The sequence below is a fragment of the Oncorhynchus clarkii genome, chromosome 18 (assembly GCF_045791955.1).
Source record: "Oncorhynchus clarkii lewisi isolate Uvic-CL-2024 chromosome 18, UVic_Ocla_1.0, whole genome shotgun sequence".
NCBI lineage: Eukaryota > Metazoa > Chordata > Actinopteri > Salmoniformes > Salmonidae > Oncorhynchus > Oncorhynchus clarkii.
The window spans coordinates 29,642,953-29,698,819 of NC_092164.1; the positions used below are offsets into that span (position 1 = coordinate 29,642,953).

Here is a 55,867-nt window from a genome sequence, read left to right on the forward strand (position 1 = left end):
AAATCAATACACTGTTTCGTTGGAATATCACTCATACATTGGCTCAATGTTTGATTCACTGTCTCCTGGGATCAAGCCAGCCAACCCTTAGATCTAGTATCTAACGCAAAAATATGAGAAGAGGAGATAGGAATCCCATCGGCAATATATGGACCTACGTATAACGCCCCACCCAGCAGAATGTCGACCAATCGTGTTCACGTTGTCATGCTGCGTCGCTCAATCCCTTCTCAAAGTCAGGATATGAGTTGATTAGCCTGCTATTCTCCTCGAAAGTACGTAATGGCATGATTCCAAACGATAAGATATTACAGAGAACGTTAATTATCTCACATTTCTGAAAATATTTGTAAAGTTGTACTTCTTGTTCACGAAATTGTTGTAGCTAGCGCTCCCATTCACGCCTTGCAAGAGAGCTCCCCTTGTCCCAGAATCGCCCGGAATGCACTGCGCGGCCCATTGACGACGCCTGTGCGTTAACACGATTTATATGGAGTTTCCCATCTCCTCAAAAGTATATCTGGGTAATGTAGCAAACCCAAGAAACCTCTGAAGAAGGACATTTCAGAATGGCCGAGTCACCTTTGTCCGGTGTGAATGTAGTGCTAGTTATGGCATATGGCAGCCTGGTAAGTGATATTTTAAATGCATTACTAGGCGCAATCAATGATTTAGCTATATGTACACATCATTGGGTGCAATCCGTGAGAGATGTACCCCTAGCCAGCCAGCTAAGCTATGCTTATAGCCCCTGATGAATAGGTTAACAACAGTTAGCGGTCTATCTAACGTTAATGTTATAGCTTCTTTGTGATATATTGTTGCATGTCACATGCCTTAGACCAGGGGTCTCAAATCCTGTTCATGGAGAGCTACCTTCAGGACGGTAGCTCTCAAGGGACAAGGTTGGAGAGCCCTGCCTTAGACAATCGGGGTATATTTCACTACTTAAAATTACTTATAATTAGCACAAACTGGTATGAATTGTGCCCTTTTTAAAAAAGTAACCTGTACTAATATTGCTTATAGTCTTGACATTCTGACTTGGATAGTTTTTTTGCACAGGTGTTTGTATTGCTATTTATATTCGTCAAGAGGCAGATCATGCGTTTTGCTATGAGGTCCCGCAGAGGACCCCATGCCCCTATTGGACACAATGCACCCAAGGCAAGACCCTCAGCTGTCAGAGACAAACCTCTCGGTCATCGCTCTCATTTACGATTATCCTACTCTATGCTGCAATCAATCAAACAGATTAATACCATAGTATTTGTTATCTTTGTATGTTGATGGTTTGAGCCTTGTTGGTGTTTCTGCAGGGTTTGCGGGAAGAGATTGACGCACGTCTGTCCAAGGTTCAGGAAATCCGCTTCGAGCCGCGTCTGCTCTCTGAGGAGGATGATAGGCTGAAGCACGGGACACAGTTCAGTAAGTCACCATTCAAATGAATACATGCAACAAATTTGTTCTCTGTAGTGGACAAGATGTTGTGTTTTTATAGTACTGTAATAGTATCATTAATGACCTCCATGATATTCTCAGGTTGCTACAACTACCTGTACAGGATGAAGGCTCTAGACGCCATTCGGGACTCGGGTAAGAGCCGATAGTAGAGAGATTTTAAGATACCTATGGTTTAAAGCATTGCTGTACATTCCAATTGGCATACGTTATCCTCTTTCTCATAATTATCCGTCCCCTCTCCAACCCCAGGGATCCCGCTGCAGGAGATGGGCCGCAACCCAAACGCCATCACAGGACGCAGTTTCCGCAACTGGCTGCTAGATCTGCGTAACTCCCACTCTCTGATCAAGAGCAGCCGTAGCACCCTCATTGACAACCTGTTGGAGGGATATGACAGTGCACGTCATGGCACAGGGGTTTGTGATTTTTGTTTTTGTGAATTGACTGTTTTCGTGTTGACAGTGTTCGTCAGTGGAAGTGACTTTCTGTGTTTTAGGTATTTGGGGAAGAGGAATATATGAAATACCAGGATGCTCTGAATGAACTGGCTGATGTGTAAGTATTATTACAAAAAGTAATGTGTTTGCTCAACAAATAAATATCAGTAGGAAGAGATGTCTTCCATCATGTCACAGAAATCTTCACTCTCACGTTATCATGCCATTTAATTTGAGTTTGACACTACCCTCTCTCTTCTCTCAGTGTGAAAGCCTACTCCAGCACCACCAGTCTGGACCAGCATCACCAGTCAGCAGCCAAGGACCTGACCGGTTCCCCAGCCCGCAGCACCCCCCCCACCATCCAAGTTACCTACCTGCCCTCCACCAGCCAGCGCAGCAAGAGGCCAAAGCACTTCCTGGAGCTCAAGAGCTTTAAGGACAACTACAACACACTGGAGAGCACCCTGTGAGAGGTGACTTTTGGGTCAGTTCGATTTCAATTCCTGCTTGTTGAATCCATAGGAATTGTGTTCAATAGCAATAATTGGAATTGTGATGGAATTGACCACAGCTTTGCTATGGGGACTACCAAAAACATAGTAACAGATCAAGCATGTAGTGTATATACTAATGCTTGCGGAAGATCACATTGCATGTACGTTTTACTTTATTTCCATTGGCAATAAGGAGAATTGTCCCATAATACAAAGCATTTGAATAGTCCTATCGTCATATCAGGGTCTTTATCCCAGGAATCTACTATGAGTCTATGGTACTTCAATGTATTGGTGCTGACACATACACTAAGGACAAAGACCATTGTACAACAGTTATGCATTACAAGTGTTAGTTTCCCCTACACTTGAATTGTAAACTTCACATGTGTTGATTGGTTGTTTGTATAGATGAAGAAAATATATTTATTTCAACAGCTTTTTTTTACATGTAGAATCTGAACTGTGATCGTGTGTTGAGATTAAAACATGGAATGGAGCTAAATTACTCTCCATCAGTGTGTTTTGATTTTTCCACTAGATGCCATTAGCAAGTTGGGGAGCAACATGGTCCACTGCAGTTATTCAAGGAACAGTGCTTACAAACTATGGATGGTGATCATTGCCAGTTAGAAAATGCAAAGCTTAAATGCTAAATAGGAATGTGAAAATAGTAGATATGAAAATAAAATGTATATCAGTGTATGATTCATGCCACAATTCAATTCCAAATTTAAAATTAAACGTGAAAATGGTTAATAGAAAAAGCCAAATGGTAAACAGAAAATCAAAGGCAAATTGAAAGTGGCTGTTTTCATTTTACAACTACCCAATTAATTATTTTCTCTTTTTCAATTTTCATTTTTCAAAGTGTATGCATATTATGTATTGGAGGCGTGAACCAGGAGAGCAACACCACACCCCATGTGGGCTCTCTGTACATTGATTTTAGACTAGAGTAACCAACACACAGGGTGAGAACCCAGGTCTCCTGCACACCAGAAAAGCATAGGCCTGCTAAGCTGAAGCCTAGGCATTGACTCAGGGAGCCAATGCAACTCTTCAGATCTCAGGCAAGGTTAGGCCTACTCATCATGTCTGGTAACTAAACCACCTGAGTTACAATTCACCATCCTTTGACCTCTTCCTCCTCACAGAGACACATCTGAGCCACAGCACAAATATGACAAGGGTGTAAATAAATGTAGAAATTAATTTTAGAATGGAAAAATGCATTCAGTGTAAACCAGATATAAAGTATGTAGAAAGGAGAATGTACCTACAGTTCCGACCATTTATATGGTCAGACTTACACTTTTCTTTAACAATTCAGAGCTAAGAGTCCAGATTTGAATCACATCCATAACCTGTGGCGAGAGATGAAAACATCAATTGGTGGAGGGCACCCTTCAAACAATTTGGCCCATTCTTCAGCAGCAAACTTCTCTAATTCTTCATTGTTTGAGGGGTGCCCTCCACCAATTGCTGTTTTCATTTCTCGCCATAGGTTATGGATGTGATTCAGATCTGGACTCTTTGCTGGCCACTCCAGAACAGTCCAGTGTTTCTTCTTGAACCATTCCAAGGTGCTTTTTGATGTGTGTTTGGGGTCATTGTACTGCTGGAAGACCTACAGCTTTCAATGGACACCCATTTTTTTTGGAACCTGGGTTGAACATTGGACTCAAACACCTGATAATCTGCTGATTTCATGATGCCTTACGCACGTTCAAGGCCCCCAGCACCAGAGGCAGCAAAGCAACCACACAGAATCTTTAAACCTCCCCGATTTTTGATTGTAAGAATGGTGTTCTTTTCCTTGACTGCTTTGTTTGGTTGTCGGTAAACACAGCACTGATCTATACTGCCAAATAGCTCAAACATTGGTCCACAACATTTCACTTGGGATTTAGGGTTGTTTGGGTGGGTTTTTGACACGTTTATTCAGGTTTTCTAGTCTCCTTCAGCAGTGGTGTCTTCCTATGTTTACCAATGACCAAATTAAGCAATAGACGTATAGTGGACATCACGCCTCAAACATTGAAGACTTAGAACAGTTTGCTGCTGAAGAGTGGGCCAAATTGCCATTTAAAAGGTGCAGCAAGCTCATTGATGGCTACAAGAAGCCTGGAGTGTTCTTGGCCGAAGGCTATGCTGTACTAGCTCCAGGGTACATGTCATTTGTCTTTATAAAAATACAAAATAAATGGAAACTTAAGTTGACAAAAATAAAATTGGTTCCTCAATGTTGAAAATCTACTACCAAGGTGTTTATTATGATTATTATTATTTGAGAAGAAATAGCGAATTATTTAAAAGTGCAAGGGTGCGCTCATAATTGGCCAGAACTGTATATATTATAGATGTGATAATAATATAATCTTTGAGAACTAACAATCACCAAAATAAAAGCTAGACGGTCAAGGAGAATTTTTAAAAAATCCTAAAAACAAATAATTTGGCATTATTGATATGTTTTAGCGAAAAGAACAGGATTAGCCATGACAAAATGACCTCGCACATGTGATAAGTAACTTGGCCTGAGACCAAAAAAATTGCATTGGCTCCCCAAGATACATTTCTTAGGCCTTGGTTTAGCAGGCTAAGTTGTTCTTCTGGTGTATAGGACACAAGGTTCGAACCCTGTCAGTTACGCTAGTCTAAAGTCAATGCACAGAGTGTCACATGGCTAGGATGTATCCCTGCATGGTGATTGATGTCTTGTTGCTCTCCTGGTTCACACCTTCAGGAAGGAATTTGAAAATAAAAAGTGAAAATGCTAAATTGGGCAGTTGGAAAATTAAAACAACTACTTTCCATTTCACTTTGCATTTACAATTTTCCCTTAATCATTTACCATTTTCATTTAGAATTTCCGTTTACCGTTTCCAATTTTCAAGCAGCCATTTTCATTTTATTTTAACATTGAAAATTCATTGGTGCAAGAATCATGAACATTGATTAGAAAATATAACACATTTATAATTTTCGCATTTCAATTCAGAATCTAAGCATTGCAATTTTGAACTGGCACTGATCACCCTCCATAATAAAGTGTCTATTATAATGCTTTTTTGATTTCTCTAAAGACATCTAACATGTGGGACAGAAAAAGGAGGGAACAACCTTTTTTCAACTACTTTAAATAAGCTTTATTTTGACAAACAAAGACACAGATAAAAGTACAAAGACCTCATGCACAAAGCTACTACACAACTTATATCTACAATAGACAGAGGGACGGTTTTCACATTAAATATGTTTGGTTTGTAAAAGGGCCCATAACTGTAACAGAAAAATATATTTTGTTTCACAAAATAAGAGCTCTTAAACCAGACAGCAAAATTGGTACTAACGGTATAGGAAAATACCACACAATGGTTGCGTCCCAAATGCAACCATAATCCCTATGTAGTTCACTACTTTTGACCAGGGTCCAAAAGGGGGAATAGGGTGCCATTTGGGGGACACACTATAATCATCAGAAGTTATATATATATATATATGCATGCAGGGTGTAATGATAGTGCGTTAAACTACCTCCTTTGAAATTATACCATCAATGGGGGCCTCCCGAGTGACGCAGCGGTCTAAGGCACTGCATTCAGTGCTAGAGACATCACTACAGACCCGGGTTCCATCCCAGGCTGTGTCGCAGCCAGCCACGACCGGGAGACCCATGAGGCGGCACACAATTGGCTCAGCGTCGTCCGGGTTAGGGGAGGGTTTGGCCGGCCGGGATGGCCTTGTTCCATTGTGCTCTAGCGACCGGGCGCATGCAAGCTGACTTCGGTCGACAGTTGTACGGTGTTTTCTCCGACACATTGGTGCGGCTGGGTCGCGGGTTAAGCGAGCAGTGGGTCAAGAAGCAGAGCGGCTTGGCAGGGCCGTGTTTTGGAGGACGCATGTCTCCCGACCTTTGCCTCTCCCGAGTCCGTGCGGAAGTTGCAGCGATGGGACAAGATTGTAACTACCAATTGGATATCATGAAATTGGGGAGAAAAAAACATTATACCGTCAAGGCCATCTAATTTCAGACAAAACCAGGTAGATGAAATCAGAGACATCTTATTGTTAACATGCAACTGCAAGCAACTGTGTGTGTAAGGTGCACTGCAAACACAGGAATGTGACCTATGGACCCTGAAGCAGAGGTATCCAGGCGACGGAACTGGGTGCTGAAAACTCCCCCAGTGTGTGTGAGTAACTGCTTTGTCTGGATTGTCTCTCCCAGGGGTTAACTAGAAAACACAGCCATCAACTATTTTAAAAGGTGTCAATTGAGCACCGACTTGAAAATGAGCTCACTCTTTCTTATATCAAGTCATACCATATATTGGCCAAATTCCCAATTCTAGATACCAATTCTAGATATCAATTTTGGGAAAAGTTGAGAGAGACAATAACGCACACATAAAACTCAAATGCGGTTATGCCTCAAGCAATAAAGTAATGATGGAACTGGGCCTGTCACTGTAACCAGAGTGCTTTGTTACCATCGGGTTTATCTAGAGTATGTCAGGCATCAAATCACAACGAACCAACAGATATCAGTATCAACGCTAGGAGCTGGCTATATAAATATATATATATATACACACACTACCATTCAAAAGTTTGGGGTCACTTTGAAACGTCCTTGTTATTGAAAGAAAAGCACATTTTTTGCCCATTAAAATAACATCAAATTGGTCAGAAATACAGTGTAGACATTGTTAATGTTGTAAATGACTATTGTAGCGAGAAACTGATGATTTTTTATGGAATAGGCGGCGTACAGAGGCCCATTATCAGCAACCATCACTCCTGTGTTCCAATGGCACGTTGTGTTAGCTAATCCAAGTTTATCATTTTAAAAGGCTAATTGATCATTAGAAAACCTTTTTGCAATTATGTTAGCACAGCTGAAAACTGTTGTTCTGATTAAAGAAGCAATAAAACGGTCCTTCTTTAGACTAGTTGAGTATCTGGAGCATCAGCATTTACGTGTTCGAATACAGGCTCAAAATGGCCAGAAAATAATAACTTTTTTTCTGAAAGTCGTCAGTCTTTTCTTGTTCTGAGAAATCAAGTCTATTCAGTGCTAGAAATTGCCAAGAAACTGAAGATCTCGTACAACGCTGTGTACTATTCCCTTCACAGAACAGTGCAAACTGGCCTCTATAGAAAGAGGAGTGGGAGGCCCCGGTGCACAACTGAGCAAGAGGACAAGTACATTAGAGTGTCTAGTTTGAGAAACAGACACCTCACAAGTCCTCAACTGGCAGCTTCATTAAATAGTACCTGCAAAACACAAGTCTCAACGTCAACAGTGAAGAGGTTACCTGCCTTCTAGGCAGAGTTCCTCTGTCCATTGTGTGTTATTTTGCCCATCTTAATCTTTTAATTTTATTGGCCAGTCTGAGATATGGCTTTTTCTTTGTAACTCTGCCTAGAAGGCCAGTATTGTACTTGTCCTCTTGCTCAGTTGTGCACCGGGGACCTCCCACTCCCCTTTCTAATCTATTTTAAATGGACAAAAAAATGTGCTTCTTTCAAAAACAAGGACATTTCTAAGTGACCACAAACTTTTGAACGGTAGTGTATACAGTTGATGTCGGAAGTTTACATACACCTTAGCCAAATACATTTAAACTCAGTTTCTCACAAGTACTGACATTTAATCCTAGTAAAAATTCCCTGTTAGGATCACCACTTTATTTTAAGAATGTGAAATGTCAGAATAATAGGATAGAGAATAATTTATTTCAGCTTTTATCTCTTTCATCCCATTCCCAGTGGGTCAGAAGTTTACATGCACTCAATTAGTATTTGGTAGCATTGCCTTTAAATTGTTTAACTTGGGTCAAACGTTTCGGGTAGCCTTCCACAAGCTTCCCACAATAAGTTGGGTGAATTGTGGCCCATTCCTCCAGACAGAGCTGGTGTAACTGAATTAGGTTTGTAGGCCTCCTTGCTGACGCACGCTTTTTCAGTTCTGCCCAAGGACGAACCAGACTTGTGGTGGTCTACAATTTTTTTTCTGATGTCTTTGCTGATTTCTTTTGATTTTCCCATAATGTCAAGAAAAGAGGCACTGAAATTAGTAGGCCTTGAAATTCATCCACAGGTACACCTCCAATTGACTCAAATTATGTAAATTAGTCTATCAGAAGCTTCTAAAGCCATGACATCCTTTTCTAGAATTTTAAAGGCACAGTCAACTGTGTATGTAATCTTCTGACCCACTGGAATTGTGATAGAGTGAATTATAAGTGAAATCATCTGTCTGTAAACAATTGTTGGAAAAATTATTTGTGTCATGCACAAAGTAGATGTCCTAACCGACTTGCCAAAACTATAATTTGTTAACAAGAAATTTGTGGAGTGGTTGAAAAATGACTTTTAATGACTCCAACCTAAGTATATGTAAACTTCCGAATTCAACTGTATATACACACACACACCAACCAGCTGTCTCTCTCATTTTATCACTTCCTCTATCCATCTCTCTTGATCTTTATCTCCCTCTGCTCAGGACTTGATCTCGATGACTCAGATTGAAGGAAGTGACTTATTTCCGTGCATTGATGAAGGTGGGCAAAAGAACAGAAATATACCAACTTCCTTGGCCCTCAACTCTATCCTGGAACATTATACTGTGTTGCTGCTGTGTTGTTCATGAAGATTAAGAAGAACATTAATTGAATTGATTTTTGTGTAAATATATATATATATATATATATATATATATATTTTTTTTTTTTGACTCAATGAAAAATCTCCATTACAATAGCTTTTTAGTCCTGGAATAGGTTTGATCTGTGTCCGGGAAACCGGCCCTATAGAGATAAGAGACAGGAAGGTGTTGTTGTCACCTGTAGATAATCTGGGGAGTGGGTTTGCATTCTTTGGTGGGCGGAGAAGCAGGCTTCTGACCCTCCAGGAAGTACTCTATCTGGTCACGCATCTCTGTGTTCTGGAGAGGAGAGGGGTCAAAGGCCATTCAGACAGAGAGGGACCTAACACAGGGACACCTATCCCTCAAACACACATACACACACCACAACACAAATAGCTGTATGAGTACTGACCTCAGCTTCCAGAAAAGCCACCTTCTCCTCTAGATCCCTGATCACTCTCTCTCTCTCCTGTATTACTGTCCGTGAGTTCTGCAGCTGTAACACACACAAAACAAATACACTTAGATACTACAGAGGAAAACCAACATTCACTCTAACTTCCAAAGAAGAGGATGCTTCATCACTTATTCATGATGAGTGTTCTGTTTCAGCAAACCGTTTAGCTTGGCTTACAGTAACTCCCCTATTGCCTTTACAAACCAAAGCAATTAGGAACCCTCTAATCCCTCCTTTTCAATATCATTTTCCCATTGATGGCTGCTACGCATGAAGGGTTTGTGTGTGTTTGTGTTTGTGTATTATTGTGTGTGTATGTGCTTGTATGTGCATGTACGCTCCGTGCACATCCACCTGTGTGTATCTGCCGCATGTGTGTACGTCCGTCCATGCATCCATATGTGTGTGTTCTCACCTGCTCGATCATGTGGCGGACCTTCCTCTGCTGGCTCTTCAGCATGTCGTCCAGGTGATGGATTTTCTCCTTCAGGACAGCCAGCTCCTTCTCCAGCTCCTCAGTTCTGACAACACACACCACAACCCACTGGTTACATAAGCATAATTACCATAATATTTACACTATATATAAACTTGCCTTATTTATGGGTCCAAAGTTTAAAGAGAGTATACAGTATCCTTTTAAGTATCTTGGATAAATATGGCAATTCATTAACGATGTAGTCCATACAGTAGCAATGCCTGCTGCTGAGGACTGTAATGTTTGTATAGTATCTCAAAAACAACTCATGTACAGTAGTGTATAGTGTATAGTGTATATGTGATACTATGTGCAGACAATCTACGTTTCAGTTTTCTGACTGATTTGTAGTCGTTATGGTGACAGAGCCTCTTCACCTCTGCTTTTTCTCTTGCACCCCCTCCTTGGCTGCTCTCAGCTGCAACAGTTCAGCCTCACTGGCGGCTATTTTGCCCCTCAGGACAGCACCCTCCAGCTCCATGCCCCCCAGCAGCCTCTGCAACTCCTCCACCTTCTGACCTCGCTCCCCCGCCTCCCCCTCCACCCACTGCAGGTGCTTTGACTGCTCGTCGAGGCGCCGGCTGAACTCATCGCTTTCAGCCTGCAGGAGGAGCCAGATAAGTAAAGTTCCCAATTAAATCTAGTTACAGTAATGGTCAGGAAATAGTTAAAATGTGTTACATGATCAGTGGATATTCAATTGTGGACTGGGATGGCTTAAATGCAAATACCAATACTAAATACTCAAAGATGAATAACTGAGCACTCAGTCTTTAGGGGTCAACAGTAATACTTCTAGGTCATTCTTATCAATAGTACCAGTCAATCTACAGTACCAGTCAAAAGTTTGGACACAACTACTCATTCAAGGGTTTTTCTTTATTTTTTACTATTTTCTACATTGTATAATAATAGTGAAGACATCAAACCTATGAAATAACACATATGGCATCAAGTAGTAACCAATAAAGTGTTAAACAAATCAAAATATATTTTACATTTTAGATTATTCAAAGTTGCCACCCTTTGCCTTGATGACAGCTTTGCACACTCTTGGCATTCTTTCAACCAGCCTCACCTAGAATGTTTTTCCAACAGTCTTGAAGGAGTTCCCACATATGCTGAGCACTTGTTGGCTGCTTTTCCTTTACTCTGCGGTCCAAATCATGCTAAACCATCTCAACTGCGTTGAGGTCGTGTGATTGTGGAGGCCAGGTCATCTGATGCAGCACTCCATCACTCTCCTTCTTGGTTAAATAGCCCTTACACAACCTGGAGATGTGTTGGGTCATTGTCCTGTTGAAAAACAAATGATAGTCCCACTAAGCGCAAACCAGATGGGGTGGCGTATTGCTGCTGTGGTAGCCATGCTGGTTAAGTATGCCTTGAATTCTAAATAAAGCACAGACAGTGTCACCAGCAAAGCACCCCCACATCATCACACCTCCTTCTCCATGCTTCACGGTGGGAACCACACATGCGGAGATCATCCGTTCACCTACTCTGCGCCTCACAAAGACACGGCAGTTGGAACCAAAAAGCTCAAATTTGGACTCATCAGACCAAAGGACAGATTTCCACCTGTCTAATGTCCATTGCTCGTGTTTCATGGCCCAAGCAACTCTCTTCTTCTAATTTGTGTCCTTTAGTAGTGGTTTATTCACAGCAATTCGACCATGATGGCCTGATTCACACAGTCTCCTCTGAACAGTTGATGCTGAGGTGTGTCTGTTACTTGAACTCTGTGAAGCATTTATTTGTAGTGCAAATTCTGAGGCTGGTAACTCTAATGAACTTATCCTCTGCAGCAGAGGTAACGCTGGGACTTCCTTTCCTATGGCGGCCCTCATAAGATCCAGTTTCATCATAGCGTTTGATGGTTTTTGCAACTGCACTTGAAGAAACATTGAAAGTTCTTGAAATTTTCTGAATTGACTGACCTTCTTGTTTTAAAGTAATGATGGACTGTAATTTCTCTTTTCTTATTTGAGCTGTTCTTGCCATAATATGGACTTGGTCTTTTACCAAATAGGGCAATCTTCTGTATACCAACCCTACCTTGTCACAACACAACTGATTGGCTGATTGGCTTAAAACTTTTAACAAGGCACACCTGTTAATTGAAATGCATTACCTAATGAAGCTGGTTGAGAAGAATCTCAAATATAAAATAGATTTAGATTTGTTTAACACTTTTTTGCCGGTTACTAAATTATTCCATGTGTGTTATTTCATAGTTTTGATGTCTTCACTATTATTCTACATGGTAGAAAATAGTAAATATAAAGAAAAAAAATGAGTATGTGTGTCCAAACATTTGAGAGAGAATCTATCCATACACTGACCTGCATTCTGTCTCTCTCCTCCTTGTGTCTCTTCTCTGACTCCTTCAGCTGGGCATACAGGCGCTTGCTCACCTCCCTTACCTTTGCACTGTCCTCTGAATTCTCCCTGACCTTTAAAGAGAGAGACATAGATTAGGCTAAGTACAAGCTCAATGAACTTGAACACAGAGTAAACACAAACATACAGAGTGCTCGGTGCTGACATGCCATTTGCATACCATTTCCGTATTTGCTTGAGGTAAAAGGCCACCTAAATGGGTTGGTGTGTCAGGTAAATGTCAGGTGTCTGCCAGCTAAACACACTGGTTTTCCCAATAAAATACCACACCATGTATTGTGTTCCCTAACATTAACACAGTTTAGAATGGCTAAAAAGGCCAAAAATATAATCAAGGCCACTGCCTGTTCACCCCACTATCATCCAGAAGGCGAGGTGCATCAAAGCTGGGACCGGGAGACTGAAAAACAGCTTTTATCTCAAGGCCATCAGACTGTTAAACAGCCATCACTAGCACATTAGAGGCTGCTGCCTACAGGCATAGACTAGAAATCACTGGCCACTTTAAGGAAAGGAACACTAGTCACTTTAATAATGTTTACATATCTGGCATTACTCATCTCATATGTATATACTGTATTCTATACTATTCTACTGTATCTTAGTCCGTTCCGCTATGACATCGCTCGTCCTTATGTATATAGACTTAATTCATTCCTACTTAGATTTGTGTGTATTGGGTATATGTTGTGTAATTTGTTAGATATTACTTGTCAGATATTACTGCACTGTCGGAGCTAGAAGCACAAGCATTTCGCTACACTAGCAATAACATCTGCTAATCACGTGTATGTGACCAATAAAATGTGATTTGATTTAATTGGAAGGCATCGTAACAAGACTCTAACCAAAGGACAGGTCATATAATACAGTCACTGTCCAGACATACAGTGCATTCCCTTAGAATGTATTGTTATTCCTACTAATGCTGAGAGAAACTTAGTGAACTCTTCAGCATTTTCTGTATTTCTGCATAGATTTGACATAACATGTGATCAGCTCTTTATCTATGTCCTAATAATAAATCAATGCAAATAGTCCCGGTAGCCATTTGATTAGCTGTTCAGAAGTCTCATGGCTTGACAATTTTTAGGGCCTTCCTCTGACACCGCCTGATATAGAGGTCCTGGATGGCAGGAAGCCTGGCCCCAGTGATGTACTGGGCTGTACACACTACCCTCTGTAGTGTCTTGCGGTCGGAGGATGAGCAATTGCCATACCAGGCAGTGATGCAACCTGTCAGGATGCTCTCGATGGTGCAGCTGTAAAACCTTTTGAGGACCTGAGGACCCATGCCAAATCTCCTGAGGGGCAATAGGTTTTGTCGTGCCCTCTTCACGACTATCTTGGTGTGCTTGGACGATGTTAGCTTGTTGGTGATGTGGATGCCAAGGAACTTGAAGCTCTCAACCTGCTCCACTACAGCCACGTCGATACGAATGGGAGGCGTGCTCGGTCCTTCTTTTCCTGTAGTCCACAATCATCTCGTTTTTCTTGATCACGTTGAGGGAGAGGTTGTTGCCCTTGCACCACATGGTCAGGTCTCTGACCTCCTCCCTATAGGCTGTCTCGTCGTTGTCATCTGTTGTGTCATCAGCAAACTTAATGACGGCGTTGGAGTAGTTTGCAAGCCTTGCCACATTCGAATGAGCGTCGGAGCCAGTGTAGTATGATTAGATCTTAGTTCTGTATTGACGCTTTGCCTGTTTGATGGTTCGTCGGGAGGGCATAGCGGGATTTCTTATAAGCTTCCGGGTTCGAGTCCCGCTCCTTGAAAGCAGCAGCTCTACCCTTTAGCTCAGTGCGAATGTTGCGAATGTTGCCTGTAATCCATGGCTTCTACAGTCACTGTTGGGACGACATCCTCGATGCACTTATTGATAAAAAGCCAGTGACTGATGTGGTGTATTCCTCAATGCTATCAGAAGAATCCCGGAACATATTCCAGTCTGTGCAAGCAAAACAGTCCTGTAGTTTTGCATCTGCTTCATCTGACCACTTTGTTATAGGACAAGTCACTGGTGCTTCCTGCTTTAATTTTTGCTTGTGTAAGCAAGAATCAGGAGGATAGAATTATGGTCAGATTTGCCAAATGGAGAGCGAGGGAGACCTTTGTACACGTCTCTGTGTGTGGAGTAAAGGTGGTCTAGAATTGTTTCCCCTCTGGTTCCACATTTAACATGCTGATAGAAATGAAGTAAAACTAATTTAAGTTTCACTGCATTAAAGTCCCTAGGAGCGCCGCCTTTGGATGAGTGTTTTCTGTTTGTATATGGCGGTATATACAGCTCATTGAGTGCGGTTTTAGTGACAGCACCGGTCTGTGGTGGTATGTAGATAGTTACAAAAAAATACAGATGAAAACTCTCTAGGTAGATAGTGTGGTCTACAGCTTATCATGAGATACTCTACCTCAGGCGAGCAAAACCTTGAAACTTCCTTAGATGTCGTGCACCAGCTGTTGTTTACATATATGCATATGCCCCTGCCCCGTATCTTACCCGAGGCTGCTGTTCTATCCTGCCGATAGAGTGTATAACCTGCCAGCTGTATGTTTTTAATGTCGTAGTTCAGCCACGACTCGGTGAAACATAAGATATTACAGTTTTTAATGTGCCGTTGGTAGGATATACGTGCTTTCAGTTCGTCCCATTTATTTTCCAGCGATTGAACGCTAGCTAGCAGGACAGAAGGCATAGGCAGATTAGACACTCGTCTCCTGATCCTCACAAGGCACTCTGATCTTTTTCTGCAAAATCTCTGTTTCCTTTTCTAGAGAATGACGGGGATCTGGGCCTGGTCGGGTGTCCCTCCCATCCGACTCATTGAAGAAAAACTCTTTGTCTAATCTGAGGTTAGGAATCAGTGTTCTGATGTCCAGAAGCTCTTTTCAGTCATAAGAGATGGTAGCAGCAACATTATGTGCAAAACAAGTTACGAACAATGCAAAAAAAACTAACAACATGGTTGGTTAAGAGCTGTTAAGATAAAGTGAACCTGATTAAATTACTTTTATATTTCTTTATTGAGCAAATTGATCCATCATTCAATGTCTTTGTTGGAAAAAGCATGTGAACCTCTAGATTAATGAGCTCAATAAAGTAATCAACATTTTTGTATTTGTTCTCATATTCCTTGCATGCAATGACTACATCAAGCTTGTAACTCTACAAACTCATTGTATGCATTTGCAGTTTTTTTTGGGTTAAGGTTTTCCCAACCTGAACTGAATGGTGAATAATGTCTTGTGGCATTTTGGAGTCAGTTTTATTGTAAGTAAGAATAGAAGATGTTTCTGAACACTACTACAACAAAACATGTTAACATGCTGTCTTACAATAAAAGTGACTCCAAAATTGACACTTTTCACCATTCACTATTCAGTTTCGGTATTGGGCAAAACATACTGTAACCCCCAAATGCAAATGCATACAACGGGTTGGTAGAGTTACAAGCTTCATGTAGTCATTGAATGCAAGGAATACAGGACCATATACTAAACTTTTGATTACTTTAATACACTTAATTGAGCTCATTCATTTAGAGGTTCATAAACTTTTTCAGACAAAGAAGTTAAATGTTGGATCAATTAAAAAGTACAATTGATTTTTGTTTAATCAGGTTAACTGGATCTATTATTTAGACTAGGTCAAATCTATGCAGAAATACAGTAAAACTCTAAAGGGTTTACAGACGTTCTCTCACCACTGTAGGTAATGGCTGTGTGGTGTCCTTTTACAGGATGCTATGTTGTGATGCACTGAAATTGGATATGTTGTTAGCGTGTGTGTGTGACCTCTCTGTGTGTGGTCGTTATCACTATACTTTTAAAATGGAGACCAGCAGCCATTTAAAAAAACAGAGGGATGTGGTTTGTGAAATTGTATGTTTTTAAAAGTATTTTATAATTTGAATATAAATGTAATTTTCAGTTCATATACAAATTCCTATTCAAATCGTCTACACAGTAGTTAAATACTTTTTTTCTATAAAGCACTAATGTGGAACTGATGCAAACAAACAAAATATTTAAGAGAACAAAAGTTTGAGTAAATGTTGATATGCAAATAAGGTCTTACATTTGTTTCTGACTCAGTCCCAACAATTTTACAATTGGTGACAATTGCTGGGTTGGTAGGCAGGGTGACACTGACTTTGTAACCATTGGCTGGAAACTGAAGGATAGAGCAGGGGTTAGTGGTTATTTCATCAGTATTTGTATCTATTTGTTTGTATTTGAGTATTAGAATGTATAAGAATGAGTTAAATAGCTACAGTGCCTTCAGAAATTATATATATTTTTTCCCACATGTTGTTGTGTTACAGCCTGAGTTTAAAATTGATTCAATTTAGATTTTGTGTCACTGGCCTACACACAATACCTCATAATGTCAAAGTGTAATTCTGTTTTTAGAAATGTATTCAAATTAATAAAACATGAAAGATGAATTCTCTTGAGCCAATAAGTATTGAACCCCTTTGTTATGGCAAGCCTTAAAGCCTAAAGGTCAGGAGTAAACATGTGCTTAATAAGTCACATAATAAGTTGCATGGACTCACTCTGTGTGCAATAAGAGTAAGGTTTGACTTTGGAGACGAGAAGCAAGTACAGGGAGTGAACATTTGACGGATAATGGACATCAAACAAAACAAGAACAGCGTCTGGACGGGGGAACAAAACATCATTACGACAAAAATGCTGACAGGGGGAACAAAACTGAGGAACAGACAGATATAGAGTGGGCAATCAACAACGTGAAGGAGTCCAAGTGAGTCCAATGAGTGCTGATGCGTGTAATGAAGGTGATAGGTGTGTGTAATAAAAGGCAGCCTGGCGCCTTCGAGCACCAGAGAGGGGAAGCGGGAGCAGGCATGACAATAAGGGTTTAACATAATTTTTGAATAACTACCTCATCTCTGCATGCAATTATATTTTAGGTGCCTCAGTCAATCGGTACATTTCAAACACAGATTGAATCACAAGACCAGGTAGGTTTACCAATGCCTCGCAAAGAGCGGCACCTATTGGTAGATGGGTAAATAAAATAAAAGGCAAACATTGAATATCCCTTTGAGCATGGTGAAGTTATTATGCTTTGGTTGGTGTGTCAATACAACTAGTCACTACAAAGATACATGTGCCCTTCCTTATTCAGTGGCATGAGAGGAAGTAAACCGCTCAGGGATTTCACCATGAAGTCAATGGTGACTTCAATACAATTACAGAGTTCAATGGCTGTGATAGGGGAAAACTGACGATGGATCAACAACATTGTAGTTACTCCACAATACTAACCTAACTGACAGAGTGAAAAGAAGGAAGCCTGTACATAATATAAATATTTGAAAACATGTATCCTGTTTGCAACAAAGCACTAAAGTAATCACGCAAAACACTGGAGTTGCTTACCAAGACAACTTTGAACGTTCCTGAGTGTCCTAGTTACAGTTTTGAATTAAATCGGCTTGAAAGTCTATGGAAATACTTGTAAATAGCTGTCTAGCAATGATCAACAACCAACTTGACAGAGCTTGATACATTTTTAAAGAATAATGTACCAATATTGTACAATCCAGGTGTGCAAAGCTCTTAGACTTACCCAGAAAGACTCAGCTGTAATCGCTGCCAAGGATGATTCTAACATGTATTGACTCAGGGGTGTGAATACTTATTTAAATGAGATAATTCTGTATTTAATTTTCAATACATTTGAAACATTTTATAAAAACATGTTTTCACTTTGCCATTATGAGGTATTATGTGTAGTTGACTTAAAAATAAATATTTTATTCATTTTGAAACCAGGCTGTAACACAACAGAATGTGGAATAATCAAGGGGTATGAATACCTCCTGAAGGCATTGTACCTTGTTATTCTGTCTGGTGGCCATCTGTTCCCTCAAGGTCTTCAGACAGTACCGAACCTAAAGAGAGACAACACATAACACACATTATATATTTTATTTCCACTACACCAGCTTGCACACACACACACTAGAAGGACTTTACATCAACAACACACCCTTCCTCTGTACACCCAAACCACCCATTAATTTCCCTGTCCTTCAACAGAACCCCACCCATGTTGAGTCATTCTCCCATATTGCTGGTGCAGAGAAAACTAAATCAAGATGGCAGCACTCACTGACCTCCTGTATCTGAGACACCTCGTCTGTCAGCATCTTGACACTGCTGGTGTTTTCCTTCTCTGTTTGTGGGACTCGAGGTACACTTGTACAATAGAGTTGGGGTATTCTGTTAGTCAAGGGAAGCTCTGAAATCACATACACACCAATGCACACAGGCTTAAACTTGCTCATACACACCTTAAGGACCTCTACTTTCTCTTCCCGAAGGTCGGATCAGATTTAGCCTCTGGCTAGTCTGGTATTCACTGGTTGACTGGTATTCACTGTTTGACTGTGGCTGTGACTGTGAGAAATAGAGTAAGAATACAATACAATATAATAATGATTATTATTTAGTAATAGTGAGAAGAAAAATAATAATCAATGTACCTTGTTAATGAACTGTTCTGATGACTGGGTTGACTGATTCTGTGCTTGTAGAGTGAGTCTGAGCAGCCTGCACCTAATTTGAAATCAGAGGCAAGAGGACTAAGCACCTCTCTGTCTCTGTATATGTCTGATGTTGTCTTGTCAAAAAGATTATGACATTGTTAACGCCCATAGCAAACCATTTCATATTTAGCTTACGTTTAATTGGATTAAATTGTTTTGGTGTCTTTTAGTTGTCACTGTATTAGACTAAGAATCGGTGATTGGATGATGTTGAAGTTGAAATGGTGCTGGTTCCATTTGGGACGCAGACACTGACTGTCTGTTGTTTCCACCGCACCGCTTTTCTAATCCAACTCTGGATCTGACCTAAAATTACAGTAACTAAAAGTCAAACCAGTCCAACTAAGTACTGTAGGACCTTAAATAGCAACACATTCCACATTAGGGATGGCAATCACTTCACAGTTGTGTCCCGTCCCTTTGGTAATACCAGCAAAATGTTGACAACAATATATACTATTTGCTCTCTACTGTATAGACTGAATATGAAAACGTGTACTTCATCATAAATAAGGCATAGATTTCAATGTGGTCAAAATACCTGTTACTCTAGTAAATCTTAATTTATGACATACAATATGTGAAATAACTCAGGTGATCCTCCTTATATTATTTACAATTAAATAGACAATGCTTAAGTTATTGAAAAAGAATGGTTGAGTAACAATGGTATATTCTGGAATCATCCCACTGGCCAAAGACTGGTCGAATCAACGTATCAAGGCACAAGGTGAGACCCAGATGCAGACACAGGAGGCAGATGGTTGGAGTCTTACAATGTTTAATAATCCAAAGGGGTAGGCAAGAGAATGGTCGTGGACAGGAAAAAGGTCCAAACCAGATCAGAGTCCCGGAGGTACAGAGTGGCAGACAGGCTCGTGGTCAAGGCAGGCAGAATGGTCAGGCAGGCGGGTACAGAGTCCAGAAACAGGCAAGGGTCAAAACCAGGAGGACTAGAAAAAGGAGAATAGCAAAAAGGTACACAGGAAAAACATACATTTGCAAAAAGTCATCAACGTAAGGGGATTTGGTATTTTTCCCCCAAACCTTTAACCTAAATCCAATGACATGGTGACATTTTTTGTTGATTTCTCATTGAATTCACGTTATTTGGAAACTCAACCAAAACTAGATGTTGAACTGCATCACATCTGGCTGTGATTGGGAGTCCCATAGGGCGGCGCACAATTGGCCCAGCGCCGTCCCGGTTTGACCGGGGTAGGCCATCACTGTAAAGAAGAATTTGTTCTTAACTGACTTGCCTAGTTAAATAAAGGTTCAATAAAAAAGGAGCCTTATCAAATGAGTTTTAAACACTTAACTTCGAACTTTTGATGTTTTAAATCATTTTTCATTCTATGGCCTTAAACATGTGTCATTTAATTGTCATAAGGTTAGTCTTTCCTCAAAAATAAACAAACATTCTCTTTTGGGAAAAAAAACCTTTTTAATAAGGGAAGTTAACTGCTTTAGCATCAGTCTGAATGGGAAAATAAAACACTCTATAACGGCAGTTCCACATGAATTAAGAGAGTGAATAGTCTTCGGAGAGGTGGTTTAGGCGTTACGTAACATAACTGTAAAGGCAGCTTCTCTAGATCTCACTGTCTGATCTGATCCTGGGTCTATAGAGAGTTTCAATGCAGTTAATCCATGTTTATGTTATTTATACTGAACCTTCCTGAACTTGTGTGTACAGTGTGTGTACATAGAGGTGAAGAGGTGTGTTTGTGTGTGCCTGCATGTGTTCCCTTACAAGCCTGAATGTGTTTGTCCGACTGCCTCTATACCCGGCTCTCCCTTCATCCAGCTCAGTATAGACCAGTGGAGGCTCTTCAGAGGAGGAATGGGAGGACCATCCTACTCAGTGACTTTCATAAAAATGTCAATTGTAAAACATTTAGAAAGTTACGTTACTGCATGAATGTAGTGGGTTTACTAACGTGTTAGTTCAATTAGCTATGCTGACTATGATGTTACTTTAGCTAATATCGAGACAACAATCTAGGCTGTGTGTAGCGGTTTGGTTTGGAAAGGTTATTTAACCTGGTCACATACAGCTGATGTGTCGTGCATTGAAGTCTACAAGTGAAGGGAAGAGGTGGGAGGAGGAGAGCGCATGAATGCGAGAAGGAATACAACGTGGCTGCTGTGAAAATGAACTGTGAACTGAAAATGAAATTTACGCGTGATAAGGGGTGTATTCTTTCTGCCGATTCTGTTGAAAAAGTTTCTTAAACGGAAGAAAATGGTACAAAATGGGGATAAACATACCTGAATTTGTCCAATAGAAACTCTTGTTTGCAACTGTTGGGCTAATGATTACACCCATTAGCATCAGCTAGATGCAGGCAAGTGTGCAAGGAAGTACTGCATGTCACTGTCTTTCCATATGTCACTGTCTGTCACCTCAAATTTGTCTCTCAACCTGTTTGCACCCACATTGTAAACTTTCATTCATAGGCAAGGTTGTAGCAACGTCATGATGGGTATAAGGGAAATTTGAGTATCATGTAGTAGCCTAAACCTATCGCCATTGAGAGTCATCCAATATGCTGTAATAGAAATAAGGCCATGCTCGTGAAAAAAATGGCCTCCCTCATTTTAAAAACGGCACTGACAACCACTGACAGACCCCATTTGCTCTATGTACACTGAACAAAAATATAAACGCAACATGTAAAGTGTTTAATTTTATTTTTATATTGTGGATAGCGTGTTACTTCCATCAATGTCTAGATCATTCCAATTCCCCATATTGTTTTTTGCTATATATATATATATATATATATATATATATATATATATATATATATATATATATATATATATATATATATATATATATATATATATATATATATATATATATACACACACACATACACATATATATATATATACACATACATACATACATATATATATACATATACAGTGCCTTGCGAAAGTATTCGGCCCCCTTGAACTTTGCGACCTTTTGCCACATTTCAGGCTTCAAACATAAAGATATAAAACTGTATTTTTTTGTGAAGAATCAACAACAAGTGGGACACAATCATGAAGTGGAACGACATTTATTGGATATTTCAAACTTTTTTAACAAATCAAAAACTGAAAAATTGGGCGTGCAAAATTATTCAGCCCCTTTACTTTCAGTGCAGCAAACTCTCTCCAGAAGTTCAGTGAGGATCTCTGAATGATCCAATGTTGACCTAAATGACTAATGATGATAAATACAATCCACCTGTGTGTAATCAAGTCTCCGTATAAATGCACCTGCACTGTGATAGTCTCAGAGGTCCGTTAAAAGCGCAGAGAGCATCATGAAGAACAAGGAACACACCAGGCAGGTCCGAGATACTGTTGTGAAGAAGTTTAAAGCCGGATTTGGATACAAAAAGATTTCCCAAGCTTTAAACATCCCAAGGAGCACTGTGCAAGCGATAATATTGAAATGGAAGGAGTATCAGACCACTGCAAATCTACCAAGACCTGGCCGTCCCTCTAAACTTTCAGCTCATACAAGGAGAAGACTGATCAGAGATGCAGCCAAGAGGCCCATGATCACTCTGGATGAACTGCAGAGATCTACAGCTGAGGTGGGAGACTCTATCCATAGGACAACAATCAGTCGTATATTGCACAAATCTGGCCATTATGGAAGAGTGGCAAGAAGAAAGCCATTTCTTAAAGATATCCATAAAAAGTGTAGTTTAAAGTTTGCCACAAGCCACCTGGGAGACACACCAAACATGTGGAAGAAGGTGCTCTGGTCAGATGAAACCAAAATTGAACTTTTTGGCAACAATGCAAAACGTTATGTTTGGCGTAAAAGCAACACAGCTGAACACACCATCCCCACTGTCAAACATGGTGGTGGCAGAATCATGGTTTGGGCCTGCTTTTCTTCAGCAGGGACAGGGAAGATGGTTAAAATTGATGGGAAGATGGATGGAGCCAAATACAGGACCATTCTGGAAGAAAACCTGATGGAGTCTGCAAAAGACCTGAGACTGGGACAGAGATTTGTCTTCCAACAAGACAATGATCCAAAACATAAAGCAAAATCTACAATGGAATGGTTCAAAAATAAACATATCCAGGTGTTAGAATGGCCAAGTCAAAGTCCAGACCTGAATCCAATCGAGAATCTGTGGAAAGAACTGAAAACTGCTGTTCACAAATGCTCTCCATCCAACCTCACTGAGCTCGAGCTGTTTTGCAAGGAGGAATGGGAAAAAATGTCAGTCTCTCGATGTGCAAAACTGATAGAGACATACCCCAAGCGACTTACAGCTGTAATCGCAGCAAAAGGTGGCGCTACAAAGTATTAACTTAAGGGGGCTGAATAATTTTGCACGCCCAATTTTTCAGTTTTTGATTTGTTAAAAAAGTTTGAAATATCCAATAAATGTCGTTCCACTTCATGATTATGTCCCACTTGTTGTTGATTCTTCACAAAAAAATACAGTTTCATATCTTTATGTTTGAAGCCTGAAATGTGGCAAAAGGTCACAAAGTTCAAGGGGGCCGAATACTTTCGCAAGGCACTGTATATATACACAGTGGGGCAAAAAAATATTTAGTCAGCCACCAATTGTGCAAGTTCTCCCACTTAAAAAGATGAGAGGCCTGTAATTTTCATCACATGTACACTTCAACTATGACAGACAAAATGAGAGAAAAAAAAATCCAGAAAATCACATTGTAGGATTTGTTATGAATTTATTTGCAAATTATGGTGGAAAATAAGTATTTGGTCACCTACAAACAAGCAATATTTCTGGCTCTCACAGACCTGTAACTTCTTCTTTAAGAGGCTCCTCTGTCCTCCACTCGTTACCTGTATTAATGGCACCTGTTTGAACTTGTTATCAGTATAAAAGACATCTGTCCACCACCTCAAACAGTCACACTCCAAACTCCACTATGGCCAAGACCAAATAGCTGTCAAAGGACACCAGAAACAAAATTGTAGACCTGAACCAGGCTGGGAAGACTGAATCTGCAATAGGTAAGCAGCTTGGTTTGAAGAAATCAACTGTGGGAGCAAGTATTGGGAAATGAAAGACATACAAGACCACTGATAATCTCCCTCGATCTGGGGCTCCACGCAAGATCTCACCCCGTGGGGTCAAAATGATCACAAGAACGGTGAGCAAAAATCCCAGTACCACACGGGGGGACCTAGTGAATGACCTGCAGAGAGCTGGGACCAAAGTAACAAAGCCTACCATCAGTAACACACTAAGCCGCCAGGGACTCAAATCCTGCAGTGCCACACGTGTCCCCCTGCTTAAGCCAGTACATGTCCAGGCCCGTCTAAAGTTTGCTAGAGAGCATTTGGATGATCCAGAAGAAGATTGGGAGAATGTCATATGGTCAGATGAAACCAAAATATAATAAGAATGCTGAGTTGCATCCAAAGAACACCATACCTACTGTGAAGCATGGGGGTGGAAACATCATGCTTTGGGGCTGTTTTTCTGCAAAGGGACCAGGACGACTGATCCGTGTAAATGAAAGAATGAATGGGGCCATGTATCGTGAGATTTTGAGTGAAAACCTCCTTCCATCAGCAAGGGCATTGAAGATGAAACATGGCTGGGTCTTTCAGCATGACAATGATCCCAAACACACCGCCCGGGCAACGAAGGAGTGGCTTCGTAAGAAGCATTTCAAGGTCCTGGAGTGGCCTAGCCAGTCTCCAGATCTCAACACCATAGAAAATCTTTGGAGGGAGTTGAAAGTCTGTGTTGCCCAGCAACAGCCCCAAAACATAACTGCTCTAGAGGAGATCTGCATGGAGGAATGGACCAAAATACCAGCAACAGTGTGTGAAAACCTTGTGAAGACTTACAGAAAACGTTTGACCTCTGTCATTGCCAACAAAGGGTATATAACAAAGTATCGAGATACACTTTTGTTATTGACCAAGTACTTATTTTCCTCCATAATTTGCAAATAAATTCATAACAATTCCAAGATGGCGTAGCAGTCAGACGTCTTGTCCTGTCGTGTCCCTTGTATATATCGTTTTTACATCATTTTCTTCGCATATCTTTAAAAATGTTTGCTAAACCTCAACATCTAAATACTCTCCTGCAACCCGCCTCACCCTATGTAGCATGGATCTGCTTTTTTTTATTTTAAAGTATTTATATTTACTACGGATCTGGAACCCCTCAACTGAAGCTAGCCAGCTAACTACCAGCTATCAGTCAGCAAACCATTGCTAGCGGTCAACAGCTAATCTTTAGCTCGGAAAGCTCTCACCAGTTCGAACAACGCGACTCTCACCAGAGCATAACAGACCTATTATTTTTATCCCCGGATTCCCACCGCAAACGGAACATTTTCATCTGGGCAACCCCGGATGACTACTCCTGGCTAGCATTTCCATCCACTTAGCTTGAAGCTAGCCCGGCCAGAGCTCCTGTGCTACCACCGAAGCATACTCCTGGGCTACAATATCCGGACCCACGACCGGTCTATCGATGTCACCGCATGAAGAGGCATAAACAGACTTAACCCCATCGCGACGTCCCCCAAAGGCTAACTTTCTAGCCCTTGTTATCTGCTTGTTTGCTAATTCGGCCTGCTAACTGCTAGCCTGCCCCGGTCTACTAACAGCTAGCTTGTTTAGCCCCGGTCTACTAACAGCTAGCTTGTTTAGCCCCGGTCTGCTAACTGCTAGCTTGTTTAGCCCCGGCCTACTAACTGTTAGCTTGTTAGCACAGGCATGCTAACTGTCTGAATCGCCGTGTCCCCAGCTAGCCCAACCACTCACCGGACCCATATTTATTTTCAATCTCTTTTCGATTTTTAATTCGATTGTACCTTCCGGTAACCTGCCACACCCAATGTGATACGGAATCGCTATTATTTTTAATTTTTAGAACACATTCAAGAACCTCCAGAAGCTAACCAGCTAACTAGCTACAAGCTATTTAGTCATTGTTAGCCACTGCTAACGGCTTTTACCTTCTGATCAGCCAGCCTTTTTTTTTTCTAGCCTGGATAACTGTCTCTCCACAACAACGCCGGATTCCTAAGTCTCTCACTGTTGCCGCCTGCTACCGACCCCCCTCAGCTCCCAGCTGTGCCCTGGACACCATTTGTGAATTGATCGCCCCCCATCTAGCTTCAGAGTTTGTTCTGTTAGGTGACCTAAACTGGGATATGCTTAACACCCCGGCAGTCCTACAATCTAAGCTAGATGCCCTCAATCTCACACAAATCATCAAGGAACACATTATTTATTTATTTATTTACCTCTATTTCTGAAACTTTCTGCCGCCATTGTCGCAACCCCTATTACCAGCCTGTTCAACCTCTCTTTCATATCGTCTGAGATCCCCAAGGATTGGAAAGCTGCCGCAGTCATCCCCCTCTTCAAAGGGGGTGACACGCTGGACCCAAACTGTTACAGACCTATATCCATCCTGCCCTGCCTATCTAAGGTCTTCGAAAGCCAAGTCAACAAACAGGTCACTGACCATCTCGATTCCCACCGTACCTTCTCTGCTGTGCAATCTGGTTTCCGAGCCGGTCACGGATGCACCTCAGCCACGCTCAAGGTACTAAACGATATCATAACCGCCATCGATAAAAGACAGTACTGTGCAGCCGTCTTCATCGACCTGGCCAAGGCTTTCGACTCTGTCAATCACCGTATTCTTATCGGCAGACTCAGTAGCCTCGTTTTTTCTAATGACTGCCTTGCCTGGTTCACCAACTACTTTGCAGACAGAGTTCAGTGTGTCAAATCGGAGGGAATGTTGTCCGGTCCTCTGGCAGTCTCTATGGGGGTGCCACCGTGTTCAATTCTTGGGCCGACTCTTTTCTCTGTATATATCAATGATGTTGCTCTTGCTGCGGGCGATTCCCTGATCCACCTCTACGCAGACGACACCATTCTGTATACTTCCGGCCCGTCCTTAGACACTGTGCTATCTAACCTCCAAACAAGCTTCAACGCCATACAACACTCCTTCCGTGGCCTCCAACTGCTCTTAAAACGCTAGTAAAACCAAATGCATGCTTTTCAACCATTCGCTGCCTGCACCCGCACGCCCGACTAGCATCACCACCTTGGATGGTTTCGACCTAGAATATGTGGACATCTATAAGTACCTAGGTGTCTGGCTACACTGTAAACTCTCCTTCCAGACTCACATCAAACATATCCAATCTAAAATCAAAGCTAGTCGGCTTTCTATTCCGCAACAAAGCCTCCTTCACTCACGCCGCCAAACTTACCCTAGTAAAACGGACTATCCTACCGATCCTCAACTTCGGCGATGTCATCTACAAAATAGCTTCCAATACTCTACTCAGCAAACTGGATGCAGTTTATCACAGTGCCATCCGTTTTGTTACTAAAGCACCTTATACCACCCACCACTGCGATCTGTATGCTCTAGTCAGCTGGCCCTCGCTACATATTCGTCGCCAGACCCACTGGCTCCAGGTCATCTACAAGTCCATGCTAGGTAAAGCTCCGCCTTATCTCAGTTCACTGGTCACGATGGCAACACCCACCCGTAGCACGCGCTCCAGCAGGTGTATCTCACTGATCATGCCTAAGGCCAACACCTCATTTGGCCGCCTTTCGTTCCAGTTCTCTGCTGCCTGTGACTGGAACGAATTGCAAAAATCGCTGAAGTTGGAGACTTATCTCCCTCACCAACTTCAAACATCTGCTATCTGAGCAGCTAACCGATCGCTGCAGCTGTACATAGTCTATTGGTAAATAGCCCACCCAATTTACCTACCTCATCCCCATACTGTTTATATTTATTTACTTTTCTGCTCTTTTGCACACCAGTATCTCTACCTGTACATGACCATCTGATCATTTATCACTCCAGTGTTAATCTGCAAAATTGTAATTATTTGCCTACCTCCTCATGCCTTTTGCACACAATGTATATAGACTCTTTTTTTCTACTGTGTTATTGACTTGTTAATTGTTTACTCCATGTGTAACTCTGTGTTGTCTGTTCACACTGCTATGCTTTATCTTGGTCAGGTCGCAGTTGTAAATGAGAACTTGTTCTCAACTAGCCTACTAGCCTATCTGGAATTTTTTTTCTCATTTTGTCTGTCATAGTTGAAGTGTACCTATGATGAAAATTACAGGCCTCTCATCTTTTTAAGTGGGAGAACTTACACAATTGGTGGCTGACTAAATACTTTTTTGCCCCACTGTGTGTGTGTGTGTGTACACACGCACACACACACACATATATATACTATAAACTTCCGGCGCCGACAGAGATGGCCGCCTCGCTTCGCGTTCCTAGGAAACTATGCAGTTTTTTGTTTTTTTACGTGTTATTTCTTACATTAGTACCCCAGGTCATCTTAGGTTTCATCACATACAGTCGAGAAGAACTACTGAATATAAGATCAGCGTCAACTCACCATCAGTACGACCAAGAATACGCTTTTCGCGACGCGGATCCTGTGCTCTGCCTTACAAACAGGACAACGGAGTGGATACCATGCAGCGACCCAAAAAACGACTCCGAAAAAGAGGGAAACGAGGCGGTCTTCTGGTCAGACTCCGGAGACGGGCACATCGTGCACCATTCCCTAGCATTCTTCTTGCCAATGTCCAGTCTCTTGACAACAAGGTTGATGAAATCCGAGCAAGGGTAGCATTCCAGAGGGACATCAGAGACTGTAACGTTCTTTGCTTCACGGAAACGTGGCTTACTGGAGAGACGCTATCCGAAGCGGTGCAGCCAACAGGTTTCTCCACGCATCGCGCAGACAGGAAAAAACATCTTTCTGGTAAAAAGAGTGGCGGGGGCGTATGCCTTATGACTAACGTGACATGGTGTGATGAAAGAAACATACAGGAACTCAAATCCTTCTGTTCACCTGATTTAGAATTCCTCACAATCAAATGTAGACCGCATTATCTACCAAGAGAATTCTCTTCGATTATAATCACAGCCGTATATATCCCCCCCCAAGCAGACACATCGTTGGCTCTGAATGAACTTTATTTGACTCTTTGCAAACTGGAAACCATTTATCCGGAGGCTGCATTCATTGTAGCTGGGGATTTTAACAAGGCTAATCTGAAAACAAGACTCCCCAAATTTTATCAGCATATCGATTGCGCAACCAGGGGTGGAAAGACCTTGGATCATTGTTGCTCTAACTTCCGCGACGCATATAAGGCCCTGCCCCGCCCCCCTTTCGGAAAAGCTGACCACGACTCCATTTTGTTGATCCCTGCCTACAGACAGAAACTAAAACAAGAGGCTCCCACGCTGAGGTCTGTCCAACGCTGGTCCGACCAAGCTGACTCCACACTCCAAGACTGCTTCCATCACGTGGACTGGGACATGTTTCGTATTGCGTCAGACAACAACATTGACGAATACGCTGATTCGGTGTGCGAGTTCATTAGAACGTGCGTTGAAGATGTCGTTCCCATAGCAACGATTAAAACATTCCCTAACCAGAAACCGTGGATTGATGGCAGCATTCGTGTGAAACTGAAAGCGCGAACCACTGCTTTTAATCAGGGCAAGGTGTCTGGTAACATGACCGAATACAAACAGTGCAGCTATTCCCTCCGCAAGGCTATCAAACAAGCTAAGCGTCAGTACAGAGACAAAGTAGAATCTCAATTCAACGGCTCAGACACAAGAGGCATGTGGCAGGGTCTACAGTCAATCACGGACTACAGGAAGAAATCCAGCCCAGTCACGGACCAGGATGTCCTGCTCCCAGGCAGACTAAATAACTTTTTTGCCCGCTTTGAGGACAATACAGTGCCACTGACACGGCCTGCAACGAAAACTTGCGGTCTCTCCTTCACTGCAGCCGAGGTGAGTAAGACATTTAAACGTGTTAACCCTCGCAAGGCTGCAGGCCCAGACGGCATCCCCAGCCGCGCCCTCAGAGCATGCGCAGACCAGCTGGCCGGTGTGTTTACGGACATATTCAATCAATCCCTATACCAGTCTGCTGTTCCCACATGCTTCAAGAGGGCCACCATTGTTCCTGTTCCCAAGAAAGCTAAGGTAACTGAGCTAAACGACTACCGCCCCGTAGCACTCACTTCCGTCATCATGAAGTGCTTTGAGAGACTAGTCAAGGACCATATCACCTCCACCCTACCTGACACCCTAGACCCACTCCAATTTGCTTACCGCCCAAATAGGTCCACAGACGATGCAATCTCAACCTCACTGCACACTGCCCTAACCCATCTGGACAAGAGGAATACCTATGTGAGAATGCTGTTCATTGACTACAGCTCGGCATTCAACACCATAGTACCCTCCAAGCTCGTCATCAAGCTCGAGACCCTGGGTCTCGACCCCGCCCTGTGCAACTGGGTACTGGACTTCCTGACGGGCCGCCCCCAGGTGGTGAGGGTAGGCAACAACATCTCCTCCCCGCTGATCCTCAACACTGGGGCCCCACAAGGGTGCGTTCTGAGCCCTCTCCTGTACTCCCTGTTCACCCACGACTGCGTGGCCACGCACGCCTCCAACTCAATCATCAAGTTTGCGGACGACACAACAGTGGTAGGCTTGATTACCAACAACGACGAGACGGCCTACAGGGAGGAGGTGAGGGCCCTCGGAGTGTGGTGTCAGGAAAATAACCTCACACTCAACGTCAACAAAACTAAGGAGATGATTGTGGACTTCAGGAAACAGCAGAGGGAACACCCCCCTATCCACATCGATGGAACAGTAGTGGAGAGGGTAGCAAGTTTTAAGTTCCTCGGCATACACATCACAGACAAACTGAATTGGTCCACTCACACAGACAGCATTGTGAAGAAGGCGCAGCAGCGCCTCTTCAACCTCAGGAGGCTGAAGAAATTCGGCTTGTCACCAAAAGCACTCACAAACTTCTACAGATGCACAATCGAGAGCATCCTGGCGGGCTGTATCACCGCCTGGTACGGCAACTGCTCCGCCCTCAACCGTAAGGCTCTCCAGAGGGTAGTGAGGTCTGCACAACGCATCACCGGGGGCAAACTACCTGCCCTCCAGGACACCTACACCACCCGATGTCACAGGAAGGCCATAAAGATCATCAAGGACATCAACCACCCGAGCCACTGCCTGTTCACCCCGCTATCATCCAGAAGGCGAGGTCAGTACAGGTGCATCAAAGCTGGGACCGAGAGACTGAAAAACAGCTTCTATCTCAAGGCTATCAGACTGTTAAACAGCCACCACTAACATTGAGTGGCTGCTGCCAACACACTGACACTGACTCAACTCCAGCCACTTTAATAATGGGAATTGATGTAAATATATCACTAGCCACTTTAAACAATGCTACCTTATATAATGTTACTTACCCTACATTATTCATCTCATAGGCATACATATATACTGTACTCTATATCATCGACTGTATCCTTATGTAATACATGTATCACTAGCCACTTTAACTATGCCACTTTGTTTACATACTCATCTCATATGTATATACTGTACTCGATACAATCTACTGTATCTGCCTATGCTGCTCTGTACCATCACTCATTTATATATCCTTATGTACATATTCTTTATCCCCTCACACTGTGTACAAGACAGTAGTTTTGGAATTGTTAGTTAGATTACTTGTTGGTTATTACTGCATTGTCGGAACTAGAAGCACAAGCATTTCGCTACACTCGCATTAACATCTGCTAACCATGTGTATGTGACAAATACATTTTGATTTGATTTGATTTGATTTGAGTGCCTTGCGAAAGTATTCGGCCCCCTTGAACTTTGCGACCTTTTGCCACATTTCAGGCTTCAAACATAAAGATATAAAACTGTATTTTTTTGTGAAGAATCAATAACAAGTGGGACACAATCATGAAGTGGAACGACATTTATTGGATATTTCAAACTTTTTTAACAAATCAAAAACTGAAAAATTGGGCGTGCAAAATTATTCAGCCCCCTTAAGTTAATACTTTGTAGCGCCACCTTTTGCTGCGATTACAGCTGTAAGTCGCTTGGGGTATGTCTCTATCAGTTTTGCACATCGAGAGACTGAAATTTTTTCCCATTCCTCCTTGCAAAACAGCTCGAGCTCAGTGAGGTTGGATGGAGAGCATTTGTGAACAGCAGTTTTCAGTTCTTTCCACAGATTCTCGATTGGATTCAGGTCTGGACTTTGACTTGGCCATTCTAACACCTGGATATGTTTATTTTTGAACCATTCCATTGTAGATTTTGCTTTATGTTTTGGATCATTGTCTTGTTGGAAGACAAATCTCTGTCCCAGTCTCAGGTCTTTTGCAGACTCCATCAGGTTTTCTTCCAGAATGGTCCTGTATTTGGCTCCATCCATCTTCCCATCAATTTTAACCATCTTCCCTGTCCCTGCTGAAGAAAAGCAGGCCCAAACCATGATGCTGCCACCACCATGTTTGACAGTGGGGATGGTGTGTTCAGCTGTGTTGCTTTTACGCCAAACATAACGTTTTGCATTGTTGCCAAAAAGTTCAATTTTGGTTTCATCTGACCGGAGCACCTTCTTCCACATGTTTGGTGTGTCTCCCAGGTGGCTTGTGGCAAACTTTAAACTACACTTTTTATGGATATCTTTAAGAAATGGCTTTCTTCTTGCCACTCTTCCATAATGGCCAGATTTGTGCAATATACGACTGATTGTTGTCCTATGGACAGAGTCTCCCACCTCAGCTGTAGATCTCTGCAGTTCATCCAGAGTGATCATGGGCCTCTTGGCTGCATCTCTGATCAGTCTTCTCCTTGTATGAGCTGAAAGTTTAGAGGGACGGCCAGGTCTTGGTAGATTTGCAGTGGTCTGATACTCCTTCCATTTCAATATTATCGCTTGCACAGTGCTCCTTGGGATGTTTAAAGCTTGGAAATCTTTTTGTATCCAAATCCGGCTTTAAACTTCTTCACAACAGTATCTCGGACCTGCCTGGTGTGTTCCTTGTTCTTCATGATGCTCTCTGCGCTTTTAACGGACCTCTCAGACTATCACAGTGCAGGTGCATTTATACGGAGACTTGATTACACACAGGTGGATTGTATTTATCATCATTAGTCATTTAGGTCAACATTGGATCATTCAGAGATCCTCACTGAACTTCTGGAGAGAGTTTGCTGCACTGAAAGTAAAGGGGCTGAATAATTTTGCACGCCCAATTTTTCAGTTTTTGATTTGTTAAAAAAGTTTGAAATATCCAATAAATGTCGTTCCACTTCATGATTGTGTCCCACTTGTTGTTGATTCTTCACAAAAAAATACAGTTTTATATCTTTATGTTTGAAGCCTGAAATGTGGCAAAAGGTCGCAAAGTTCAAGGGGGCCGAATACTTTCGCAAGGCACTGTACCACAATCTGTTACCAATTAGGAGTGAGGAGGACATACCAGTAAACAACACACGTAAAACAAAACACTGACTGCAACACACACAGCACGAGGACGTATTGCAGTGATACTAAGTGCTGTAATAGTCTAGGTCTTAGCGCAAATCAAAGTTACAATAATGTAACTATGCTAAAGAACAGACATGTTTGTTTAAAAAGAGGGAGAGTGGGATCACGCCGAGTCACTCACGCTAAAACACCCTGCCTGTCTATGTAATAATATAGCCTAGTCATATAGCAGGCATTTACAGTTAACACTCATAGGCGTACAGGAATCTAACCCCCAATTTTGATGTTACAAGGACTATGCTCCAATAAAGTGAGCCATTGCACCCCCCCAGTCCTTCTCAAACCACATCCTGCAAATGAGTGGCTCCATATCTGCAGATCCTCTGACTGTAATAGGGGAGCCAGTCAAGCAGTGGCTTGTCTGCACAGGAGAATTCTGCCTTAAGTGGAATAGACTGGGGCATCATCCATCCATAGAGGGTAGAAGAAGTGATGGATAAGAGTGAAGACAGGAGATGAGTCCATCTGACTCACCATGTGAGTCGTGATAGAAGATCCAGCTGTAATAGGAGATGCCTGATAAGGGTGGAGCACTGCATGTGGCGCCGCCCAAGGACAAGGATATTAGCTATCAAGATACAGTGTGACGACTACTGAGAAACAGCATGTACTACAGTAAAATGTACATAGGAATGTGACCATTTGCATGCATGTGAGGATAGAGTACAGTACATGCATCGATGTAATGTGTATTTGCATAGTTATGTTTGTATCAGGGTGTGCTCCATTTTGAGTGTACTGTATTTACAGTATTTGTGTGGTGGTTGATTAAGAGTCCTAGATTGAAGTTGGCAAGCTAGATTAAGTTGTGTAGCGTGTACCTTAATGATTTTCTCCCTCTAAGAATGTATTGTGTGTAATGGCAGGGCTTGTAAAAAACACTAAACCATCAGTTGTGGTTGGACCAGCCAGCTCCCTGCACTATGAGAGTTTGAGATCACAGGGAGCGACAGCCTCAGGGCTTATCTCAGTCAGAGGCACAAAGACAGATGAAGAGAGAGAGCTAGAGAGAAAGAGAGCAAGAGAGAGTGTATAGCCACACCACACCCATTGCTCACATGCCCCTAACACAGAGACACAATGTTCTCTTCCTTCACCACACACTCCTTCCCTGGCTCTCTCACAGTCATTGCATGGCAGAGATTCGTTTTAGCGTTCCAAATTCCGCGAGGGGGGTTGTGTGTGTATGACTTGGCTGTCTGACAGAGTCAGCAGGAGTTTGTTCTTGGTTGTTACAGTTTTTACTGTTAATGAAGCACTTTTAGTTTGATTATGGTGATTAACTCACACATACAGGTACATGCACATTGCTCACAGGCAAACATGAAAAGCATGTGATACGGAAGAACATCCCATATACATATATGCTCGTATCCAAGATGGCGTAGCAGTCAGACGTCTTTGTCCTGTCGTGTCCCTTGTATATATCGTTTTACATATTTTTCGTCGCATATCCTTTAAAATATTTTGCTAAACCTCATCATCTAAATACTCTCCTGCAACCAGCCTCACCCAATGTGGTGTGGATCAGCTTTTTTCCCCTAAAGTATTTATATTTACTTCGGATCTGGAATCCCTCAACTGAAGCTAGCCAGCTAACTACCAGATATCAGTCAGCAAACCATTGCCAGCGGTCATCAGCTAACCTCGCCAGATCGAACAACGTTACTCTAACGAGAGCATTAACAGACCTGTTATTTTTATCCCCGGATTCCTACCGCAAACTGAACATTTTCATCTTGATCTTCACAACTAGCTAACCGCAATCCCGGATGAATACTGCTGGCTAGCGTTTCCATCCCAGAGTAAGCACCAATTTAGCTTGAAGCTAGCCCGGCCAGGGCTCCTGTGCTACCACCGAAGCATACTCCAGGGCTACAATATCGGCCTGCTTGCTACTTGGAACCCTACTAATTCCACGACCCCGCTAACTGCTAACCCAAACCCGCTAACTGCTAAACTGCCGGGCCCTGGTCTGCTAACTGCTAGCTTGCCTGCCCGGTCTGCTAACTGCTAGCCCATGCGAACTGCTTGCTTGCTAACCCGGCCTGCTAACTGCTAGCTTGCACTGGTCTACTAGCTGCTAGCTTGTTTAGCTCCGGCCTACTAACTGTTAGCTTGTTAGCCTGCTAACTGCCTGAATCGCCGTGTCCCCAGCCAGCCCAACCACTCACTGGACCCATATGTTCACTCGGCTACACATGCCTCTCTCTAATATCAATATGCCTTGTCCATTACTGTCCTGGTTAGTGATTACTGTCTTATTTCACTGTAGAGCCTCTAGCCCTGCTCAATATGCCTTAAACAACCATGTTGTTCCACCTCCTACATATGCTATGACATCACCTGGTTTAAACATCTCTAGAGACTATATCTCTCTCTTCATTACTCAATGCCTAGGTTTACCTCCACTGTACTCACATCCTACCTTACCTTTGTCTGTACACTATGCCTTGAATCTATGCTATCGTGCCCAGAAACCTGCTCCTTTTACTCTATGTTCTGAAAGTGCTAGACGGCCAGTTCATATAGTCTTTAGCCGTACCCTTATCCTACTTCTCCTCTGTTCCTCTGGTGATGTGGAGGTTAATCCAGGTCCTGCAGTGCCTAGCTCCAATCCCACCCCCCAGGTGCTCTCATTTGTTGACTTCTGTAAACATAAAAGCCTTGGTTTCATGCATGTTAACATTAGAAGCCTACTCCCTAAGTTTGTTTTACTCACTGCTTTAGCACACTCTGCCAACCCAGATGTTTTAGCCGTGTCTGAATCCTGGCTTAGAAAAACCACCAAAAACCCTGAAATCTCCATTGCTAACTATTACGTTTTCCGCCAAGATAGAACTGCCAAAGGGGGCGGTTTTGCAATCTACTGCAAAGATATAAAGTAATCCAGAACTCTGCAGGCTAAGTCTGTACCCAAACAATTTGAGCTTCTACTTCTAAAAATTCACCTTTCCAGAAACAAGTCTCTCACTGTTGTCGCTTGCTATAGACCTCCCTCTGCCCCCAGCTGTGTCCTCGATACTATATGTGAACTGATTGCCCCCCATCTATCTTCTGAGCTCGTGCTACTAGGTGACCTAAACTGGGACATGCTTAACACCCCGGCCATCCTACAAACTAAGCTTGATGCCCTCAATCTCACACAAATTATCAATGAACCTACCAGGTACAACCCCAAATCAGTAAACACGGGCACCCTCATAGATGTCATCCTAACTAATTCACCCTCCAAATACACCTCTGCTGTTTTCAATCAAGATCTCAGCGATCACTGCCTCATTGCCTGCATCCGTAATGGGTCTGCAACCAAACGACCACCCCTCATCACTGTCAAACGCTCCCTGAAACACTTCTGCGAGCAAGCCTTTCTAATCGACCTGGCCGGGGTATCCTGGAATGACATTGACCTCATCCCGTCAGTAGATGATGCCTGGCTATTCTTTAAAAGTGCCTTCCTCACCATCTTAAATAAGGATATCCCTCTAAAAAAAATTTGAACTAGGAATAGATATAGTCCTTGGTTCACGCCAGACCTGTCTGCCCTTGACCAGCACAAAAACATCCTGTGGCGTTCTGCATTAGCATCGAATAGCCCCCGTGATATGCAACTTTTCAGGGAAGTTAGGAACAAATATACACAAGCAGTTAGAAAAGCTAAGGCAAGCTTTTTCAAACAGAAATGTGCATCCTGTAGTACTAACTCAAAGTTCTGGGACACTGTAAAGTCCATGGAGAATAAGAGCACCTCCTCCCAGCTGCCCACTGCTCTGAGGCTAGGAAACACTGTCATCACCGATAAATCCACTATAATTGAGAATTTCAATAAGCATTTCTCTACGGCTGGCCATGCTTTCCACATGGCTACCCCTACCCCGGTCAACTGCCCAGCACCCTCCACAGCAACCCGCCAAAGCCCCCACCATTTCTCCTTTACCCAAACCCAGATAGCCAATGTTTTGAAAGAGCTGCAAAATCTGGACCCCTACAAATTAGCCGGGCTAGACAATCTGGACCCTCTCTTTCTAAAATTATCTGCCAAAATTGTTGCAACCCCTATTACTAGCCTGTTCAACCTCTTTCGTATCGTCTGAGATTCCCAAAGATTGGAAAGCTGCCGCGGTCATCCCCCTCTTCAAAGGAGGTGACACTCTAGACCCAAACTGCTACAGACCTATATCTATCCTACCCTGTCTTTCTAAAGGTCTTCGAAAGCCAAGTTAACAAACAGATTACTGACCATTTCGAACCCCACCATACCTCCTCTGCTATGCAATCTGGTTTCAGAGCTGGTCATGGGTGCACCTCAGCCACGCTCAAGGTTCTAAACGACATCATAACCGCCATCGATAAGAGACATTACTGTGCAGCCGTATTCATCGACCTGGCCAAGGCTTTCGAATCTGTCAATCACAACATTCTTATTGGCAGACTCGACAGCCTTGGTTTCTCAAATGATTGCCTCGCCTGGTTTACCAACTACAGTGCCTTGCGAAAGTATTCGGCCCCCTTGAACTTTGCGACCTTTTGCCACATTTCAGGCTCCGTATAAATGCACCTGCACTGTGATAGTCTCAGGTCCGTTAAAAGCGCAGAGAGCATCATGAAGAACAAGGAACACACCAGGCAGGTCCGAGATACTGTTGTGAAGAAGTTTAAAGCCGGATTTGGATACAAAAAGATTTCCCAAGCTTTAAACATCCCAAGGAGCACTATGCAAGCGATAATATTGAAATGGAAGGAGTATCAGACCACTGCAAATCTACCAAGGAGAAGACTGATCAGAGATGCAGCCAAGAGGCCCACGATCACTCTGGATGAACTGCAGAGATCTACAGCTGAGGTGGGAGACTCTGTCCATAGGACAACAATCAGTCGTATATTGCACAAATCTGGCCTTTATGGAAGAGTGGCAAGAAGAAAGCCATTTATTAAAGATATCCATAAAAGTGTCGTTTCAAGTTTGCCACAAGCCACCTGGGAGACACACCAAACATGTGGAAGAAGGTGCTCTGGTCAGATGAAACCAAAATGGAACTTTTTGGCAACAATGCAAAACGTTATGTTTGGCGTAAAAGCAACACAGCTCATCACACTGAACACACCATCCCCACTGTCAAACATGGTGGTGGCAGCATCATGGTTTGGGCCTGCTTTTCTTCAGCAGGGACAGGGAAGATGGTTAAAATTGATGGGAAGATGGATGGAGCCAAATACAGGACCATTCTGGAAGAAAACCTGATGGAGATTTGTCTTCCAACAAGACAATAAACCAAAACATAAAGCAAAATCTACAATGGAATGGTTCAAAAATAAACATATCCAGGTGTTAGAATGGTCAAAGTCAAGTCAAAGTCCAGACCTGAATCCAATCGAGAATCTGTGGAAAGAACTGAAAACTGCTGTTCACAAATGCTCTCCATCCAACCTCACTGAGCTCGAGCTGTTTTGCAAGGAGGAATGGGAAAAAATGTCAGTCTCTCGATGTGCAAAACTGATAGAGACATACCCCAAGCGACTTACAGCTGTAATCTCAGCAAAAGGTGGCGCTACAAAGTATTAACTTAAGGGGGCTGAATAATTTTGCATGCCTAATTTTTTTGTTTTTGATTTATTAAAAAAGTTTGAAATATCCAATAAATGTCGTTCCACTTCATGATTGTGTCCCACTTGTTGTTGATTCTTCACAAAAAAATACAGTTTTATATCTTTATGTTTGAAGCCTGAAATGTGGCTAAAGGTCGCAAAGTTCAAGGGGGCCGAATACTTTCGCAAGGCACTGTACTTCTCTGATAGAGTTCAGTGTGTCAAATCGGAGGGCCTGTTGTCTGGACCTCTGACAGTCTCTATGGGTGTGCCACAGGGTTCAATTCTCGGGCCGACTCTTTTCTGTATACATCAATGATGTTGCTCTTGCTGCTGGTGATTCTCTGATCCACCTCTACGCAGACAACACCATTCTGTATACTTCTGGCCCCTCCTTGGACACTGTGTTAACTAACCTCCAGACGAGCTTCAATGCCATACAACTCTCCTTCCGTGGCCTCCAACTGCTCTTAAACGTAAGTAAAACTAAATGCATGCTTTTCAATTGATCGCTGCCCGCACCTGCTCGCCCGTCCAGCATCACTACTCTGGACGGCTCTGACTTAGAATACGTGGACAACTACAAATACCTGGGTGTCTGGTTAGACTGTAAACTCTCCTTCCAGACTCATATTAAGCATCTCCACTCCAAAATTAAATCTAGAATTGGCTTCCTATATCGCAACAAAGCATCCTTCACTCATGCTGCCAAACATACCCTCGTAAAACTGACCATCCTACCGATCCTCTACTTCGGCGATGTCATCTATAAAATAGCCCCCAACACTCTACTCAACAAACTGGATGCAGTCTATCACAGTGCCATCCGTTTTGTCACCAAAGCCCCATACACTACCCACCATTGCGACCTGTACGCTCTCGTGTTGGTTGGCCCTCGCTTCATACTTGTCGCCAAACCCACTGGCTACAGGTTATCTACAAGTCTCTGCTAGGTAAAGCCCCGCCTTATCTCAGCTCACTGGTCACCATAGCAGCACCCACACGTAGCACGCGCTCCAGCAGGTATATCTCACTGGTCACCCCCAAAGCAAATTCCTCCTTTGGTCGTCTTTCCTTCCAGTTCTCTGCTGCCCATGACTGGAACGAATTGCAAAAATCTCTGAAGCTGGAGACTCACATCTCCCTCACTAGCTTTAAGCACCAGCTGTCAGAGCAGTTTACAGATCACTGCACCTGTTCTTAGCCTATCTGTAAATAGCCCATCTACCTACCTCATCCCCATACTGGTATTTATTTATTTATTTTGCTCCTTTGCACCCCAGTATCTCTACCCGCACATTCATCTTCTGCCAATCTACCATTCCAGTGTTTAATTGCTACATTGTAATTACTTCGCCACCATGGCCTATTTATTTCCTTAACTTACCTCATTTGCACTCACTGTATATAGACTTTGTTTTCTTTTGTTCTACTGTATGTTTTGTTTATTCCATGTGTAACTCTGTGTTGTTGTATGTGTCGAATTGCTACGCTTTATCTTGGCCAGGTCACAGTTGCAAATGAGAACTTGTTCTCAACTAGCCTACCTGGTTAAATAAGGGTGAAATAAAAAAATAAAATAAAAAATACAAACACATAAAATACAAAGTCCCATCCAACCAAGTTTGTTCTGAATCCCTTAGTAATTGTTCAATCTAGCTTTAAAACATAAACCGCAGGCTTCAAAATATAATAGGCAAGCTTTGTTTTAAAAAATATATGTTGGGAAATATATGAACATGAATACACTTATACTTGTAAATGTGAGGTCCTTTTATCTAACTTCATATTTACAGCCTGATAAATGTACCCACCTGCCCTGAGTTATAAGTTAAAAGGGAGGCACCTATAAGTCTAGAGGCCTGTACCACCCACATGAACAAAATACTACAGTTTACTATTGAATACTACAGTATTTACTACATAATTCTGTTGTATACTATACTACACACTGTAGTATCCCTTGATCATGTTTAGTGCTTACTATAGAATGTTGTAGTATACTGTAGAATACTATAGTATTCTCAAGGAGAAAGCCTGCACCTCTATGTCAAAGATAGTCAAACAAAAACATATAGTAAATACTACAGTAATGTCCGCATACTACAGTAAATATTACAGTATACTACAATCTGCAAAAACACTACATGAATTACCATAGTGTATAAGGCAAAGTGCAGTATCTGCAAATTCTGTCAAAAATATGGGCCCTGGGTCTGAACACCGCCCTGTGCAACTGGGTCCTGTACTTCCCGACGGGCTACCCATAGGTGGTGAAGGTAGGAAACAACTTCGCTTATCTCCACTTCGCTTATCCTCAACACTGTGGCCCCACAAGGGTGCTTGCTCAGCCCTCTCCTGTACTCCCTGTTCACTCATGACTGCAAAGCCACGCACGCCTCCAACTCAATCATCAAGTTTGCAGACGACACAACAGTAGGCTTGATTAACAACAATGACGAGACAGCCTATGGGGAGGAGGTGAGAGCGCTGGGAGTGTGGTGCCAGGAAAATAACCTCTCACTCAACGTCAACCTAACAAAAGAGATGATCGTGGACTTCAGGAAACAGCAGAGGGAGCACCCCCCTATCCACATCGACGGGACAGTAGTGGAGAAGGTGGAAAGCTTCAAGTTCCTCGGCATACACCTCACTGACAAACTAAAAAGATAATCAAGGACAACCACCACCCGAGCCACTGCCTGTTTACCGCACTATCATCCAGAAGGTGAGGTCAGCACAGGTACATCAAAGTCTGAAAAACAGCTTCTATCTCAAGGCCATCAGACTGTTCAATAGCCATCACTAGAACATCCATATATTTATATATTCTTAATTCCATTCCTTTACTTAGATTTGTGTGTATATGTTGTGAAATTTATAGATATAACTTGCTAGATATTACTGCACTGTCGGAGCAAGAAAGACAAGCATTTCTCTACACCCGTAATAACATCTGCTAAACACGTGTATGTGACCAATAACATTTTATTTGATTACAGTGCACTCTGAAAGTATTCAGACCTTTTGTTACATTACACCATTATTCTAAAATGGATTAAGTATTTTTTTCCCCCTCATCATTCGACACAAAATATCACAAAATGACAAAGCAAAAAGGTTTTGCAAATTTGTAAAACCTATGAAGTGAAATGTCACATTTACATAGTGTATTCGGAAAATATTCAGACCCCTTGACTTTTTCCACATTTTGTTACATTACATCCTTGGTCTAAAATATATTAAATAAATAAAAAATCCTCAAATCTACTCACGACAAAGCGAAAACACGTTTCTATAATTTTTTTCAAATGTATTCAAAATAAAACACAAAAATACCTTATTTACATAAGTATTCAGACCCTTTGCTATGAAACTCTAAATTGAGCTCAGGTGTCCACCTGTGGTAAATTGAATTGATTGGGCATGATTTGGAAAAGGCACATACCTGTCTATATAAAAAGGTCCCACAGTTGACAGTGCATGTCAGAGCAAAAACCAAGCCATGAGGTTGAAGGAACTGTCCGTAGAGCTCCAAGACAGAAATGTGTCTTGGACACATTTCTGGGTCAACAGGTCTGGGGAAGGGTATCAAAAATGTCTGCAGCATTGAAGGTCCCCAAGAACAGTGGCCTCCATCATTCTTAAATGGAAGAGGTTTGGAACCACCAAGACTTTTCCTAGAGCTGGGCCCTGCAAAACTGAGCAATCGCGGGAGAAGGGCCATGGTCAGGGAAGTGGCCAAGAACCCAATGGTCACTCTGACAGAGCTTAAGAGTTCTCAAGAGTATGGAGATGGGACAACATTGCCGAAGAACAACCATCTCTGCAGAACCAATCAGGCCTTTATGATAGTGGCCAGGCGGTAGCCATTCCTCAGTAAAAGGCACATGACAGCCCGCTTGGAGTTGGTAGCTGTCCACCCGGCAAGATCAGGCCCCAGTCGTGAACCAAGGTTACCTGAGCCACAAGCAGAGGTTGTGTTGGCCCCCCTGCTGGCGGGGCCAGCCCCCAGTGGTGGACAGAGGTTGGTAGCTGGCCCACCATGGTGCAGGAAGCCTGGAGGTTGACCTTTTTTTTTCTTTATGATTTTTTAAATGTATTTAATTTTAAGACTGTACATTGGAAATACCAATGTCATTTTTTTGTTTGTTTAATACGATACAGTTGAAGTCGGAAGTTTACATTTAAACTCAGTTTTTCACAATTCCTGACATTTAATCCTAGGAACAATTCCCTGTCTTAGGTCAGTTAGGATCACCACTTTATTTTAAGAATGTGAAATGTCAGAATAATAGTAGAGAGAATGATTTATTTCAGCTTTTATTTATTTTATCACATTCCTAGTGGGTCAGCAGTTTACATACACTCAATTAGTATTTGGTAGTATTGCCTTTAAATTGTTTAACTTGGGTCAAACGTTTTGGGTAACCTTCCACAAGCTTCCCACAATAAGTTGGGTGAATTTTGGCCCATTCCTCCTGACAGAGCTGATGTAACCGAGTCAGGTGTGTAGGCCTCCTTGCTCGCACATGTTTTTTCAGTTCTGCTTACAAGTTTTCTATAGGGTTGAGGTCAGGGCTTTGTGATGGCCACTCCAATACCTTGACTTTGTTGTCCTTAAGCCATTTTGCCACAACTTTGGAAGTATGCTTGGGGTTATTGTCCATTTGGAAGACCCATTTGCGACCAAGCATTAACTTCCTGACTGATGTCTTAAGATGTTGCTTCAATATATCCACATAATTTTACTGCCTCATGATGCCATCTATTTTGTGAAGTGCACCAGTTCCTCCTGCAGAAAAGCACCACCACAACATGATGCTGCCACCCCCACAACATGATGCTGCCACCCCCATGCTTCACGGTTGGGATAGTGTTCTTCAGCTTGCAAGCCTCCCCATTTCTCCTCCAAACATAACGATGGTCATTATGGCAAAACAGTTCTATTTTTGTTTCATCAGACCAGAAGGACATTTCTCCAAAAAGTACGATCTTTGTCACCATGTGCAGTTATTAACCGTAGTCTGGCTTTTTTATGGCGGTTTTGGAGCAGTGGCTTCTTCCTTGCTGAGCGGCCTTTCAGGTTATGTCGATATAGGACTTGTTTTACTGTGGATATAGATACTTCTGTATCCGTTTCCTCCAGCATCTTCACAAGGACCTTTGCTGTTGTTCTGGAATGGATTTGCACTTTTCGCACCAAAGTACGTTCATCTCTAGGAGACAGAACGCGTCTCCTTCCTGAGCGGTATGACTGCTGTGTGGTCCCATGGTGTTTATACTTGCATACTATTGTTTGTACAGATGAACGTGGTACCTTAGTGCGTTTGGTTCATCCTTGGGAGCACTTTCCAGAGTTGTGGAGGCCTACAATTTTTTTTTCTGAGGTCTTGGCTGATTTTTGATTTTCCCATGATGTCAAGCAAAGAGGAACTGAGTAGGAAGGTAGGCCTTGAAATACATCCACAGGTACACCTCCAATTCACTGAATTGATTAGCCTATCAGAAGCTTCTAAAGCCATGACATCATTTTCCAGAATTTTCCAAGCTGTTTAAAGGCACTGTCAACTTAGTGTATGTAAACTTCTGACCCACTGAAATTGTGATACAGTGAACTATAAGTGAAATAATCTGTCTGCAAACAAATGTTGGAAAAATTACTTGTGTCATGCACCAAGTAGATGTCCTAACCGACTAACCAAAACTATAGTTTGTTAACAAGAAATTTGTGGAGTGGTTGAAAAACGAATTTTAATGACTCCAACCTAAACTTCTGAATTCAATTGTATATCCTAATTGTAGAGGTCGAGTATACAATGACTTAACTGTTATATAGTGCGTCCCTTGTTCGCCAATGTGAATCGAAATGATTAGCTTTTAATATAAAACTTAATATGAATAGATGTATTATATGGCTAGGATAAAGGATTATATAACTAAAAACCTACCTAGGTTCTCTATTGGAATAGGCTTGTATGATTAAAAAATAATTGCCCTTTCACATTATAAAAACAATTAATCTCAACATAAAAAATGTAAGATATGATTATTCTTGTGATACACACAGGCAAATGGATAGATTAGGTATTGTCAACCGAGTTGTTGTCTTTTGTGTGCATGGGCTGGTTAGCACTGGGATAAAGTGATTCAAGTTAATGGTAATTGGCTTATGGAAGCACTTCTCTAAGCGAGAGAAAGGTATATTATATATTTCTATATAAGCTAGTTATGCTACCTTCTATATTCTTGATCCTAATGATATAGGCCTAGCTGTAAAACAGCCAAGGTGATAGAGCAACAAACCCTGGAATAAAAAAACAATGTGTAGGGTGGAGAGAGGGTTGGTTTTACAGGTTTACTCGCTCTGGAGTGTCAGTACTGCATGGGTTCTTGGTTGTCGTGGTGTGGCTGTGTCGGAATTGTGAGTTGAACTTGAGTTTGCCTTCACATAAGGGAGTGCCCGGGGTTGACTTGCGGTCGGCTCTGGCACAGCCATCAGCTTAGGTATCCTCATAGATAATTATGTTATCATGGAACTGCCCAAATCTCCCTCTAGCCAACACCAATTGGCTGCCAAGGGTTTGCCTTAGGATGCAAAGGTGCATCATGAGTCAGGGAGATGGTCTGATGGTCTTAGTAACAACAGACCTAGATATGGGGGAGGTTTTAGTGTGTGGAATATTAGGACAATTGGAGGTTTACAAAGTTGCAGCTACAGTATGCTTAACAGTGGAAACGATTATGGTACAGCAATATTGACACTTAATCATCATTGTGCTTTTTAATGGTAAGTTTACAAACATTGGTTGTGGTAAGTATAATTGAAACTGGGTATCATTATGGTAAGTGGGGAAATAAGTATAGCAAGTTATGAATGTAATGGCTTAGCAGCATACCACCCTGCATCCCACTGTTGGCTTACTTCTGAAGCTAAGCAGGGTTGGTCCTGGTTGGTCCCTAGATGGGAGACCAGATGGTGTTGGAGGGCCAGTAGGAGGCACTCTTTTCTCAGGTCTATAAAAAAATGCCCCAGGACACTGCCCTGTGTAGGGTGCTATCTTTCGGATGGGATGTTAAATGGGTGTCCTTGACTCTCTGTGGTCACTAAAGCTCCCATGGCACTTATCGTAAGAGTGGGGATGTTAACCCTGGTGTCCTGGCTAAATTCCCAAGCTGTCCCTCATACCATCATGGTCACCTAATCATCTCCAGCTTACAATTGACTCATTCATCCCTGTAACCATACTCCGGGTTCTTGCTGTAAATGAGAATGTGTTCTCAGTCAACTTACCTGGTAAAATAATGGTTAAATAAAATATACATTTTTACATGGCTAAAAGAGAGAATATAATATATATTGTTTACAGGAAACTCATTCAACAAATAGATGAGTTTGGGTGGAAAAAGACTGGGAAGGAGAAATATATTTTTGTCATGGTCAAAGAAACTCAAAAAGGGGTGATTATACAAATTAATAGAAATGTTGATCCGAATGTGCAAACTGATCCGCAAGGAAGATGGATTATTTTAAATATGCTATTGGATCAAAACAGATATGGCTAATTAATCTATATGGGCCAAATAATGATGATCCACACTTTTTCGAAAATATATATAATAATCTATTGAGCTCACAAGCAACGGAAGAATCTATTATTATGGTGGGAGATTATAATACGGTTTTAAGTGCCTCAATGGATCGTAAAGGACATCATTCTACAAACTATCACCCTCAAGCACTTAAGGAGATAACAAAGATCATGGATACATTAGAACTTGTGCATAAACAATTGAAAAACCATGACCTAGTGAGATATACATGGAGTAGGCTTAAATCAAGCTAGCCGTCTTGATTACTTCCTAATCTCGTTCTTGCTGGCATCAAACGTTTTTTTAAAGTATTATTATGAGACCAAATGCGATCGGACCACCATCTAATTGGCCTCCATATAACTATTACAGAATTGGAATTTTAATCAAAGCCTATTGGATGCAATATGTTCTTAACTAAGACAAAATAATTCAGAATTTACTTTGTTTGGACAACATAGGTACAGCAGATCCCCTTATTGTATGGGACACTTTCAATACAATACTCATTAAAACAAAAGCAGTTTAGGTCAAAAGAGACTAATAAAAGAAATAGAGGAAGTAACAGTGCAGGTAGATGGTAATGGAAACTGTACTATAGAGGCACAAAATAGATTAGAGGAATAACAAAAATAAATGGAGGTACTTATTCAAGAATGATCAAGTGTAATGTATTACAAAAATAAAGCGAATTGGATAGAAAAGGGGGAACAATTTTAAGCATGTTTTCTTTTCAGTCTCCTCCATTTTCACTGAATGATGTTAACTGTAAAGATTTCTTTCCCAATAATAATAATATAAAAATAACACATTTACAGAAAGATTGACCGCTTCAAAATGGAGATAGCCTCAATGGCGCTGCCCGTGCTGTTACAGGCACTATAAATGGCACAGATAAAGATTAGTACTCTATCTAATCTATGGTTTGAATAAACTAAAATGAGCAGTTTTCTTATGAGTTTAAAAAACATGGCTTATTAGCTCCATCCTGGTGGCATAGTGGACTAATTCAATGGACAGACAACAGAATATCATAGGTTTGAATCTCACTGATGCAGTGTCACAATCCCAAAAACAATGTTTTGTATGATTAATGCCTAAGCAAAGGAATTTCCATGTCTGCTAGGAGTTCAAAACAGTTAACCTAAGCTAGCAGTATTATTAAAAGTCTTGCTGAAACATGTTCACTTCCATTCTCAGAACATTTAAAAAAAGTTATCGGTGAGGAAACTTATGGCTTCGTTCACAGAACCAATGGGAAACCAAAACACATGTTCCCACAACTTCCAAGGAACCAAATGTGCTAGCTGGGCTCTTAAGTTAGTAGCAAATTACTCAAACTCTTCATATTGGGCTATTAAAAGCAATGGAAGATTTACATATACACACTCATCTCAAGGCAGAAAAACCATGCTGTTCATAAGAGTGTTAAGCTCCATTCTTTAGCCAAAACAACTAATGGTTTACAACAGCACAAGAATATCATTTTTATTTTATTTAACTAGGCATGTCAGTTAAGAACAAATTCTTATTTACAATGACAGCCTACACCAAACGATGCTGGGCCAATTGTGCGCTGCCCTATGGGACTCCCAATCACGGCCGGTTGTGATACAGCCTGGATTCGAACCAGTGTGTCTGCGCCACTTGGGAGCCCCAATACTGAATCACATCCTAGGTAAGCCATGAAAATGATCTGGAACTCCCTTTTGTGATTCTATCAAGTCCAAAAGCACAATACATACATTGACAATTTATTGCTGTTTAAGGGATACACAAAATTATTTTCCAAATATCTTCTTAAGTACACAATGCCGTATCTTAATTTGACCCAGTTTTTCACAGCAGGAAATGTGAATTATGTGGATTATAAAATTCATGGATTTTTTTTTGTAGGGGTTGATACATTTTTCGTTAGGGCAAATTAAGTCTGAAATAGATGATCAAATTAAGATACGGCATCTGTATTATCTGAACATTCAGCTTAGCCTGGCTAATACTACTTTGCTACTGGGTCGTTCCGTACTTGCGGGTAGTAGGGGTGCTGAGGTTGCAGCACCCCCTGAAAAAGTAGCGCACTAGGCCTTTACTAGTCCTGTATTAGCAGACCGATATAGCTGTCTTTAGCCCGGGAAAAACTCCCCCACCCCCAAACGTAAGTGTAGGTGAATGGATGATCTCCGCATGTGTGGTTCCCACCGTGAAGCATGGAGGCGGCGGTGTGATGGTGCTTTGCTGGTGACACTGTCAGTGATTTATTTAGAATTCAAGGCACACTTAACCAGCATGGCTACCATAGCATTCTGCAGCGATACGCCATCCCATCTGGTTTGCCCTTAATGGGACTATCATTTGTTTTTCAACAGGACAATGACCCAAAACACACCTTCAGGCTGTGTACGGGCTATTTTACCAAGGAGGAGAGTGATGAGTGCTGCATCAGATAACCTGGCCTCCACAATCACCTGACCTCAACCCAACTGAGATGGTTTTGGATGAGTTGGACCGCAGGTATAAGGAAAAGCAGCCAACAACTGCTCAGCATATGTGGGAACCCCTACAAGAATGTTGGAAAAGCATTCCTCATGAAGTTGGTTGAGAGAATGCCAAGTGTGTACAATGCTGTCAACAAGGCAAAGGGTGGCTACTTTGAAGAATCTCAAATACAAAATATATATTGGTATGTTTAACACTTTTGGTTACTACATGATTCCATATGTGTTATTTCATAGTAGAACAATAGTGAAGACATCAAAACTATCTAGAAAATAAAGAAAAACCTTTAAATGAGTAGGTGTCCAAACCTTTGACTGGTACCTTTGTCTTCCAACAAGACAATGATCCAAAACAAAGCAAAATCTACAATGGAATGGTTCAAAAATAAACATATCCAGGTGTTAGAATGGCCAAGTCAAAGTCCAGACCTGAATCCAATCGAGAATCTGTGGAAAGAACTGAAAACTGCTGTTCACAAATGCTCTCCATCCAACCTCACTGAGCTCGAGCTGTTTTGCAAGGAGGAATGGGAAAAAATGTCAGTCTCTCGATGTGCAAAACTGATAGAGACATACCCCAAGCGACTTACAGCTGTAATCGCAGCAAAAGGTGGCGCTACAAAGTATTAACTTAAGGGGGCTGAATAATTTTGCACGCCCAATTTTTCAGTTTTTGATTTGTTAAAAAAGTTTGAAATATCCAATAAATGTCGTTCCACTTCATGATTGTGTCCCACTTGTTGTTGATTCTTCACAAAAAAATACAGTTTTATATCTTTATGTTTGAAGCCTGAAATGTGGCAAAAGGTCGCTAAGTTCAAGGGGGCCGAATACTTTCGCAAGGCACTGCATGCATATATATATATATATAAACTCTCTCTCTCCTGACAATGGATACAATCAATTATACTTGGGGAAATTCAGAGCCACATTGACTAATCCCATCTATACAAATTCTGGTTATGGAAACAAAATTAACTCATCATCATACACTATTTTCAACAATCCCAAAATGTTAGCATTGCTGCTTACATTAGAGGAACTTCTTATATGACAACTCAGCATTAAAATATGCTCTCAGTCACAGGTTAACACGATTACTGATATATGAAGTCAATATCAAAGACCATTGTCTCCTTGTCTAAGAGCAATCAAACATTTACATACTTTGAAGAGAATAACTAATTTAAAATCTCTCACCACTACTACAATAATAAGTACCTTTACATCTAAATCACAAGTTAACACTATTACTGTAATACAAACAGCAAGCAAACAACACTTTATATAGAAACACACCAGAGCTCTACTTTAAAAACTGTGTCAGCACACTAGTCTGGAGTAGCTTTACCTCTACCTGTCTCACAAGCCCACATGCCATTTTCAATGTACCTGTATCAGAGCAGTTGTCCGTGGGCCTTCCTGACGATGATCTGACTGTTGCGACTGTGTGTCTGTCGGTGTGTGAGAAACTCAGTACTGTAGCATGGGAACCTACTGTCTTGCCTTACATGGCAGGGCGAGGCTCAGTCACCAGCCCAGCCCTATTCCACCAGCCTATGCAGCTCCCACCTACAACCCAGACAGGACTAGCTCTCCCTACAGGGAGAAGAATGACGGTGCACTGGTGAACACAGTAGACGGGAGAAGAAATAGCCAGCCTCTTAAGGATCGGTGTCCCACCCTCAGGACGGTTGAGCTAACGTGCACTAACGTGATTAGCATGAAGTAACAACAAAATTTCCCAGGACATATACATCTTATTTGGGCAGAAAGCTTAGAAATGTAACTGCACTGTCCAATTTACAGTAGCTATTACAGTGAAAACATACCATGCAATTGTTTGAGGGGAGTGCACAGATATGTACTTGAAAATGTATATATTGACTAATTAGGCACATTTGGGCAGACTTGATACATTCTGAACAGAAATGGTTCAGTTTTACAAAATTGGAAAAAAAAGGGTCCTATCCTTAAGAGGATTTAACGTGGTTATAGACTGGCCATATTCAGATTGGCCTGGTAAAGATATTGATGTGAAGGAGTGTGTAGGTGCCTTTGTTTGAGAGCGTCTGTGTCTCTTAAAACATCCCTTGAAACAAGCTGTAAATTGGGTCGTTAGGCTGTTTTCAGTTGTTATGCCTGGTAAAGGAAGAGTTCAAACGTGATCAAATCAAAAGGTGTTCCATCGCTACATGGTGGCAGTGGTACCGCCATGGTGCAGAATGTGGTTCTGTTACATACGTGATTAATGAAGCATATTTATATAATAGCCCTCTGTCGTGAGAGATGTGCAGTGTAAACAGGACTATGCAAGCAAAAAAAAATTCACGGTGTCCAAGAATGTGTGTACCAGTATGTGAATTTAATTAGACTGTCTATGCGTGTGCATATGAGTTTTCCTTTGTCTTTGAGTCTGTGTTGAACTTCCCATTCCTGCATGTCTGTGTGTTTAAGCATTTTATCACTTGTTAACATTTTAGCTGACTACACTCAACATCCGACTACATTGAGTCGCTGTCAATCGATAATTGTAAATATTTCCATTCTTTAATGCTTTCCTTGTACCTGTTTGTCCTGTGTAAATGAAAGTTTTTCTTTGGGTGCTGAAATCCGTAGTTCAGAAGACAAACGGCACGTAGAAATATGTTCAACCATTTATTCAGCAATAAATAATGCAAGTCTTGGCGATACAGGCTTTTCACATTCATGGTAACTCGCTGCCCGAGCAAAGCGTCCATGTAAAATACAACTTACGGGCAGTGGGAGCGGTAAACTACACCAATCTCCCAAACAGCAGAACCTTACATCAGTGTGTGTAGCTACGGCAGAAGCACCATTTAAATATTATCGAATGACCACCTAAAGTAATCGTATCATGCAAATGAATTCGATGTAGAATGTTCATCTTGGCACGTGACCATATGCCACGTAGCAGTGTAGACCCAGCCACCCTAAAGAAGCCCCGCCGAGTGCTATCACTGACAAGCGTAATCATCTGTTGCCTACATTAAATATCTACTATACGCAACCTAAGCATCCAGCCAACCACCTGTGCTAATTATAATGCACTGACTTTTAATACCAAAGCAATGCTATTGACTGGAGGCTGAATGCTGATGTAGCGAACTATAAGGTATATTACTCGCAGATGATCACTTTTGGAATTAAAAAAAAATATCCTTGACCCCACGAACTTAAGTGTGGATGCAGGGACAGATAGAGAAGCCGTCAAAGCAGCACCGATGCGAAATGAATGGCTGCGTATAGCTCAGGAGATACCCCGCAGCGTTAGCAGAGACGGAGCTGTGGGGAAAACCAGTATCTCGCCTGACGTGACCAGCGGTCGCCATTGCAGGTAGCGTAACATGGAAGACAGGACAGAATGCAGCGCTAGTTTGAGCAATGATAGCTGGCCTACCTTTAGCCTTCCCATTAGTTTGGGAATGCTTTACTAACAATGTGAACATGCGAGTGGCCATAATTCAATAAAAATGCAATTATTAAAGAAATGAATATGAATTGTATTCCCCAACCGTAAAATACATAGAGAAAGCCATAAGCAGCTGCTTCTAAATAAAATAATTGTACGAGACAAAACGCCCTTCCCTCAACATTAATATTTTTTGTTGTTGCATAGAGTGAGGGTGATAGGTAACCTTTTGTCATTGCCCGAAGATTGCAATTTTGAAGCCCATGAGGCGGGAAAAGCTGTAAACTTAGTGTATGAGGATATTCTACCTATGCAAAGTAGATAATGGTCCACTGGCTGACAGAATCATGATCATATAGCAATACTGCAAGAACTCCGGTAGGTTTCGCAATCCTCAGAATAAATCAATTGTAGCAGTTAGAGGATCAGAGTGAAGAAATGATCCATTGGGGAGCAGTAGCAGTGCAGAATTAGCAGCGTTGACGAAGGAACCAGAGCCGTGATCTAGTATCTTGTCATTGGTTACCAGCTTCAATGTTGGACAGAGGTTCGCCGGGTGCTGCCCGTGCTCAGCATACAGGCAGCATAACATGAAGATAAAGCAGTGTTAATTCTGGTGATGATAATGTTCCACATGTGAGGCCATAATGCAAACAGAATTTAAGAGATCATGCAAAATAAAAAAGGGAAGGAACATTTAGTGTATTCAGACTGAGGAACGCCTAGCCATCATATGGACCGCCTCTGGAAAAGAGTCATGTAAACCCAACACTGTTGCCTTAACATGAACTCAAACTTGTGCTACCGAGAAGGAGAGATACTCTGATATGCATGTTCGTTCCTTCTCCGTAGGCCATGAAGAGTAGGCAGGCAGATGGATTCTTGAGCAGACTGCATGCTGAAGGGTCCTGACGCCCAATATGAACTGAATCCCTGCTATTTGAGCCTGATAAGGCATCATTTGCCTGACTGAAATTGGAATAGAAAACAGCCGTCATAGTACAGAGAGAAGACCATACAGTAGACTGCTGCAGAGCGGGACAGCTCAGCCATGATCTACCATCACATAGTAATAATGTATGTTTTATGCTAACAAACTGAAATTGCTCAAAAGTAGCAGATGCATCTTCAGCATGCACAGTGAGTGACCGATTAATCCAAACCTAGACCTACAAATAGTCTACTTGAGCTAAAGGCTCATGTCTACCCCATAGATTACTAGATAAGCTTGCATATAAGAGTTTCTGAATAAGCTCTAACAGATCTTTCCATAAGAGTCAATGAACGCTTGACCGCCCTGTGGGTTTTTAGCAAGCCCTCCACATGCTACTGTAGGTAATGCTAGTATCAACAGCCCATCCAACACGCTGAAACTATAATAAGCCTTGATTAGTCATCGAACAGCTATACGAGTCAGCTTCCACACTAAGGTCCAGGGTGATAACTAAAATATGCAAGTCAGGATATCAGGATCAGGATATAAGATGCCTGCACACGCACTGTACAAGCATGCATGATGAACGCACATAAACTTGCTTTCTACTCTCCTAAAATGATGTGCTATCGTACTGCAATGCTCCAGCATATGATGTCGTTTAGTACCTTGAGCGTGGCTGAGGTGCACCCATGACCAGCTCGGAAACCGGATTGCACAGGGGAGAAGGTACGGTGGGATTCGAAATGGTTGGTAATCTGTTTATTAACTTGGCTTTCGAAGACTTTAGAAAAGGCAGGGCACAATATAGGTCTATAACAGTTTTGGTCTAGAGTGTCACCCCCTTTGAAGGGGGGGGGGGGGATGACCACAGCAGCTTTCCAATCTCTAGGGATCTAGAAAGAGAGGGTCCAGATTGTCTAGCCCAGCTGATTTGTACAGGTCCAGGTTTTGCAGCTCTTTCAGAACATCTGATATCTGGATTTGGGTGAAGGAGAAGCTGGGGAGGCTTGGGAAATATCTGCAGGGGTTGGGGTAGCCAGGAGGAGGAAAGCATGACCAGCCGTAGAGAAATACTTATTGAAATTCTTGATTATCGTGGAATTATCGGTGGTGACAGTGTTACCTAGCCTCAGTGCAGTGGGCAGCTGGGAGGAGCTGCTCTTGTTCGTCAAGGACTTTAAGTGTCCAAAAACTTTTTGGAGATATAGCTATAGGATGCAAATTTCTGTTTGAAAAAGCTAGCCTTTGCTTTCCTGACTGACTGCGTGTATTGGTTCCTGACTTCCCTGAACAGTTTCATATTGCGGGGACTAATTCAATGCGATTGCAGTCCACCACAGGATGTTTTTGTGCTGGTCGAGGGCAGTCAGGTCTGGAGTGAACCAAGGGCTATATCTGTTCCTGGTTCTATATTTTTTGAAAGGGGTATGCTTATTTAAGATGGTGAGGAAATTACTTTTAAAGAACAACCAGGCATCCTCGACTGACGGGATGAGGTCAATATTTTTCCAGGATACCCGGGCTAAGTTGATTCGAAAGGCCTGCTCGCAGAAGTGTTTCAGGGAGTGTTTGACAGTGATGAGGGGTGATCATTTGACGGCGGACCCATAGTGGATGCAGGCAATGTTCACTGAGATCCTGATTGAAAACAGCAGAGGTATTTGGAGGGCAAGATGGCCAGGATAATATCTGAGGGTGCCCATGTTTACGGATTTAGGGTTGATCTGGTGGGTTTAATTTGTGTGAAATTGAGGGCATCTAGCTTAGATTGTAGGACGGCCGGGGTGCTAAGCATATCCCAGTTTTGGTCACCTAACAGAACAAACTCTGAAGATATGTGAATTGATTACCCCTCATCTATGGTGTCCAGGGCACAGCTGGGAGCTGAGGGGGGGGGGGGGGGGGTCTATAACAGGCGGCAACAGTGAGACTTATTTCTGGAGAGAGTAATTTTTTAAATTAGTAGCTCGAACTGTTTGGGCATAGACCTGGAAAATATGACAACGTTGCAAGCCATCTCTGCAGTAGATTGCAACTCCTCCCCCTTTGGCAGTTCTATCTTGATGGAAAATGTTATAGTTGGGGATGGAAATCTCAATTTTTGGTGGCCTTCCAAAGCCAGGATTCGACACGGCAAGGACATCAGGGTTGGCTGAGTGTGCTAAAGCAATGAGTAAAACTAATTTAGGGAGGAGGCTTCTGATGTTAACATGCATGAAACCAAGGCTTTTTCGGTTACAGAAGTCAACAAATGACGGTGCCTGGGGACACGCAGGTCCTGGGTTAACCTCCACATCACCCAAGGAACAGAGGAGTAGGATGAGGGTACCGCTAAAGGCTATCAAAACTGGTCGTCTAGGTCGTTGGGGACAGAGAAT

At 42.1% G+C, this 55,867-nt stretch overlaps 2 protein-coding genes across 5 annotated transcripts; one reads left to right on the forward strand and one right to left on the reverse strand.

Moving 5' to 3' along the window:
• Nucleotides 1–446: 446 nt before the first annotated feature.
• c18h1orf43 (chromosome 18 C1orf43 homolog) lies at nt 447–2,904 on the forward strand. Of its 2 annotated transcripts, XM_071112293.1 has the most exons (7): nt 447–629; nt 1,066–1,167; nt 1,320–1,428; nt 1,543–1,596; nt 1,714–1,880; nt 1,961–2,019; nt 2,167–2,904. In XM_071112293.1, the coding sequence occupies exons 1-7, from the start codon at nt 570–572 to the stop codon at nt 2,372–2,374; spliced, it is 759 nt and encodes a 252-aa protein (XP_070968394.1). In that variant the 5' UTR covers nt 447–569; the 3' UTR covers nt 2,375–2,904. The 2 variants fall into 2 exon arrangements, with proteins under 2 accessions (XP_070968394.1, XP_070968395.1); XM_071112294.1 differs by lacking the exon at nt 1,066–1,167 and having other exon boundaries at nt 470–629; nt 2,167–2,585.
• A 6,242-nt stretch (nt 2,905–9,146) lies between these two features.
• LOC139372557 (tuftelin-like) lies at nt 9,147–50,598 on the reverse strand. 3 transcript variants are annotated; one of them, XM_071112295.1, is made up of 11 exons: nt 50,512–50,598; nt 19,756–19,932; nt 18,725–18,830; nt 18,548–18,629; nt 18,266–18,322; nt 16,477–16,572; nt 12,340–12,450; nt 10,372–10,595; nt 9,932–10,037; nt 9,472–9,555; nt 9,147–9,356 (listed from the first exon to the last, which is right to left on the reverse strand). In XM_071112295.1, the coding sequence occupies exons 4-11, from the start codon at nt 18,578–18,580 to the stop codon at nt 9,252–9,254; spliced, it is 816 nt and encodes a 271-aa protein (XP_070968396.1). In that variant the 5' UTR covers nt 18,581–18,629; nt 18,725–18,830; nt 19,756–19,932; nt 50,512–50,598; the 3' UTR covers nt 9,147–9,251. The 3 variants fall into 3 exon arrangements, with proteins under 3 accessions (XP_070968396.1, XP_070968398.1, XP_070968397.1); XM_071112297.1 differs by lacking the exon at nt 19,756–19,932 and having other exon boundaries at nt 50,512–50,584; XM_071112296.1 differs by lacking the exon at nt 50,512–50,598 and having other exon boundaries at nt 19,756–20,575.
• Nucleotides 50,599–55,867: the final 5,269 nt, after the last annotated feature.

What these genes read in the sequence shown, in the direction of transcription:
- c18h1orf43 (XM_071112293.1), top strand. Translation starts at nt 570, where the DNA reads ATGGCCGAGTCACCTTTGTCCGGTGTGAATGTAGTGCTAGTTATGGCA. An exon ending in GAAGCACGGGACACAGTTCA is followed by an intron (nt 1,429 to 1,542) that starts GTAAGTCACCAT and finishes TGATATTCTCAG; the next exon opens with GTTGCTACAACTACCTGTAC. An exon ending in GTGCACGTCATGGCACAGGG is followed by an intron (nt 1,881 to 1,960) that starts GTTTGTGATTTT and finishes TCTGTGTTTTAG; the next exon opens with GTATTTGGGGAAGAGGAATA.
- LOC139372557 (XM_071112295.1), bottom strand. Translation starts at nt 18,580, where the DNA reads ATGCTGACAGACGAGGTGTCTCAGATACAGGAG. An exon ending in AGGTGTCTCAGATACAGGAG is followed by an intron (nt 18,323 to 18,547) that starts GTCAGTGAGTGC and finishes GTCTCTCTTTAG; the next exon opens with GTTCGGTACTGTCTGAAGAC. An exon ending in GGACTGAGTCAGAAACAAAT is followed by an intron (nt 12,451 to 16,476) that starts GTAAGACCTTAT and finishes CTCTCTTTAAAG; the next exon opens with GTCAGGGAGAATTCAGAGGA.